Raw genomic sequence first — 72,089 nt, 5'->3', positions numbered from 1 at the left:
ATATATTGTGTTCGAACATTATGAATTACCCCGAAGAAAATGGTCTACTGAAACATAGGATTAGAAAACGTCATTCTTGCGAAACACAACTAGGTCTTTATTCGCATGAAGTGTTGAGTGCTATTGACAAGGGATTTGAGATCGATTTCGTATATCTGGGCTTCCGGAAGCTTTTAACAGTGTACCAAACAAGCGGCTCATAATGAAATTGCATGCTTATGGAATATCGTCTCAGTTATGTGACTGGATTTCTGATTTACTGTCGGAGAGGTCACAGTTTTTAGTAACTGACGGACGGTGATCGAGTAAAACAGAAGTAATTTATGACGTTCCCCGAGGTAGTGTTATAGGACCTTTGCTGTTCCTTATCTATATAAACAATTTGGGAGAAAATCTGAGCAGCCGTCTTAGGTTGTTTGCAGATGAAGCTGCTGTTTATGGACTAATAAAGTCATCAGAGGATGTAAAAAAATTGCTAAACGATTTAGCAAAGATCTGAATGGTGCGAAAATTGGCAGTTGGCCCTAAATAACGAAAAGTGTGAGATCATCAACACGAGTGCTAAAAGGATTTCGCTAAGCTTCGGTTACACGATAAATCAGTCAAATCTTAAGGCCGTAAATTCAAGTAAATACCTAGGAATTAGAATTACGAACGCCTTAAATTGGAAGGAACACATAGAAAATGTCATGGGGAAGGCTAACCCAAGACTGCAGGACACTTAGAAAATGTAACAGATCTACTAAAGAGACTGCCTACACTAAGCTTGCCCGTCCTCTTTTAGTGTACTGTTGCGCGGTGAGGGTCCTTACCAGATAGCATTAATGGAGTACATCGAAAATGTTCAATGAAGAGCAGCATGTTTTATACTATCGTGAAGTATGGGTGAGAGTGTCACTGAAATGATACAGGATTTGGGCTGGACATTATTCAAAGAAAGGCGTTTTTCGTTGCGACAGAGTCTTCTCACGAAATTCCAACTTCCAACCTTCTCCTCCAAGTGCGAAAATATTTTGTTGACACCAACCTACATAGGGAGGAACGACCACTACGATAAAATAAGGGAAATCAGAGCTCTTTCCGCGAGCTGTAAGAGATTGGAATAATAGAGAATTGTGAAAGTGATGAAACCTCTGCCAGGCACTTAAGTGTGATTTGCAGAGTATCCATGTAGATATAGATATACTCCGACAGGAGTTGTAGTTCTAACAAATCATGTTGTGGTTTATTTTGGAGTTTCTTTGTCTTCTTCCACATTAATAGTAGTCTTATCTTGCTGCATAAAGGAAGAGGTCGCTACCTATGTCGGTTCCTCTATAAACACGTATATCTTCCATAAGAATCTTCATTTTATGATCAATTAGTGAACAACCAAGAGTTGACCTTAATCCTTGTGCACTCCATATAAACTTGTCAATGTCTTTCTTACCCTGTTGCGGATTATTACTCACCATCCTATATGAATAATACTTACGCAAGACTTGTTGATGCACAGCTCAACCATACCATGCATCTTATAACCAGTACTGTCAGACCCAAATCTAGGTTCTGACTACTTATAGTTAACCGCATACCACCTCCATATCTACAGCGGCAAAGTGAACTTATACGGGCGTACAAGAAAACTACAGAAAGATTCTAAGCTACTTGTTCAGGCAGAAATCTCAAGCATCAGGAAAAGGTTGGCTTCGCGCACGTCCCCCAACCCCTAGAAACTGCCAGAATGTTAATTGGAAACAGTTTTAATACCGATGATTGCTGGAGACGCACATGGCAGATTAATGTTACAACGGAACAACTTAAGATGCTATGCCCATCGACCAAATCACTTGGTGTTGAGATGCCAAGCACGTATGATCGGTTCTTAAGTGAATGACAACCAACACTGGAAGTTTTTCTAGCTCTTTCACATGTGAAAAAAAAGAAAGCTTCTCCAAGTTGTGGCTGTGGCGCTGAATAGCAGATTATTTGTCATATAATTCAACAATGTCCTCTGAGAGCGTTCCCTGATGGTCCTGTAGAGTTCCTTCCGGTGACGGAGGGATCAACAGACTACATTTGTGGCCCTGATATTAGTTTGTAATTTGAGACCATTGTAATATTATTTTTGTTGATCTAACCATACCCTATATAAAAACACGTCAAATTTTTATTCCCGTAGACTGTAGAGTGATTTGGACAGTCAGATGCTATGTCGCTATAAACGCCACATGCAGAATTCAAGAATATCATATTTAAATACTTCTTTTTATTTGATGCTCGCAAATGGAAAACATAGAAGGCTTTGGCCGACCTGACCGCTAGAACCGAAACAGAAAGCGTTCAGAAAAACTGGAATTTGGAGACTCAATATGGGCATCTCGACGATGGTGAACAAAAGACAGAAGAAACATGGAATCAAAGCACAAGCTTGTATGACAAGTATAGGTCTGCAACTGACTGGTGAATGAGTCGTGCTAAAAGTAAAATAAAGAATACACTAACACAGTATTCGAGAGGTAAGGCAGTATGCAAAAAACATAAAACTGAATTTCTGTCTGAAAAACTTATGTAATAATACAGATAATATATTGCAAAACTGCATCAATATCATGTTCTTTAGCGCTCGGGAAACTAAATGACGCTCCTGGTACTGAATGGGATAACAAATCACGCATGAAAGGCGTAGAGAAAGCGGAAAAACAACTGCCTTCTTACATGCGGGAAAAAACATCCCCTAAAACTAAGTTTACAACATGATAACTGATTTATCGTAGAAGAACAAATGGATGAAGGACCATATGTACAGGCGTACTTCAAAGAATGTTCCAGGTAATACAGATTGTAGAAAGCACATCTTTCTAATCCCATCTTAATAACTGTGACCCAGAAAAAAAGCAAGCTTTCAAACACTTACGAAAAAGAAAATGCGCAATACGCTAGAAAATGTTCCTAAGAAAAAGTCTTATGTATCAGACAGTACACCAGTTGAATTTTCTGCTTGATAATGTCATGTTTTTGGAGAAAAAACTGTCCAAATGGTAAATTCAATAGCAAGAGATGGTGATTTGTCATCTAACATGAAAGAAGGATACACAGTTTTAATAGCCAAGAAATGAAACAACATATCCAGAGCCATTGCATACTGGCTGAAAAATATAATATCACAGGAAATATTACACCATCAAAGTTGTGCACTTGCTGAGCTACTAATAATGCTTTTGATTACAGTGAAAAAACGTGTATTTATTGTAAATACACTAATGTCGAATATGAAGATCTTTGAAACGTTCAACAAACTCCAAGGCATAGCCTTTAGGGTGGTGAGGGCAGACAGACCGTCTCCAGATGGTATGTCCCAGACGTGGGTATTATAACCACAGCAACGTATCAAACAAACAAACCGAAGGAAAGCACTGAAAATTTTCCCAGACCTTCTAGATCAAAAACAAATGAAGCTAAGTAGAAAATAGAAATAGACAACTTCGATAAATTTGGATGCCAGTCAGACCAAAGGAGGGGGTAACAATCAAATGAGGCGCTGAAAACCAAAGGTGCCCAAAGCACAGCCACGAAGTTTTGAAAAAAATAGATGTTTCTGAAAATCAAATCTGTAAGCAAACCACCAGTCTTACTGGCTGTCCTGTCTTTTAACGAATTCTCAGCGTCCTATATTTCCCATGGAAAAATTGTAAAACAACTCTGTCCAACGAAATTCTAATTAATATTTAGGATTATTATCATTAATGTCAGTTCACAGATTTTTCATGTAAAGGCTAGTGACGATAGTGCTCTTTGATAGTTGTAAAGTTGTAATTAATGTGGAACTAGAATCAGGATGTAAGGAACAGACACTAAATGTACCACTCACATATTTATGAAATATTTCAACACTTCACAGTTCTCGTCATCGTCAAATTCATAAAGGATATTATGTGGCTTGATGTTCAGATAAAACTATATGTCTGCTACCAGCAAGAAATCTAGTTTTTCTTTAAGTTTTTTAGTTTCAATGTTGATATTTGCCTTCGATCTATTTATTTGGTCAGTAAATTTGACGAAGCTTCTACAAACTGTGGGGAAATGACGAAGCGTGGTCTCCCTACATGTGCCTTGCTGAAAATGATTGCTTCCCAAGACTCTAATGCAGAATACGTTATTTTAAAGAACAGTTCCCGGCAACCTGTTGAAAACTTCATTATTGCAAAATTTCTGATATGTACATTGCTATCGTTATATCAACTTTTGGTTTGGTAGTGAGGTCGGCAACACTCTTAAAGTTTTTGAACTGGCCTGGAACTAAACATTTATGAATTACCTTTCAAATTGTCCAGACTGAACTGTTGCAAAGAAGAACGAAACAATAGTGATATTTTTATTTTGTCCAAGGTTTGAACCTAAATACATAATCACATTCTTATTTCCATCTGCTATTTCCTTCAATACTTTCAATAAAGAGGATGCTATTTCGACACTTCCTCACGATGCTACGTTCTCACTAAATGGTTCAAATGGCTCTGAGCACTATGGGACGTAACTGCTGAGGTCATCAGTCCCTTAGAACTTAGAACTACTTAAACCTAACTAACCTAAGGACATCACACAAATCCATGCCCGAGGCAGGATTCGAACCTGCGACCGTAGCGGTCGCGCGGTTCCAGACTGTAGCGCCTAGAACCGCTTGGCCACTCCAGACGGCTACGTTCTCATTCCAGACACACATGTAGGCAACATTGTCTCAGCATCCATAAATATTTCAATTGTACTTCCGGATACTTTCCTTCCGTCGTTACAACTACAAGAAAATGCGTGTTGTAACGACGGAACGAAAATACCATCAGAAATTGTGAATCAACTACAGGCAATATGGCCACACAAATGAAGAATTTACGTTATACGTCCACAGTTTTCTAAGGTAAAATGCATTCCCTGTACTCTGGTTGGGAGTAGGCAGAGCTTGCTGCAGATCAGACGCCGTAAAACAAGTGTCCTGTCTGCATTTCTGTTTAGTATGGTAGCCTGTTTGGACATGCTGTATGCACTAGTTGCCTTAGCTTTCTGGAATCGCATATTTAATCGTGCATTATCTACATTCTTATCTTTAACACTGACAGAAACTTTGTACGTGTTACTTTGCGGAAATTTTAGTCCAGCATTCAACTCAGTGTTAAAAATAGAACGATATACATTCATTTTTACTGGTACAACATTACTGATTTAATATGTTTTTGCGTACAGTTTCTACAACTTACTAACATCACCAATAAGGCCTAAGATATAAATTTTTAATCGGATTTTTTTTAATTTGAGTAGTGGCTCCGATATTTTGGTACATAATATGCTGCGAAACTAAATTAATTCTTCTTCACTAATTTTCATACTGCAGTCTCCACGTCCCTCCGTCTTGGGAAATGTATCAGCTGCTGTCGAATCTAAGATCTCTTCTTCACAGTCCTCATGACTATCATCTCAATCAAGGCCTAAAACAACATGACAGAGTGCTCATAACACTAATAAGACAACAACTAAATGCAACTTCTTGCCTATAGTAACTTTAACAGGATGAGAAGCAAATGCTGCTGTGTATGTATCTCTACTTCCTTTGTTGCGCTGTTGTCTCGCTACTCGAGGCGTATAAGTGAGATGGCAAACATATTCAACAGAACGTTTCTACAGACACGCCCTTTCCCACCATGACTTAGTAAGTAGTATTCACAGCTTACTTCCCGCTTGAAAACTTTATGATTTTTGTTTTTCACTTTGTTAGTATAGTCTCTTTTTCACTTTACTTCAATTACAAGGCAAGCAAAAAATGCGGTATGTAAATTATAATTCGCGAATTTGTGAGTTTCCAAAATTTATCTGGTTCGCTACGTAGTCATCCACTGGCCTGCTCTTTCCCTGGGATCACACTGTCTAAGGTATTCGCATACTCTTTACCAATGTTACTTTTCCTCTTTTTGACATTTTTAGCACTGGTTATCATCCATTACACTGCTTTTCTATTTTTATTTTGCACCATTATTATACAAGCTATAACCTCCGTCGCCACCATTGTACCGCCGATTATGAATTACTACTGCGTGCGTAATGTAGACACTAAATTATGTTGGCAACCATGGATAACAACTTAGTAACGCAGAGCAGCAAATTACACTTTGCGCTTTATGTCTTTACGAAAGTGAATAACAGAGATGTAGATGAGACAGCTCTTCGTAATTGTGAAATAAATGGAGTGTCGGCGTACGGCAGATATAGCTGGTTCACCGTAAGATCAATATATGTCAGAAGGATGCAAAAATGCTACAATCCCAAAATCGACGACGGTGTGCTTTAGGACCTTATGGTTCTCAGCAACTCAAACTGGCGATATACTTTAAGATGTGCGCAATCAGTACAACGATGTGCAAATTATAGAATGCAGCAGGAGAAAGTAAGAGCACTAGTGCAGCAAAACAAAAATAAATGGTTCAAATGGCTCTGAGCACTATGGGAATTAACATCTGAGGTCATCCGTCCCCTAGAACTTAGAACTACTTAAACCTAACTAACCTAAGGACATCACACACACCCATGCCAGAGGCAGTATTCGAACCTGCGACCGTAGTGGTCGCGCGGTTCCAGACTGTAGCGCCTAGAACCGCTCGGTCACTGAAACCGGCATAGCAAAACGCACGCATAACTTTCAGTCTCATACAGAAAGTTAAATATTTGAGCATATACACTTTAACGAAAGGAAAGAATATTGCTGGAACAGTATACTACCATTACCATAAGAATTACAAGAGGAATTCTGCGGAGATGAGATGGTACCTACGGAGAAGAGACAATTTCAGAGTCAGATTAAACACATTAAATCTTGTAGAAGAGAAAGGTGGCCTAGAATTACTAAATATAACGACAAATTGTGAAACGTTTCTCATAATTATGTTTTACGTGGTTTAAGGACACGTGCAGATAGTTCCACTGCCTACGCAACAAAAACAGTAAGATCTTTAGATTTAATATTCGCAGTTTACATGAACAAAATTAATTGCAAACCTACATATTTTCAGATGTTCTTCATTGAGTACAGTAACTTGAAAGTGACAGACAAAAGAAAAAGTTAAACGTGACTGAGATCTAAATGCAAGACCTAGAATCGAGACCAAAAGACAAAGGGCTTGATGGAAGGTTGTTGATACCGGTATATTACAGAGCTGTTAGAAGTTTGTGCTGTAGGCTAATTAAAAATGATACCAACTTGTTAAAACTGAAAGCTGTTAACATAACACAGTGTAAGTAGGCTGTTTAGGTTCTTACATTGGCAACGCCACCGTCACGTAGCGCTCTGTATGAAAATCACTGGCTGTGCTGTGTGCAGTCTGTGGCTGAGTGGCATTGTTGGAATTTGCTATTGTAGTGTTGGGCAGTTGGCTGTTAACAGCGCGTAGCGTTGCGCAGTTGGAGGTGAGCCGCCAGCAGTGGTCGATGTGGGGACGTGAGATGGCGGATTTTTGAGAGCGGATGATCTGGACGTGTGTCCATCAGAGACAGTAAATTTGTAAGACTGGATGTCATGAACTGGAACACTATTAAGGTAAATACATTGTTTGTTCTCTATCAAAATCTTTCATTTGCTAACTATGCCTATCAGTAGTTGGTGCCCTCAGTAGTTAGAATCTTTTATTTAGCTGGCAGTAGTGGCGCTCGCTGTATTGCAGTAGTTCGAGTAACGAAGATTTTTGTGAGGTAAGTGATTTATGAAAAGTATAGGTTATTGTTAATCAGGGCCATTCTTTTGTAGGAATTATTGAAAGTCAGATTGCGTTGCGCTAAAAATATTGTGTGTCATTTTAGTGTTGATCAGAATAGGTAAAGAGCGAAATGCGAAATGTCTGAGTACGTTCAGTTCTGCTCAGCTGTTTGAAAAGCAAATAATGTAAGAGGTTGATCAGCACAGTAATTCATTAATTTTTGTAAGAGGACGTTACATATGTCGACCCTTAGCTGAGGATACTTCACTGGAATCTTCAGATTTTTTTCTTGTAGTTTGTGTAATTAGGGTAGCTATTGTTTATTGTTAGCGCGTAATTATAGAGAGAATTTCGTTTGTAGTTGTAGTTTTTAATTTTTGTACAGTAAAACAGTTGTGGCATGCATGTAGGTTTGCACCAAGTATTTCGCAGCTGCGCTTGCAATTAACTAGATATTATTTTCAGTGCTATATTAATGTGTGTTCTTATTTTGCTCTTCAAATTGTGCTTTTCTGTGTTATCGTGTGAAATATTGTGACAATAATGTCGTGTGAAAAACGTAACACTAGGCTCCAAAGTAAACTGAGAAATGATAGTGAAGACGAAAGCTGTGTGTTAGCGCCACCGAGTAATGAATTGACTAATGTTCAAAGTAGTAATTTGGTAATTGTGCATAGGTAAATGGAGCGGGCGGCAAATAATGGTGTAGACAGTGAAACAATTAGTGAACAGGGAAGCATTATCGATCGATCGGTCGGTAACAGTTCGCCTCAGGAATCCGAAATGACAGGACATAATCTTGCAAATACTGCAGATTCAGGTTTTGCGTCCTCGCCGTTTTCTCAAATAAGTCAAGACACATTTTCCGCTCGTCGAAATGTGAATGTTGCTGGTGCAAATGCACTGCCGAAAAGCGTAGAGGATCAGATTCCAGTCACTAATACATTATTATTGCAATTAATGCAACAAATGAAACAAAATCAGAGACAAACACAGCAACAGCTTCAAAAGTTAGACACCAAGCTTGAACAAACACGTGAAGGTTTAACTGCTGAGTTACATAACATCGAATCGAAATGTCAAAAAGTCTGTAATGACGTAAAAACACAAATTTGTGAGCATTTCCAACCTATTTTTTCGCGTCATGAAAATGCATTACAGAATCACGAAGCAGCCATAAAAGAACTGCAAACTATTGTTCATGAAAATCATGACACCTTGCAAGCTAAAATTGACTCCGTTGCATCTATCGATTCGGTTACGCAACTTGCAAAAACACAGGAAAACTTAAAGGACACAGTAGATACGATTTCAACACAAATGGACACTCTGAAACTTGCTTCAGAAAAACACACTGAGGAAATCAGTTCACTATCGGAGAAAGTAGCCGAACTTTCGGATCAGTTCACTAACTTATCTACAAAGGTGGATGATGATAATGACACAAGACCCGTAGCCTTCACTGACACAGAAGAGTATGAACAAATTAGAAAATTCAAACAACATCAAAATCAAATCAATACACAGTACAAAAGAGAAATCCGGGAAGTACAAGATCAGTTGACACAGGTAAAAGAAGAATTACATATTTCAGAGCAGACTCGCGCTGCAACACAGGAAGAGGGACTTAGAAATACGTAAAAGTCACAAAATAATAACACAGGCCATTTCGAAAATTATGAAAGAAGTTGGCAAGGCGCACTGAATTTTGAGATTGAACCGCCGAAACGGAGTGAGTAACAATGACCGAAATGCGACTCGCCGACATGCTGATTTTGACTATAAGTTGTTCATTACTACACGTAAATTCAAAACATTTAAGAATTCTGGCAACGACATTCATCCACAAGCATGGCTTCATCAATTCTCTCACTGCTTTCCTCCCAACTGGTCATTGGAGCACAGGTTAGAATTTATGTGTGGCTACTTAGAGAATGAACCAGCTGTAAGAATACGATCGGTCTTTCACGATAGTCACAGTGAGGGAGAATTTTATCATGCCTTCCTCTCAAGCTACACAAGACCGAGTAAAACATAGCATCATAATGATGAAACATTTCGAACAATCGGAATTTTCTAGTCTTGTCAAATATTTCTAAGACATGTTACATAAGTATCTTTCAAACCCATACAGGCCCTCAGAACTCACCCGCATTTGCTTAATCAAATTGCCTGAACATTTGCGACACATTATTTTGGCAGAACGTTGCAAAGACGACATTTAAGATTTTCAGGGACTCTTACAAGAATTGGAAATTGACACTGATAATCGCGGGACGCGAAAACAGGGACACAACAATTACAGGTCACATCTGTCACAATTCCGCGACGACAGAAATAATAAATGGACACGACAAGGCTATTCTTACAACGTAAATCGTGACCAAAACAGACACCACCCATATGATAACCTTTGGCAGAGTAGTAATAATTACAGGGAAAGATCACCTCTCCGCAGTAATGACTATCACAGAGACAATCAGAGAAACAGACAATTTGGGAACCAAAATAATTATTATCAAGGGAGACAGAATAACTTCAGACGCAACGGTCCACCGCGCAGTTATGATTCCGGAAGAAATTCTCCACCACATGACCGACAAACAAGAAACTATGTAAACTACCGACAAAACGACAGACCAGAATTCCATCAGAACTGGCGGGATTCAAACAGGGCAGGGCCCTCTCGATAAGGTGAATTTGTAGAAGTTAGATCTCCAAATCCCAATAACGACGTGTGCCAACAAAGAGACAATAGGCAATGACTCACACCGCTGGCAGCCAGAAAACGTACTTATGAAGCTGACGACGTAGCTGCCGTGGCTAGTAATTATGTAAAAATGGAAGACATTAGGGACATCTTACTCCAGGAACACGATGTAAAACATAACAACATTGCATATACTGTAATTCACATTACAGTAAATAACGCAAAATTTACGGCAGTACTTGACTCTGGCAGTCCCATTTCAGTAATTAGTGAAACAGCCTTTAGCAAATATAACAAATCGAACGATTGCCCCACACTTCCGTTACGTAAGATTATATTACATGGCGCAATCGTTGGAAAAAGTGTAGATGTACGCCAACAAACCAACTTAGAATTCTTTTGTCAAAGCCACAGTTTCTCTATGAACTTCCTTATCGTTCCATTATTGTCAACAGAAATTATATTGGCAGTAGACTTTTTGAATGAATACAAAGCAATCTTAACTTTCACGATGCTGAAATAAGTTTAGAGAAAGAGGGTAAGTCAATAACTTTGAAATTTGAAGATTGGCTCTCAAACCATGACGAGGAAATTAATTGGCTTTACCTCCTGTTAGACAACAGTTCGGAATTTTCGACGGATCTTAACAGTAACAACCATTCTGCAAGTACTGACAGGTATGATACTGACGGCGTATTTGATACTAAAGAGTTAATTCAGAATAAAATTCAAACAATTGAGAATTGGAATGACACTGATAGGCAGGACCTTTTTGAGATTCTACAAGCACATTCCACAGTTTTTACTCACAAAACAGGAACAATCAAGGGATTTCAATACCAATTTAGTGTTCGTGAGTATACTAAATTTTGTGGTAGACCATACGTAATTCTGGCACATTATAGGGACCGTGTTAGAACGGAAATAGAATCTATGCTTGACGAGGGCCTTATTGAGCCTGCAGTAAGCTCATACAACAATCCATTACATGTTGTTGAGAAGAAAAATGGATCGATCAGGCTTGTCTTAGATTCGAGACAAATCAATACTATCATTATTCCTGAAACAGACAGGCCGCAAACATTGGAAGAACTTCTTCAAAATTTTAATGGTGTAAAAGTGTTGTCTTCTATTGATCTCAGATCCAGCTTTTATCAGATCGAACTTAATCCAGAATGTAGAAAATACACAGCTTTCCTTTGTTTCGGCGTTTGTTATCAGTTTCAGAAACTTCCTTTTGGTTTGAACATTTCTTCGGCAGCATTCATTCGTGGGCTAAATTCCATATTACCTGAGTTCTTAAAACGTCACATAACCTTATATGTAGACGATATTCTAATAGCAGAAGCTTCATGGGAACAACATAATCGCATCCTCAACAGTTTGTTACGTATTTTTGCAGAATCTGGAATTACAGTTAACTTGGAAAAGTCTGAATTCGGTAGGTCAAAGGTGAGGTTTTTGGGACATATTATTTCTTCTGAAGGCATTCAGCCGGATCCTGAAAAGGTAGAAGCAATCAGAGCCATTCCAGTTCCAGCCAAAAAAAAACAAGTCCGCAGTTTTCTAGGTCTCGTAAATTTTTACCGTCGTTTTCTGAATATGCAAATTCTAGTTACACCAAAACTTTGTTCTCTCACTGAAAAAAATACTATTTGGAACTGGGACAAACAGGCACAGTTGGAATTCAACTCTTTGAAAGAAGCGCTACTTAACGCGCCAATACTAGCTCATCCAGATCTGTCACAAGAATTCTGCCTTAGCACGGATTCTTCTAAAGTTGGTCTTGCTGCCCATTTATTTCAAGAAGCCATAGAAAATGACACTACTGTTCAGAAAACCATTGCTTTTGCTAGCCGAGTGCTAACAAAATCTGAAAAAAAATTATTCCGTTACTGAATTAGAAGCTTTAGCTATCGTTTGGGCATTTAACAAATTCCGTTTCGTTCTTTCTGGTAAGCACGTAAAAGTATACAGTGATCATCGTGCATTACAATTTCTTATGTCTTCAAAATTAAATGATGACTGGTTAAAACGTTGGGCATTGTTTCTGCAAGAATTCCAATTCACAATAGTCTACATTCCCGGCAAGGAGAACATTGTTGCGGACGCACTATCACGCGCACCGGGTGGGCTTGAGAAAAGTAACACAGAAGGCAACCTCGAGAAAAATTTCAGTACTCTTTACATTCAGAAACTGGCCTTTGAATACTTCATTACCACATCGTTAAAGGACATTGGTCATGAACAAGATAAAGATCCGATTTGGAAAGACATCAAAAGCAAATGGCAAGAAAAGACACACACACAGATTCGGCATTATTATCTGGTTAGAAACAACATACTCTTCAAACGCTCCACTGTTGATGACAAGCTATGGGTACTTTGCATTCCTGACGATTTTGTTAATAAGCTCATTTGGTACATTATTTCAGCTGTGCACATTTTGGTCCACGAAAATGTTATCATATTCTTCGGACGACTTGTTATTTTAACAATATGGAAAACAGAATTCGAAGAGTCTTGTCTATTTTAAACTTTGTCAAAAAGCTAAACCATCTACTATCTCACATCGTGCTCCGTTGTTTCCTATCATTCTTTCTAAATTAAAAGAATTTGCTGCTGTTGATCTCTTGGGACCTCTTGTCAGAACATCTAATGCATTTTCGTACGTTCTAGTCGCTGTTGAGCTTACTTCAAAATTTGTTTCTTTCACACCGTTACGTAAAGCCACTGGACGGTCTGTATCCAGCGCCTTTGTTAAGAATTTCTCACGTGAAGTTGGACACGTTAGTGAAGTCATTTCAGATAACGGACCGCAATTCATGTCTGCTGTTTGGTCACGCATGCTACGGAATCATAAAATCAAACCTGTTTTTATTTCATTGTACTCACCACACTGTAAACCGTCTGAACGGATTATGAAAGAAATCAATAAGCTTTGCAGACTTTATTGTCACAGAAAGCATCAGTATTGGGACAGATATTTACACTTATTTCAAAACGTGCTGAACGAAATGCCTCATGACTCCACTGCTTTACCACCTATTCTTGTACTGAAGAATAAAGAACTACCGAACAGAATCAGAGAGCTTGCACCTTTTCCGAATACACGTAAACTTCGACACAAAGACATACTTGATTTGGCTATTAAAAATATAAATTCTCCTGCAGACAAAAGGAGAAAACTACACGGTAAAGCAAATGCAAAGAAAATGTATATTGGTCAGAAAGTTCTCGTTGAAGCTCATTCATTGTCACACAAGAAGAAACACTTGAGTCACAAATTCTTTCTGGTTTACAATTGACTTTACAGAATCCGACGTATACCACATGATGACTGCGTTGAAGTTGAAACTCTGCGTACTAGGAAGAGTAAAGGTTTACACCATATTTCACATGTAAAACCGTTTATTGAAAAATAATCTGCTTTTTAACTTGTTGTTGTTGTTGTGGTCTTCAGTCCTGAGACTGGTTTGATGCAGCTCTCCATGCTACTCTCTCCTGTGCAAGCTTCTTCATCTCCCAGTACCTACTGCAGCCTACATCCTTCTGAATCTGCTTAGTGTATTCATCTCTTGGTCTCCCTCAACGATTTTCACCCTCCACGCTGCTCTCCAATACTAAATTGGTGACCCCTCGATGTCTCAGAACATGTCCTACCAACCGATCCCTTCTTCTAGTCAAGTTGTGCCACAAGCTCCTCTTCTCCCCAATTCTATGCAATACCTATTCATTAGTTACGTGATCTAATCTTCAGCATTCTTCTGTAGCACCACATTTCGAAAGTTTCTATTCTCTTCTTGTCTAAAGTATTTATCGTCCACGTTTCACTTCCATACATGACTACACTCCATACAAATACTTTCAGAAACGACTTCCTGACATTTAAATCTATACTCGATGTTAACAAATTTTTCTTCTTCAGAAATGCTTTCCTTGCCATTGCCAGTCTACATTTTATATCCTCTCTACTTCGACCATCGTCAGTTATTTTGCTCCCCAAACAGCAAAACACCTTTACTACTTTAAGTGTCTCATTTCCTAATCTAATTCCCTCAGCATTACCCGACTTAATTCGACTACATTCTATTATCCTCGTTTTGCTGCTCTTCCAAGTCCTTTGCTGTCTCTGACAGAATTACAATGTCATCGGCGAACCTCAAAGTTTTTATTTCTTCTCCATGGATTTTAATACCTACTCTGAACTTTTCTTTTGTTTCCTTTATTGCTTGCTCAATATACAGATTGAATAACATCGGGGATAGGCTACAACCCTGTCTCACTCCTTTCCCAACCACTGCTTCCCTTTCATAACCCTCGACTCTTATAACTGCTACCTGCTTTCAGTACAAATTATAAATAGCCTTTCGCTCCCTATATTTTACCCCTGCCACCTTCAGAATGTGAAAGAGAGTATTCCAATCAACATTGTCAAAAGCTTTCTCTAAGTCTACAAATGCTGGAAACGTAGGTTTGCCTTTCCTTAATCTTTCTTCTAATATAAGTCGTAGGGTCAGTGTTGCCACACGTGTTCCAACATCTCTACGGAATCCGAACTGATCTTCCCCGAGGTCGGTTTCTATCAGTTTTTCCATTCGTCTGTAAATAATTCGCGTTAGTATTTTGCAGCTGTGACTTATTAAACTGATAGTTCGGTAGTTTTCACATCTGTCAACACCTGCTTGCTTTGGGATTGGAATTATTATATTCTTCTTGAAGTCTGAGGGTATTTCGCCTGTCTCATACATCTTGCTCACCAGATGGTAGAGGTTGGTCAGGACTGGCTCTCCCAAGGCTGTCAGTAGTTCTAATGGAATGTTGTCTACTCCTGGGGCCTTGTTTCGACTCAGGTCTTTCAGTGCTCTGTCAAACTCTTCACGCAGTATCATATCTCCCATTTCATCTTCATCTACATCCTCTTCCATTTGCATAATATTGTCCTCAAGTACGTCGCCCTTGTATAGGCCCTCTATATACTCCTTCCACCTTTCTGCTTTCCCTTCTTTGCTTAGAACTGGGTTTCCATCAAAGCTCTTGATATTCATGCAAGTGGTTCTCCTTTCTCCAAAGGTCTCTTTAATTTTCCTGTATGCAGTATCTATCTTACCCCTCGTGAGATAAGCCTCTACATCCTTACATTTGTCCTCTAGCCACCCCTGCTTAGCCATTTTGCACTTCCTGTCGATCTCATGTTTGAGACGTTTGTATTCCTTTTTGCCTGCTTCATTTACTGCATTTTTATATTTTCTCCTTTCATCAATTAAATTCAATATTTCTTCTGTTATCCAAGGGTTTTTACTAGCCCTCGTCTTTTTACCTGTTTGATCCTCTGCTGCCTTCACTATTTCATCCCTCAAAGCTACCCATTCTTCTTCTACTGTATTTCTTTCCCCCATTACTGTCATTTGTTCCCTTATGCTCTCCCTGCATAACTTTTAACTTAGTCTTTTCTATAAAATTTTTCACTTCAATTTACTAGTACGCTTCGTCAGACTTAGAAACTGTTAACATGCAACTATGTTTTAAAGTTAACTATCCAGTCTAGAACCTAGGGAACATATTTAGACAGTAATTACGAATGCATTGTTATAGTGAACAGATGACACAGTGTTATTGTGTGTGTACATTTTTGCTTGTTAGTTGTATGATTACGTAACGACTATAAGGCTCACATACTTAGAGCATATACCAGTACTGCTGACGAGATTTTAATGCAATATTTTGGTTTACTTGAGAATACATTCTGGATTTAAAGTACTTTCTGTGAGATTAAAGATGACTTAGCATTTAGTTTATTTGACAGCTACACGACTATATTACGACACTACTAATGTTTGACACCTTTTACATTGTTGCTTTTGTGCTGTATCTGCTTTATATCTGCACAGTTTTTCTGAATTCTTCTGGAAAGTAAAATATGTTTTAGGAGTAACTTTTGTGGTATAGCTACAATGAGACAGCCTTTTTCGTAGCACTACAATACGTTACAGTATAGTACTTTCTTGATCACGGTAATGTAAGTAATATCTACGATATCTGTACGCATAGCATTTCGCTTTTGTTTGTGATGAGGTAAGTACATTGACTTCTGCAGAACTTAGCTTTTCGACGACGATAGTTACGACACTTGGCACATTTTTTAACCTTAAGTAATGACAGAGATTATCTTACAACAAGACGCACAGTTTAGCATTACAGTACACGTATCTGAGTGATTAATTTTGTACTTAAAACATTTATTTTTAAAGATATTTGAAGTACAATGATACAAAGGTTTTCTGTGATACATTTCCTTCCATTGCTGTAATCTGTAACACCTGAGGGTATAATTACATTAATCCTCAGGGGGGTACACGCTTACTTTGTGTACCATGTGTGTGGCAATCACAGGGAGCCCTAGCTAATATGGTTTTGCTTATACAACTTTTCACATCGGTACCATATTTCTCTAACACATAAATTACACAGCTATCTGATCATTTAACTGAGAGAGACAAAAATTTATTTTACTACATCAGTGACACATGTTTACGTAATTACACCGTTGGATACCTTCACATTTACGAAATTGTATTTTGTCTGTACTTTGTGAACTGTTCATATTTTTTCGGAACCATTGTGATGCTGTGAGAGCTTCGAATGGTGTATTTGGTATGGGATCATGATTTTTAAAGTACGTTTGAGGTACATGACACTATTGAAGTGGCAGAGATTTTTTTTGTGTGTTTTAAAATTATTGGCGGAAGCTACAACGATTTTGAGATTTGACTGAGGTGTTATGATGTTATTATTACGATGACTATGTGTATTATGCTGTTGAGGTATGTTTATGATCAACAAGCTGATGCTATATGAGGAATTTGATTATGCTACGTATTTATTATGATAAAATATTGAAGAAGTGTCAACGAATATGTATATGAATAATGAATAGAAGTTAGGGACTCTGGTTTGTGAAAAAGGATGTTCGAAAACAAGAATCGTACTTTAAGAGTTATGAAATGTGTGTAAATGCGTGAATGTATCACAATGAGGGCGAAAAATTTTTTGGGCACTTATATTTATAAGATTTTGTTTCTACAGATTTGTAACGCAAATATTTCGACCTGTGAAATTTTATTTGTATCAAAATGTCAGTGTAGCGGAAACTGATGTCGTAAATATTTCGGTAAGGAAGGTAGGTCACCTTGACATCATGCACTGTAAGCACCCAGCTGCGTGACAGTCGCCTGGAAGAAAGCCATTAGTGTGTGCCTTTCAGAGGCACAGGTGGAGAAAATAAAAGGTCATTATCCTCGCTATTGACATTTCTTTGTAGAAAGCATCGCAAATACGACATGCCCAAACTTGAAAACATATGATTACACTGTGGAGCTCTTAATTTATGATATTTACTAAATTGCCTAATGAAATGATGAGAAACATTTTTACATCTATTGTATTTCTAGTTGAGAGATTGCTCAATTTGTTTAATATCTAGTTTCTAGCTGCACTGCAGCATTTGTTAAAATAAAATTTAATAGATGTACTAATATAGTTATTTTATGCCTACAGATCCAGTAAATAATAATTTTATGATCTACTTCCAAGAAAATGAGGGAACATAAATAGACATTTCCCTTTACAGGAATTGCATAAATAATTTTTTTTACGATTTGGTAAATTGTCTGCTAGAGTAAGTTATAGTGATGCATCACTCTAGTGTTAATATTTGACTTAGGTATTAAACATGGCCATTTTTACTGTAATATTTTTTCTGCTTGAGCTTTGTCATGTTTAGGTATAAGTTATAGAATTTGCTGCTGCTGTTTGCCAGGTGTAGTGCTACTGAATTTCACATTGTATATATCTGTTAAGCCAGTTTTACTACTGATTTATTTTTCTTTTTGGTGCACATTGGCTCATATTAGTTATAATGTTGCATTTGCTTTGTTAATTTATATTTATTGCTGCTAACTTTGCCATTTTGCATTTTTTGTCATTGCTGTTTGTGTTAATTGTTTTGTTCTGCTGCATTGCCTCATCCCTTAGTATATATATCAGAGCTCAGTAGATTTAAGTTAGCTTAAGAGGGGGTAGACTATATAAGAAACTATCTATGAAGAATAGGAAAAGAATGCATTCAGAAGTTATATGAAAAATATTTGGGCAAAAATGAGTATTGTACAACGAGAAAAATTTATTTAGAAAGAGAATATGAACAAAACAGTAGGGTTTAGGGACAACAGGTATAGATAGGACCTTTTGGGAATAATGAAGAACTAAGGGAGATCTCCAAGAAAATTTTGTTTGCAAATCAACTATTACAACTAGCGCAGTAAAACAAACCCTGTCCATTCCTTTTGTGTTGTCCTACTATGTGTTTGTGTACCCTTGTGTATTTGTGTTCTTCCTGTCTCTGTGTACAGTTTCATAGAATTTTTTTCTTTTCCAATACTCAGCTACATAAACTATGATGAGGAATACTGTTATCCTCAAATATAATTTGCTTTTATAATATGTTATTTACTTTGTACAGATGTTTAGACATTATTTATCTGTTCTGTTTTGTTGCTCATGTGTAAAGTTGATGTTTCAAAAGTTATTATGACCTTTTATGTGTGTACTTATGTCATAATTCCTGTAACACTGATGTATATGTTATTTCGATTCTTTTGTAAAGCCCGTATTACTACAAATGTTATCTGTATTGTTATGTTCTTTAATGATGTATTTTGTACATTTGTTATTGTATTCTCATGTTATAAAATTGTAATTGACACCAGTTCATCAAATTAAGTAACTTGTAAGAATTCATTTCGCTGCACATATTTCTGTTGGTCATAGTATATGGACAATAAGTGAAAAAAAGAGGACTGTTAGTGTCTGGACGTGTGTTAATAATTCAGCAAGGGACTGATTAACAGCATTGCTGGTTCTAAGGACAATTCCAAAAACTTTGTGAGTGCACAGGTGGTGGTTTATGGACTTGCTATATTGCCTGCAAGACTTCTAAGGACAATTCCAAAAACTTTGTGTGTGCACAGGTGGTGGTTTATGGACTTGCTATATTCTCCACAAGACTCTTCGATGGTGATTGTGCCCCTGCACAGTCGCAACAGATGGCTACTTGCCGTCTCTACAAGGACTACAGTGGGTCTGCATCTTTGATGGCCCACATTTACCATTATTTCTACAAGGACTGCACTGGGTCTGCACCTCTGGTGGCCCACCAATACCGTAATCTCTACCAGGACTACAGTGGGTCTACTCTGATGACCTACCTACCAATATTCTTCAAAACTTCGACTGACTCCGCAGTGAGTTTGCTCTCATGTGGCCCATTACCTATCTGCATGTCAAGATTCAGCACTGTCTTTCCGTTGGACTGCATGGAAATCCACTACTTCCGTGTGCATTTTCTTTTACTGCTCAGACTTTGAGAAAAAAACACTGCAATTAATACTGTGATGAATGATCAGGACTGTCTTTATAGACTGTGAGAAAATATTAGCTTTTGACCAACATTGTATTAATAAGTGTGCATTTTATTTCTTTGTTATTGTAACTGTGAAAAAATTTTAACAAATATGTATTGGCCAGTGCCCAAAACAATTTGTAAAATTTTTTGTGAGGAGCATGGGGGCTATGTAAGTAGGCTGTTTAGGTTCTTACATTGGTAACGCCATCGTCACGTAGCGCTCTGTGTGAAAATCACTGGCTGTGCTGTGTGCAGTCTGTGGCTGGGTGGCATTGTTGGAATTTGCTATTGTAGTGTTGGGCAGTTGGCTGTTAACAGCGCGTAGTGTTGCGCAGTTGGAGGTGATCCGCCAGCAGTGGTGAATGTGGGGAGAGAGATGGCGGAGTTTTGAGAGCGGATGATCTGGACGTGTGTCCATCAGAGACAGTAAATTTGTAAGACTGGATGTCATGAACTGATATCTATATATATATGTGTATATATATATATATATATATATATATATATATATATATATAATGACTTTTGAACACTATTAAGGTAAATACATTGTTTGTTCTCTATCAAAATCTTTCATTTGCTAACTATGCCTATCAGTAGTTGGTGCCTTCAGTAGTTAGAATCTTTTATTTAGCTGGCAGTAGTGGCGCTCGCTGTATTGCAGTAGTTCGAGTAACGAAGATTTTTGTGAGGTAAGTGATTTATGAAAAGTATAGGTTATTGTTAATCAGGGCCATTCTTTCGTAGGAATTATTGAAAGTCAGATTGCGTTGCGCTAAAAATATTGTGTGGCATTTTAGTGTTGATCAGAATAGGTAAAGAGCGAAATGCGAAATGTCTGAGTACGTCCAGTTCTGCTCAGCTGTTTGAAAAGCAAATAATGTAAGAGGTTTATCACCACAGTAATTCATTAATTTTTCTAAGGGATGTTACAACAGACAATTGATTACACTATCAAAATGAGGGCACTATAGAACATAAATTTGCCTGGAAAGCCACGGCAGAAAAAATTATCTGGATAAAAGAAAACTATTGTGATTAACCATGTTAACAAAATAACAAAAAAATAATTCCACCGCCTATTCTGAAGAAAAAAGAATATACACCAACTAGCTCCTTGGTCATTTTGTACAGCATACGCTCAAAGAAAAATGCAGTTCATTCTGTACCTTAAAATATATCTAAAGGTACAATCCGATAATTACAAGATCGTATGTAATTCAAAAAACACAAATTTTGCAAGATTTATAGCAGCGATATCAAAATAGATAATGCTGTAAAAGGAAACAGACACAGAAAAATGATGCACTGATGGACGAAATTGCAGATTTCTGTTCTATTTAATTTGTGTTTATTTCAACTTATTTTTGTTGCAGCGTCGGAAATATTTTATTACGAAACTGATATAAAATATAAAAATGAGAAACAAAATGTTCCTGTGAAAATATAGAAGAAGGTCCTTTCAGTTCAAGATGACGCTAAAGACTGAAGCAGTTAGTAAAAACATACTGAAAACTGTTATTTTAGACTTTTCCTACGGCAGCGTAAACTGCAGAGACGTTAAATGGAAAGCATGAATTACAGAATGATCAATTAGGGATTGGATACTAAGGAAGAAGAACGTCAGTATGCAGCAGAAGAAAAAGGACATACAGAAATGCCACCATCTAAGAGTTGTACTGAAGATGCCTCTCAAATAGAAATTGACATAAATGTTTACCATGTTTAATTAAATGAAGATTTTATGAAATATTTTACTCTATGAATATAGCATTTGTCATTTTTAATGTCTTATATAAAAACTTTATTTATAATCATGATATAATATTAGTGATATATTCAAAAACGCAATTGTGTGAAAAATCAGTACCTTGTATAGAGGCTACGAAAAAAATTTGTTCTACACTACTGGCCATTAAAAGTGATACACCAAGAAGAAATGCAGATGATAAACGGGTATTCATTGGACAAATATATTATACTAGAACCGACATGTGATTGCATTTTCACGCAGTTTGGGTACATAGATCCTGAGAAATCAGTACCCAGAACAATCAGCTCTGGCCGTAATAACGGCCTTGATACGCCTGGGCATTGAGTCAAGCAGAGCTTGGATAGCGTGTACGGGTACAGCTGCCCATGCAGCTTCAACTCGATGCCACAGTTCATCAAGAGTAGAGACTGGCGTATTGTGACTAGCCAGTTGCTCGGCCACCATTGACCAGACGTTTTCAATTGGTGAGAGATCTGGATAATGTGCTGGCCAGTCGCACATTTTCTGTATCCAGAAAGGCCCCTACAGGACCTGCAACATGCGGTAGTGCATTATCCTGCTGAAATGTAGGGTTTCGCAGGGAGTGAATGAAGGGTAGAGCCACGGGTCGGAACACATCTGAAATGTAACGTCCACTGTTCAAAGTGCCGTCAATGCGAACAAGAGGTGACCGAGACGTGTAACCAATGGCACTAATACCATCGCACCAGGTGATACGCCGGTATGGCGATGACGAATACACGCTTCCAATGTGCGTTCACCGCGATGTCGCCAAACAGATGCGACCATCATGATGCTGTAAACAGAACCTGGATTAATCCGAAAAAAAATGACGTTTTGCCATTCGTGCTCCCAGGTTCGTCGTTGAGTACACCATCACAGGCGCTCCCGTCTGTGATGCAGCGTCAATGATAACCGCAGCCATGGTCTCCGAGCTGATAGTCCATGCTGCTGCAAACGTCGTCGAACTGTTCGTGCAGATGGTTGTTGTCTTGCAAACGTCCCCATCTGTTGACTCAGGGATCGAGACGTAGCTGCACGATCCATTACAGCCATGTGGATAAGATGCCTGTCATCTCGACTGCCGTTGAGAGCCGTTGGGATCCAGCACGGGGTTGCGTATTACCCTCCTGAACCCACCGATTCCATATTCTGCTAACAGTCATTGGATCTCGACCAACGCGAGCAGCAATGTCGCGATACGATAAACCGCTGTCGCGATAAGTTACAATCCGACCTTTATCAAAGTCGAAAACGTGATGGTACGCATTTCTCCTCCTTACACGAGGCATCACAACAACTTTTCACCAGGCAACGCCAGTTAACTGCTGTTTGTGTATGAGAAATCGGTTGGAAACTTTCCTCACGTCAGCATGTTCTAGGTGTCGCCACCGGCGCCAACCTTGTGTGCATGCTCTGAAAAGCTAATCATTTGCATATCACAGCATCTTCTACCTGTAGTTTAAATTTCTCGTCTGTAGCACGTCATCTTCGTGGTGTAGCAATTTTAATGGCCAGTAGTGTAGTAGGGAGTTTCGTTGAGCTGTGTGTTTGTTAAGTCGGCGAACTCACGTTGAGCTATTCCAAAGAACATGGTAATTCTCCGAAAGAATCGTAACAAGGTCGTAATTAGTTCTTCAGTTTTATGACACGACATCTACTCAGTGACTTTCACTGTAGCTTTCAAAGTAGCTGCGACTGTGTCCCGCCTCCTGCGGCAAAAATATTCATGCTGCTACTCCTTTACTAAGCTTAGAAACTGAGTGGATTTTAGTTAATGGTACTATCTGCTCTTGAGCAAGAATACAACATTCAACAATGTAGTGCTGGGTGCGAGAACAGTCCAGTCCAGTCATTTTTCTAACGCATGTGCGACAGTACCGAGCTTGAAGACTTGCGATATGGCGTAATGGGGCAACGCGTAAGCTCCGTCTTGTGTTACAAATGAAAAACGCCTATGGAGTTGCAGGTTACCGTTGAAACTACAGAACATAAGCTATGAGCAGGAAATCTCATGCGACTACGTCGTATACTTCGGGGACGAAAAAGAAAACCATTTATGATGTTCCAAGTTTCCATCGATAATTTTTCTTTCGCGTCATCGAACTTCTGACTGACTTGATGGGGCGCGCAACGAATTCCTGTCCTGTGTCAACATCTTCGTTTCAAAGCAGCACTTGCACCCTATCTCCTAAATTATTTGCAAATTTATTAATGCCCTGCTTGCCATAGTCAAGTCATTTAAATACCTGGGTGTAGCGTTGCAAAGCGATGTGGAATGGAACGATCATGAGAGAACTATGGTATGGAAGGCGAATTGTCGACTTCGGTTTATTCAGAGGATTTTAGGGAAGAGTGGTTCAACTGTAAAGGAGACCGCATATAGAATGCTGGTGCGACCTATTCTTGAGTACTGTTGGAGTGTTTGGGATCCTTACCAGGTCAGATTGAAGGAAGACATCAAAGCAATTCAGAGGCGGGAAGCTACATTTTTTTACCGGTAGTTTGGGACAACACGGAAGTGTTACGGAGGTGCTAAGGGAAACTCAGATGGGAATCCGCAGAGGAAAGGCGACATTCGTTCGGCATTTCAAGCTGACTGCCGAACGATTCTACTGCCACCAACCTGCGCGTAAGGACCACGAAGATAAGATTCGAGAAACTAGGGCTCATACGGAGACATATAGATAGTGGTTTTTCCTCGCTCTATTTGCGAGTGGAACAGGAAAGGAAATGACTAGTAGAGGTACAGGGTACCCTCCGCAACGCACCGTATGGTGACTTAAAGAGCTTCTCTGTAGATGTAGATTTCTGGTCAGATTAGTATAGGATAACACCATCAACAGCAGAAAACGTTACAACTGGAGTAAGGTTCGTAATGAGTAGGAAGGTAGGACAGAATGTGATCTACTGTGAACAGCTCTGTTCTTATAGCCCGCATCTCGTGGTCGTGCGGTAGCGTTCTCGCTTCCCACGCCCGGGTTCCCGGGTTCGATTCCCGGCGGGGTCAGGGATTTTCTCTGCCTCGTGATGGCTGGGTGTTGTGTGCTGTCCTTAGGTTAGTTAGGTTTAAGTAGTTCTAAGTTCTAGGGGACTTATGACCACAGCAGTTGAGTCCCATAGTGCTCAGAGCCATTTGAACCATTTTTTTCTGTTCTTATAAGAATTGTTATAAGAATGGGCAGTAAACCAACACCGATAACAATCGTTCAGGTATACATGCTGACATCGCAAACAGAAGATGAAGAGCTAGAGAAAACATGGGAAGATGCTGAACGGGTAATACAGTACGTAAAGGGGGATGAAAATCAGTACTCATCTGGGAATGAAATGCGGTTGTAGGGAAATATGTAGGAGAACGGGTTACGGGAGAATATGGTCTTGGCAGTAGGAATGAGAGAGGAAAAAGGCTAATCGATTTCTGCAATAAACTTCAATTAGTAATAGTGAATAATCTGTTCAAGAATCACAAGTGGAGGAGGTATAGTTGGAAAAGGCTGGGACATACGGGAAATTTCAGTTACATTTCTTCATGGTCAAGCAGATTTTCCGAAATCACATACTGGACTGTAAGGCTTACACAGGAGAAGATATAGACTCAGATCACAATTCAGTAGGCTGACGTTTAAGTCATTAGTCAGGAAGAAGTGGGATACAGAAATACTAAGGAATGAAGAGACAAGTTTGAAGTTCTCAGAGACTATAGATACTGCGATAAAGAATAGCTCAGTAGGCAGTTGCGTTAAAAGAAATGAACGGCCAAAAAAAAAAAATCACAGAAGTTGGAAGGAAACCCGTCGGTACTGAGAAGGCGACTGCGAAGAAACCATGGGTAAGAAATAAGGAAGCACAAAAATGTTGAGGGAAATTCAGGAATACAGAAATTCAAGCCACTTGCGAATGAAATAAATAGAAAGTGCACGGAAGCTAAGACGAAATGGCATCATGAAATGATTGTCGGAGGGACTGACTCTGCATACAGGAAAGTCAAAATAACCTTCGGTGAAATTAAAAGCAAGGAAGGAAACATTAAGAGTGCAATGGGAACTCCACTGTTAAAGGTACAGGAGAGAGCGGGTAGGTGGAAAGAATACACTAAGGGCCTCTATGAGGGGGAGGAGTTATCTGATGAAGTAATAGAAGAAGAAATAGGAGTCGACAGGGAAGGAATAGGGGCTCCAGTATTAGAGCCAGAATTTAAAAGAGCTTTATACGATTTAAGGTCGATAAAGGCTGAAAGGACAGATAAAATTCAATCGGAATACGTAGAATCATTGGGGGCAGGGAACAAAACGACTATTCACGTTGTTGCGTAGAATGTATGAGTCTGGTAATATTCCATCAGACTTTCAGAAAAACATTAGCTACACAATTTCGAAGATAGCAAGAGCCGGGAAGTGCGTGATTTAACGCATATGCAGCTTAACAGCTCATGCAGCCAAGTTGCTGACAAGAATACTATACAGAAGAAAGGAAAATAAAATGGAGAATCTGTCTGTTAGTTGACGATCAGTTTGACTTTAGGAGAGGTAAAGGCACCAGAGAGGCAGTTCTGACGTTGCGGTTGATAATGGAAGCAAGACTGAAGAAAAGCAAAGAGACTTTCATAGGATCTGTCGACATGGGGAAATAAAATTGTTCAAGGTGTTCGAAATCTTGAGAAAAATAGGGGTAAGCTGTATGGAAAGACGAGTCATATAAAATATGTAGCAGAACCAAAAGGGAATAATAAGAGTGGGAGACCAAGAACGAAGTTAACGGATGAAAAACGTTGTAAGAGAGGGATGTTATCCTTCACCCCTACTGTTCGAACGTCGAAGAACCAATAACGATAATAGAAGGAAGTCTCAAGGGTGGAATTAAAATTCAACGTGAAATGATATCATTGTTAAGATTCAATGACGACATTGTTATATTTAGTGAAACTGAGGTACAATTAAGGGATCCGTTGAATGGAATGACTAAAGAATATGAATTGAGAGTAAATCGAAGAAAGATGTAATGAGTAGAGGAAATGAGACCAGCGAGAAACTTGATATCAGGATTGATGGTCACAAAGTAGATGGAGTTAAGGTATTCTTTTACTTAGGCAGCAAAATAACCCATGACGGATGGAGCAAGGAGGACATCAAAAGCAGACTCTCTCTGCCAAAAAGGGAAATCCTCGACAAGGGAAGTCTACTAGCATCAAATATAGACCTTAATATGAGGAAGAATTTTCTGGGAATGTACGTCTGGGGACCAGCATTTTATGGCAGTGAGATATGGACTGTGGAAAACACGGAACACATGAGATTAGAAGCACAGAAGAATGTTGAATGTTAGGTAGATTGAGGAGGTTGTCTGTAGAACCGGCGAGGAAACGAATATATAGAAAACACTGACAAGAAGAAGGGACAAGCTAAAAGGACATGTTTTAAGACATCAGGGAGAAAGTTCCTTAGTACTACAAGGAGATGGAGAGAGTAAAGACTGTAGAGGATGACAGGGATTGGAATGCGTCCAGCAAATAATTGAGGACGGAGGTTGCAAGTGCTATTCTGAGATGGAGAGCTTGGCAAAGGAGAGGAATTCATGGCGGACCGCGTCAAACCACTCAGAAGACTGACGACTGAAAAAAATAGTTGTAAAGAGGAACTTACGCATTTGAAATTTAGCAAAAGGCCCGTGCCCTATTGTCCTTGCTTTCTGTAGCACTTTTTGGTGTCACCTATCTGAGGCACCGTGCAAAACAGGCACTGGATTTTGTAGGAAGAAAAATATCCCGTTTCGTGTCATTTTAGAAGCTTGAGTACCCCTCTTATTTGGTGATTATTTATTGAGTTTTCCATATTTGAATGGACGTCTGTAGTTCCAAATAATCTCGAATTCAATAAGAGTGACATCCACTGCAACACGTCACATCAGTATCAGTCAATAACGATTAGCCTAAAAGTAGTCGGTTCCAGTGCTGTCCACGAAGAAGAAATTGTCATCTGTATTTCGGAAGACGAAATAGTGGCGTATACTTTACGACCGTCAGATTCCCAATATCCTTCTTAGTGTCTAACTGATTGAGTATACGTGTCACTGGTTCATTTGTTCATCAACTGATAACATTAAGCTGTGGGCATCTTTGGTGGCATTTGATAGTTTTAGGCGTAGCAGTCGGTTGAAATTAATGGCGCAGTTCACAGTGTCGTATAACCAAAAATGTAACCTATTGCTACTGTGTAAGGTATTGTACATGGTAGGGATAGAGGAATGGAAGATGTTGTTTGCACTATAATATACGCGTCATTATAATTTCCGTACTTTGGGGTGTCGTTTTTGAAGCCTATCGCTTCACGTTATTCAACGAGAAAGATGAATGTAACTGGCCACACGGGAATCTGAACCGCTGTCTTCCCGAATGTGATACTGCTGTGCTGCCTTCAAAATATAGCTCATCAACATTCACGTCACGATGGAACAAAGGGACGATTTTCTTAACTGATTTCAGGTGTCGCTGAATATTGGGTACCTCGCAACACCCACCAAAGAAGAAAGCATGGCCGTAAAAGTGGTACACACATTTCCTTTCGAAGAAACATTGAAACAAGCAAAGCTTCAGTGTAACAACAGAGAGAGAGAGAAAGGGAGGGAGCGGGGGGGGGGGGGGGGGAGAGGGGGGGGGGAAATGATGGTCACTTTCTGTCAACATGGCTTTGTTTTAGTTCGTAAAATTTCTTCAAATGTTTCTTACCAGACGCTAGATAAATGTGCAACGGTATTCAGTACGATCAGAGACCAAATCTCTCCGCGAAAACACCAATTTGCGGGATACGTAGCTGTAATTCGTCAAATCATAAGGTGTAGTTGATTCATGCTGTCCGGAGACCGCCACTATCTACGGTACTGAGCGTACGAATGATGAGATAAGAAGCTGTGATGAAGTGACTGAGAAAGCACTGGAACACAGCACCCAGTGACATGGCATAGTGGTTATAGACGGTGTATTATGAAGAAACCGGATTCACATCCACGACTGGCCATTCAAAATTTGTTATTTCATGATTTTACTGTGTTCCTGGTGCAGGATTTCGAAACAGTCCTTTAAATGCGTCTCCGTCAAAATTCTTTCATCAGATTGCGGCGAGCAAGACTAAAGCTGTTCATCTTTAAATGTTCAACCCACCTACTCGATAGGCTTCTTGCTGTTCGTCCCATTCTCTCTGTGTCGGTAGATACGCACTCAGCCGATGAAAAGCAGAGTTGAACAAACAAATACCTACAAAACAAAGGTCGGGTAACTCAGGTCTGGAAAAAGGATCTGAAAGCTGGAATCTCAATAACTTGCACGGAAAGGTTTAAAGTTCACTTACTTCGGCTTTACTCCCGCCAAAATAAATAGTAAATGGTTATCAACTTCGTATTTACCGGTAAAACTATTAATAGTGCAAAACTGTTAATAGTGCTATTTAGTTAGTGTTTTTACTACAAGTTTTCACACTAAAGTAGCCACAAGTCTCCAGTTCGACCCGAATAATTTTCATGTCCTAAACAGTGACTGACACACAGCTATTCACGAGTTACTACATCCAATCGTTCAGTGGTCTCCTTAAATAGAAGTGCTCGCAAAAAGTTCCGAAATATTCACGAAACGCGCCACGTGGACTTTTATGTACGACAGGAAAGTTAACACACAAAAAACTTCCAAATTAAGTCACTTAAAATTTCCAAACTTTCACTAAAAGATTTTACATTGCAGTCACTGCGATAACAGAACCGACAAAACGCAAGCTTTCCTTCATGTGAGAACAAATTTGTATAGTGCGGTTCAACATTGATGTGACGGTAAGACGAATCACGAGCAACATCTATAGACACAAAACTGTAGCACCAAGCCCCACACAAAGCGCGAGAATTGCTTAATTCCTATATTCCGATGGTATAGGCAGCTTGAGCACTCCTATTGTAACGGTAATTCCTAAATCATTCAACACGATTACAGAAAGCAATCTAAAAGGGATCCTCTATTTACTAAACTAAAGTCCGTCCGACTAGACCTCGGAAGGCCCAGCGGTTCCGACCGGCCGCCGTGTCATCCTCAGCCCTCAGGCGTCACTGGATGTGGATATGGAGGGGCATGTGGTCAGCACACCGCTCTCCCGGCCGTATGTCAGTTCACGAGACCGGAGCCGCTATTTCTACTCCTCAGTCAAGTAGCTCCTCAGTTTGCCTCACAAGGGCTGAGTGCACCCCACTTCCCAACAGCGCACGGCAGACCGGATGGTCACCCATCCAAGCGCTAGCTCTGTCCGACTTCGGTGATCTGACGGGAACCGGTGTTACCACTGCGGCAACGCCGTTGGCATTCTATATTTACGAAACCAAATTTAATTCTAATAAGACAGAGCATGAGCAATGCCCAGAAGTGCAACACACTGATTCAGCACCTACCATTTCTTCTGGCTGTTGGGACAATAGTCACATGCCCTTTCCCTCGCATACATTTTACATAATTTTCAATTAATAAAATAGCCATTGTTTAGGTATGCCCTCCATACACTTTCTCGGTCCCTCCACAACTTTCACACAACGAAATGTAATTAAATAATAATTTTAAAGCGGTGAGATATGTATCGGAATGGAGGCAAAGAAAATTCTAGAACAACAATTTATATGAACTAGATCTTTTACTTATAATCGTAGTTTCAAATGATATATCATAAATGAAACATTACAATCCCTAGCTCAGTTTGTAGCACTAAAAAGTTATTATGTATTTAGGTAAAATTGAATATTTCTGAAAGGGGTGAAAATTAACTGAGACTTTCACAGTAGAATTGTGTTATGACTAAGATACTACATACGGAGCACGGAAAAGATCGAAAAAATCTGTACTATTCCCTTAGATTCATAAGGAGTGTGCATGACGGATCGTACACAGACACCAGTAGTCAACGACAGCTGTGCTGAAGTAAGCTATAAAAAATAAATGATCCATTTCCGGCTACACGTCAAGGCATTATAAGATTACTTACTTCACTGGAAGGTGTAAGGACTCGGAATAATTTGCTACGTTACAAAATGTTGACATTGTTTAATCTAATGACCTCTGTATCGACGGTATGATTACTCTAACATTCTTTTATCCAGAAATAAAAAGGAAGATCATATCCCGACTTCTAAAACTTTTGGAAGTTAGTGGTACTTAGACGAAAAAGCATTCAGTCACTGTTCTAGATGTACCTCAAATTAATACAAAATGCTAATCACGCTGGACCACGTAGTCCATTTTGCTTGAACAGGAATTCCAAGGTCATCCTTTCATCTATTTCTTAGATGCCCAGCATCTCTCTGGCCAGTCGCTTTGTAATATATCCTCCAGATTTAAGAACATGATGCTCCACAAATATGTTTTCAGTGCTTCTAAATTGTGTTTTCCGCGTAACACTTATAGAACAGTTGAGGCGGCCTTGATTTTTCGTTACACAACCAGACACTCTCTATAAATTTATCCAACCTTATGAAACGAGGAACTAACCAAATAAAGGGCAATCGAAGAATTGTTAATAAAATACTACATATATTCCGGAGTAGATATTAAATCTTTGCAACGTTCTCAAAATTTTGATGCTTGTCAGACGATTTCAAAACAATATGGCGCCCGGAATGTGTGCCAGTTCTGGAACTGTTGCACCACGTCTCGTGCAGTCTACTTCCGTTGTCTGGGCATAAACGGAGGCGGTGAGGCCACGGTCTCCGTTCATTGCCATTCGGTTGACTCATAACACGTTTTCATACCTGTCTGACGCCTTGATCACTGCTTTCCGCATCTCGAAAACAACCAACTAGACTGATGGATTAAGAGCTACCGACAGGTTTCGTTACTTTTTTTTCCTTTTCAATGAAATATTGTGTTTTAGTATTCATTTACTAGGCACTTACCGTTCAGTTTGATTTGTATTTTCGTCTTTTCCATAGGGCCATATGACAAAGGAATGTTCTCATTTATACCAATAAAATCTACATAAAGCGTAGAAAAAATATAACGATTTTTTATTATTTACGAATCTCTTTGCGTTATATACTACCTGAAGCGTCACTAAGTAATGTATTTTATCTGCAAAGCTGTGGTGACTACGTGTACGTGACATAATCTCCCCACCTCGGCGCATTTTTATAAAGCTAGAAACTTCAAATATAATAACACTTAGATACATAGCTACACGAAAACTCAAATAATTGAGACGGCACGGTGGGAATACACTGGACTCTTATTCGGGAAGCCGGGGTTCAAACACCTGTCCTGCTACCCAGGCTTGGATTCTCCTGATTTCCCCAAATTGTTTAAGGCGAATTCGGGGACGTTTCCTCTGAAAGGACACGGCAGAACTTCTACTCCGTCTCTAATATTCTTGTCGTCGACGAGACGTAAAACCCTAACTTCCCCTTTTCCTTGAGAATGCAAATGTTGTACTCTAGTAGGAAATCACCATGTGACTGTCAGATAAGAACATTGTCACCTACTTACAGTTTATGCTTATCTTCAGCGGGTGGAAAAACTCGTTTCACGGCGTAACACGCCGCTCGCAAGCTGCCATAATAGCCTTTGAAGAAGGCTATGGTCAAGAACGATATTCTGTCAGAGTTAAAATGGTATATCAATCTACACTCCTGGAAATTGAAATAAGAACACCGTGAATTCATTGTCCCAGGAAGGGGAAACTTTATTGACACATTCCTGGGGTCAGATACATCACATGATCACACTGACAGAACCACAGGCACATAGACACAGGCAACAGAGCATGCACAATGTCGGCACTAGTACAGTGTATATCCACCTTTCGCAGCAATGCAGGCTGCTATTCTCCCATGGAGACGATCGTAGAGATGCTGGATGTAGTCCTGTGGAACGGCTTGCCATGCCATTTCCACCTGGCGCCTCAGTTGGACCAGCGTTCGTGCTGGACGTGCAGACCGCGTGAGACGACGCTTCATCCAGTCCCAAACATGCTCAATGGGGGACAGATCCGGAGATCTTGCTGGCCAGGGTAGTTGACTTACACCTTCTAGAGCACGTTGGGTGGCACGGGATACATGCGGACGTGCATTGTCCTGTTGGAACAGCAAGTTCCCTTGCCGGTCTAGGAATGGTAGAACGATGGGTTCGATGACGGTTTGGATGTACCGTGCACTATTCAGTGTCCCCTCGACGGTCACCAGTGGTGTACGGGCAGTGTAGGAGATCGCTCCCCACACCATGATGCCGGGTGTTGGCCCTGTGTGTCTCGGTCGTATGCAGTCCTGCTTGTGGCGCTCACCTGCACGGCGCCAAACACGCATACGACCATCATTGGCACCAAGGCAGAAGCGACTCTCATCGCTGAAGACGACACGTCTCCATTCGTCCCTCCATTCACGCCTGTCGCGACACCACTGGAGGCGGGCTGCACGATGTTGGGGCGTGAGCGGAAGACGGCCTAACGGTGTGCGGGACCGTAGCCCAGCTTCATGGAGACGGTTGCGAATGGTCCTCGCCGATACCCCAGGAGCAACAGTGTCCCTAATTTGCTGGGAAGTGGCGGTGCGGTCCCCTACGGCACTGCGTAGGATCCTACGGTCTTGGCGTGCATCCGTGCGTCGCTGCGGTCCGGTCCCAGGTCGACGGGCACGTGCACCTTCCGCCGACCACTGGCGACAACATCGATGTACTGTGGAGACCTCACGCCCCACGTGTTGAGCAATTCGGCGGTACGTCCACCCGGCCTCCCGCATGCCCACTATACGCCCTCGCTCAAAGTCCGTCAACTGCACATACGGTTCACGTCCACGCTGTCGCGGCATGCTACCAGTGTTAAAGACTGCGATGGAGCTCCGTATGCCACGGCAAACTGGCTGACACTGAAGGCGGCGGTGCACAAATGCTGCGCAGCTAGCGCCATTCGACGGCCAACACCGCGGTTCCTGGTGTGTCCGCTGTGCCGTGCGTGTGATCATTGCTTGTACAGCCCTCTCGCAGTGTCCGGAGCAAGTATGGTGGGTCTGACACACCGGTGTCAATGTGTTCTTTTTTCCATTTCCAGGAGTGTATGATATGTCAGAGAATAAGATACGGAAGCTGTAGAAGTAAGTTCTACTGCACTCAAAAAAAAGTAGTCTCCAAAGTTCTTGATGTCTTTCGAGAGATTGATAAGAAGGAATTCGACAGAGAAATGTACGTTCAAGTGCGAGGAACTTCTACCTGTTTGACACGAGGGCAGAAGCTGTATCATGCCTGATAACGTTCGAAGATGAGTTACGTAACACCATTATGACTCAGTAATGTGCTCTGTTCTATAACAAAATTAGAACCTCAAGAATTTTAGTGAAATTGGCTGTCGGTAAGATTCACTATTAATGAAAGAAAAGAGGGAAGAAAGGTCAGAATGTATCGTCCCACCAACGATTAGATTGTTAGAGCTGGTGCCCAGGCTCTCATTTTACGAGGAGGAGAAAGAAAATTATGCGTACCAATATTCTTCAGTAAAATTTATTCGCCGCTATAATTATGAAGTTTTTTCGCACTGATACCTCTTTCGACCGTGAATGATCAACTTGAGAACGTAGAACGAAACAGAAACCTGTCATACTCATGCGTTGCTAGAGACAAAATAGTTACTATAAATCTATGAGTCACTGGACTATACATTACGAGAATAAGTTTTTACACCTCTGCTGACGCTAAACACAAGCCAATGTATTCGGTATATAATCACTGTACTATCTAAGAAAATTGACAATACCTACACAATACTTTGTAAGTAGGCTGTTTAGGTTTTTATGTTGGTAACGCCACGTAGCACTCTAAATGAAAATCACTGATTGTGCTGTGTGAAGGCTGTGGTTGGTTTGAATTGTTGTAGTATATGCTATTTTAGTGTTGGGCAGTGGCTGTTAACAGCACGTAGCTTTGTGCAGTTGGAGGTGAGCCACCAGCAGTGGTGGATGTGGGGAGAGAAATGGTGGAGTTTTGAGAGCGGATGATCTGGGCGTGTGTCCATCAGAGACAGTAAATTTGTAAAACTGGATGTCATGAACTGCCATATATATTATGACTTTTGAACACTATTAAGGTAAATACATTGTTTGTTCTCTATCAAAGTCTTTAATTTGCTAACTATGCCTATCAGTAGTTGGTGCCTTCAGTAGTTTGAATCTTTTATTTAGCTGGCAGTAGTGGCGCTCGCTGCATTGCAGTAGTTCGAGTAACGAAGATTTTTGTGAGGTAAGTGATTTGTCAAAGGTATTGGTTAATGTTAGTCAGGGCCATTTTTATTGAAAATCATTGCGTTGCGATAAAAATATTGTGTGTCAGTTTAGTGTTGATCAGAATAGGTAAATAGCGAAATGTCAGAGTACGTTCAGTTTTACTTAGCTGTTTGAAAATCAAATAACGTAGAGGTTTATCAGCACAGTAATTCATTAATTTTTCAAAGGGGATGTTTCAACTTCTTTGGTTACAAAACACAAAATTTTACGACTTTAGTTGGAGTACATATACTGCCGGATAAGAATGTGAAGCATAAACCATGGTCGTACGTCAAAGTAACTTCGTACATGTACTCACTACTGTGAATATTCAAATGATCAGAGTTATCAATCTATGTGTCAGATAAAGCAGCCACTAGAGTGCATTAGGGCTGTCAGTGTTTAGTGTTGGCACCAGGACCGGTAGTATATATAAGGGACGCGAACAGCTTCAGATGTTGAGTGAGCAATTTGACGGACCCGGAGTTGTCACGAACAAGTGTGAGACAGTATTATCATCATTACCTGTCAGAGTCTGATATGGTGTTACTATGGATCTCCACTGGGCTGGCTGGACATTATCGAAATTTGATAGGATTATTTCTTTTATATGAAAGTGATGAACCGTGCTGCGGCTCGCGTTGGTGCTGTATGTGGGTTTCCGCCATGTATTGGAGGACAGACGGTATCGTTTAGTTGGCATGGTTGCGGTTGTTTGTCTTCTTCTAGTGTTGACTGGCGCCACTCGGTTTCACAAGCGTTGCCTGTCCGCTAGTGGCAGCAGCGGCGGTTATCGATATGTAGTATCTGTTGCCCTATCTTTGAGGCGACGTCGTTGTTTTTCCGGGTGGTGTAGGTGGGCCAGGTCGGTTGGGGACTCGGGAGGAGTCAGGTCCGCGCAGTGCCAGAACACGCCGCGACTGCTGGCGGCACGCATGAACTGCCGGATGGAAGGGCTGTGGTCACGAGGGTGCACGATCTCGTCGTAAACCGGATCCAGCAAACTTTAAGATGAGTACATTTCAATCCAAGTAGAGAAACCTTCACCACTGTGATATCTCTCGATTCTCCAGTGACTTGGGTTCGTGTTGCTGCTTGTAGTGTCGCCGAGGCGAAGAGTAACGAGTGGAGTGCTTGGGGAAGGCAGATCTGATTAGCTTTCCTCGACTTCTTATTACTATTTCCTGCTTTCAATTTGTTACAATTTGTTAAGTTCAACCAGTGGTAAATTTTCTCGCCGCTAACGCCGCAGTTACCTGCCCTGGGGGTTAGTGTATGTGGTAGTGGTTGCTTTCTCGTTCTGGGCGCTCTAAACACAGTATTCTGGGGACGTAGTGCAGACCGTCGGTTCAGGCTTTGGCGTATTGTTCCATCTTTGCATTTGGTTTATCGGACGTCAGGTAGCTTCAGCAAGATTATCATTAGTTGTTCGTTAGACTGCCACTAGTTCAAAAATGGTTCAAATGGCTCTGAGCACTATGGGACTCAACTGCTGAGGTCATCAGTCCCCTAGAACTTAGAACTAGTTAAACCTAACTAACCTAAGGACATCACAAACATCCATGCCCGAGGCAGGATTCGAACCTGCGACCGTAGCGGTCTTGCGGTTCCAGACTGCAGCGCCTTTAACCGCACGGCCACTTCGGCCGGCCTGCCACTAGTCTCAGTTACCATCTTGTGAAGTGAATGCAGCTCTTGGCTGCCTATGTCATCGCTCGCGAAAGTGTTTTTGCCGGACCTTCTCAGAGGTCGATTCCTGGAGCACCATCTGTGGCCCCTTGGTTCTTGTAAGACATGTGTGCTCTAAAAGGAGGTCTTATGGCCAGTAGTTGAGTGTAGCGCTCCTTCAGCTCACGGCTTCTGCGGGTATAATCTGGCTCAGTACCCTTTAAGGAACGTATGTACTGTTCCTTGTGTTTTACTATTGTATTATTTATTAGTATACTTTGTAATGCCTACATTAAAGGTTATATATGTCTAGTTAATAGTTCTGGTCGCCTTCTGGAATAAATCCAGCAGTGTAATGTTCAGTGGATGTTAAGGGTTGTGTTACGAAGTTTACCATAATCGTATTTCACCCGTTTGGTGATCGGTTGCTTGTTTTTTTAACTAACCTTTGCTATTATGTTATCGCCGTTTCTGGCGTGTAAGGCCTTCAGCCATGATTGTGGTCACTTGCCTTAAAAATTCTAATTTGGTATTCGTATTTAAGCAGTAAGCCTACCTTATTTTCTGCCATTCCTGGCGTCTGATGGCTTCTGCTGTGTTTGTGGCGACTTGCCTTTAATATTTCAGTACCTGTAATTTGTAAGATGAACATCAACAAAAGCAAAACGAGGACAATGGAATGTAGTCGAATTAAGTCGGGTGATGTTGAGGGTATTGGATTAGGAAATGAGACACTTAAAGTAGTAAAGGAGTTTTGCTATTTGGGGAGCAAAATAACTGATGATGGTCGAAGTAGAGATGATATAAAATGTAGACTTGCAATGGCAAGGAAAGCGTTTCTGAAGAAGAGAAATTTGTTAACATCGAGTATAGATTTAAGTGTCAGGAAGTCATTTCTGAAAGTATTTGTATGGAGTGTAGCCATGTATGGAAGTGAAACATGGACGGTAAATAGTTTGGACAAGAAGAGAATAGAAGCTTTCGAAATGTGGTGCTACAGAAGAATGCTGAAGATTAGATGGGTAGATCACATAACTAATGAGGAGGTACAGAATAGGATTGGGGAGAAGAGGAGTTTGTGGCACAACTTGACCAGAAGAAGGGATCGGTTGGTAGGACATGTTCTGAGACATCAAGGGATCACCAATTTAGTATTGGAGGGCAGCGTGGAGGGTAAAAATCGTAGGGGGAGACCAAGAGATGAATACACTAAGCAGATGCAGAAGGATGTAGGTTGCAGTAGGTACTGGGAGATGAAGAAGCTTGCACAGGATAGAGTAGCATGGAGAGCTGCATCAAACCAGTCTCAGGACTGAAGACCACAACAAAAACAACAATTTGTAAGTTGTAGCGAGTTTTAAACAGTTCTTAATTTATTGCCATTCCTGGCGTGTAAGGCCTTCTCCCCAGATCACAGTGGCTTGCTTTTAAAACATTATGTGCTATATCTGTATTTAATGGTGATTTGTTAAATTGCAACTCACTGAAAACACTATTACTTACAAAGCTGTTTATTCCTTCATTAATAATGTGTGGTACTTTTATTTATTGTTGACTCTGGAATTACTGGTTTAAAATAAAAATGGTTCAAATGGCTCTGAGCACTATGGGACTCAACTGCAGTGGTCATCAGTCCCCTAGAACTTAGAACTACTTAAACGTAACTAACCTAAGGACATCACACACATCCATGCCCGAGGCAGGATTCGAACCTGCGACCGTAGCGGTCACGCGGTTCCAGACGTTTAAAGTATATTGTGTGTAACTGTAAAAGGCAACCAATAGTAACTAATTACGAACCCGTCCACAATCCTAACCGAATCCTGCCTTCCCTTGACTACCAGGTTTCAAGCGGCTCGATATTGAAACGCTTGGGAACATGGGGGCAGGCATACCCGTCAAGGTTCGATCGATCAATTTTTGTGGACCAAGTACATTGGAGCCCCTTCACATCAGTGTCTGGCATCCAGGAACGAGCAGAAGACGCCTTGCAACATTCTGCATCACACCGCACTGCTGGCGCAAGCGGACGACGGAATTACTGTCCCAGTCTTATGCTGCCGTTAACATCACAACACAAACGGCGAAGTTTTGCAGTGATACACTGACCAGGACGTATAGACTGCTGAAGAATGGTGTCAAGCTGTGTTCAACGATGAATTGCTGTTCTGCACTGATCCGGATGATCACTGTCAGCGGGTATGGCGGCGACCTGGGGTGAGCTCCCATTCTTCAAATGTGTTGGAGAGGCACACCAGTGTCTCTCCTTGCGTGGTGTGTGGAGTTATGTGGTATGACTCTGATAACAACAGTACGTCATGGACATCTTGCGTCCTCATGTGTGAGCGATGGATCTCTTCAACTAATTGTCTGCAGTACGCTCTGGGACACCTCGTATTACCTGTAGCGATCGATCCTTTGCAGGCGTACCTGAATTTCGCTACAGTCCTTTGCTCGTGTTGGTATTTTTTCAATAGAAGAACACTTGTATACAAATTGCACATGTTTCTATGTACTGTCTGCTTGATGTTAATGTACTCCTGTGGTCATCAAGATCCTTAAGTCTGTACTCGATAGAACATGTGTGGGACCAGCTCAGATGTCAACTACACCCATGTGCTAGTCTCCAGTATACAAAGGTCCAGTTACAATAAATGTTGGTTATCTCGCTTCAGGAGGATTTACGACGGCTTTTTCACACCTTTCCGAACCGAAACAAGTGCGCACATCTAGGCCAGAGGGCGTGCAGCCCGATTAGTGGGCTTAGACTGCCAGTACCTTTGTATATTTACATTGATTTCGTAATCACACATTCTCTCAACTAGTGAAGTTCCATTTTTCTTTTCCTCGCCTTCTGACTGCTTCACTTTTACGATAGAGACGCTGCGTATTCATCCTCCGACATTAGACAAGCGACTTTGAAGTAAAATGTCATACCTATATGGTAATATACATAACGGATATACGAGTACCAGTTGTAGACGCATGGTTATAGATATATGTAAGTCTGAATCTGGTCGTGAGTCGTGCACGGATAGTAAAATCGCAAGGCGACGGTTCGCGACAAGCGGAAAATATGGGTTGGAATTCCAGTTCGGCACAAATTTTCATTGTCGTTCTTCCATTATACAGCTGATGACTGTCCATATTCGCAATTGCAAATACATCTAATGTGCTTCACTTTTGGGTCGGGAATTGTGTATCACAGACACCACGTTGAGAGAGGAGTTGTTTTTGTTTTATTGTAGATAGAAATAAATGGTAAACTTAATAAACTCCGTCTGTTATTTTCTCATAACGTTTTCATTTCGCCAATGTACATTCATAAGCCAGAGCTTCATCATCAGGGCTTCAGCTGTTAAGAGAAAATCTTATATCTGTCTCGGCTTTACCAAGAATAACTACTGTGGCTACCATCAGAGAAGTAGATAGAAATATATTTTGTAAATGTGCTATTTGTTCGCTGATATGAGAGTGATTTCCTTTGTGGTGCGACAGTCCGTTTTGTTGATTGTCATGCTCGTCAAGAATTATGTTGAGATCTCATTCTGTTTTGTTAATGAGATATCTTTAAGTATCATGGCATGAACTGACCATTTGCTGTGTTACCACCGATGCCCGAGATTCTGGAAGGTACATTATCATGTTACAGCTCGACAGCATTGTCGTACTGGTAGGTACACACGACATACGTATGAGGACCTAATATGTTACCTGACTATTTGAATCGTCTTCTTTCTGTATTGTAACAGCAAACATCCTCACGATGCACAACGCTTCTTTTTTACCGTCTAAGCATCTCGTATCGCTCCCGTAACGATCCCTTGCTGAATCTGTAACATCACTGTCACATACTGCGCTGCGATATTGATTCATTTTTTGCACCAATTTGTGGTTAATTTTATACAGAGTGTACTGGGCACATTTTCCAGGAGGAAAGCTTTGTGTTTTTATCATTGAGAAGGTATTTTCCCTGTATGGTTCTGGATCCTCTTTGTTGACAGGTACTCATCAGTAAATGTTACTACGATGCATGGAGATTCTCTAGAAGCTGGACAGTTTTCGCTTTGTGCTTTTATGGGCAGAGCCAACACCTCGCCTAGTCTTGAGCATAAGGTCCCATGGTGCCGTTGCCATTCCCAGAAAATAACTGATCAAGACATTTTTGCCTATTCCGTTCGGGCATCAGAAGCCACGATACGGAGCCACCGCCCGACCAGTGAGAGGGAAGGTCCGTTGCTCTTGCTCCAAAATTTGGTGTACCCGATCAAACTAAGCCACCATACTCCGTGCAAAGAAGCCCACCAATCGATGGGACACTGTTCTGTCCTGGTACCAACCTCTTATCTGATAAGGTAGATTTGCACACCAGTAGTGGGAAATTTGTCCAGCGTTCGTAATAATTTTTCGTGAAATAAGCGATATTCTCGTCCGTTACACCGGCAACTACAATGAGCCATCTCCTCCTTATAGAATTATTTTGAAAGTAGAGAGATGGAGATCTCCCACCTGCCGTTTAGTGCTGATGGATGCACGGATCGCTGATTTTGGAGAAATGCGGTAGTGCGACCCAATGTCTGAGCTGCTCGTTATTTGCTTACTTTGCCACACATATAGTGGCGGTCATAATTTGTTCTGTTGTTAAACTTGATTTCCTTTGTAATGTGATTTTAAACAATAAAATAATAAATAATAAATAATAAAATAATCTGTTAATCTCAGTCTGGACTTAGATTCCAAGTTCCTTTACATTGTCCAACAGTGTTTCCACGATTAGGTGACCCACTAATAATAAATATAACCTGGTGAAAATCTGAACCTGTTGTTCTCGCTCTGACGGCGTTATCGTTGTGCAACAATCAGTTGATCCATAACTTGGACACAACTTTCAAAACGTACCGCTATTCGTTGAATTTTCTTGTCTATTGTATCAATCTTATCTCAAAGAGATACTAGATTGAGGAGCAGCATTCTATAAACGGTCGAACGAGTGTTTTGTAAGCCACTTCTTTCGCGGATGTATTACACTTTCTTAGGATTCGTCCCATGAAGCTCAGCTTTACATCTACATTACCTTGAACTATGTCTTCACTCCATTTTAGGTCGCTACAGAAGCGTACTCCTAGACATTTTACAATTGTTACTGATTGTACTCATTAACACCAGCGATGGGTAATGGATCTCACCAACTATTTACTTGCAATAAGTTCTTAATCAACTGCCACTCCCTGCACCAACAGATGCAGAATTTCGTTACAGTTCTCTGATGTTGCAGCCCTCCTGCATGCAACTGGTTCATCCAGGGGACGCCTCACTGAGATTCCGACCTGGAGTGATTGTTAACGCATATTGTAAACAATATCGTCTATATGATAATTCCTTGGAGTACTCCCGAAGTTAACTTTACATGTGCTGTTACAAGTCCAAGTTCTGTCTGCTAGTAAATCTTGACTTAAGTCATAAATATTGTCCGAAACTCTGTAGTCTCGTATCTCGTTTATCAAACGACAGTCTAGAACAGCATCGAAACTCTTCCGGAAGGTAGATACACGGCATCAACATCGCTGCTATTCTCTATGGCACTCTGGATTTCATGGACGAAGTTCCGTTTTACAAGATCTCTATTTGCAGAATCTTAGGTTACTTGATTCCTATTGAGGAAGTTTTCGTTTTCCAAAGAATTCGGAATATTTGAGCATAAAACATGTGTCATAATTTTCCAGCAGACTGGTATTCGTTGTGATGATTAAAGGGAGGAACCTTATTACGGTCTTCCGCAATGAAATAATTTCGGAAGATGGTATTCAGTATGATGGCTTTATGATAGCCGTCTCCCATTTCGGGTCCGGTATTCTGCTTGCTGACTATACATAATATTAAAATTTTATAGGATTTTTCATTATATTCACTGGCAAAATTTTGCATTCGCATTCACTGAAGTTTTCTAACATTACTCTCTATGCTCCAATTTCGTCTTCTTTCAGATTATTTTGTCAATAAGCTTTGGAATTCGCTTAAATCTGTATCGAATTTCTCTTTGTTTTCGCAGCTTCTGGCACAGCTGATCTTTCCCATCCTTCACGACCACACTCTGTCCATAAATGTATAAGGAATATTGAACAACGTCTTACAAGAGGAGGCCACGACGTTTGGAACGCGCATTTACTGCAAACTTCGTACACTCGTAGTACTCTATGAGGACATCAAAATGTGTAAGCAGTATATGTTTGACGACCGAAATTATCTTGCGGTTTTCTCAGTAACGCTACTCCTTACACATTTTTTGTCCTCATGGAGTACTTCGAGTGTACGAGGTTTACAGTAAATCCGCCTCCCCTTGTTAAAATTTAACCAATTTCTGATCCACGCACTCGTCTTCCGAGCTGATTGTTTCGTGCTCTCTGATCACTCTGCAGTTTGTTTCCTGTCAATCTTGCCAAGCAAAAATTATTTTCCTACGTCTTTTAATATTCCATTTAACGTCTGTAGTCATTGATGTAATAACAGCTGCATGTCCATTGATTCTCTCCTCTTCGTTAACTGAGCCTGAAGCTTTGGATGTGTTACTTATCTGGCGATCTATGACGATGCCATCAAGAACCAGTTCTCCAACTGCTTGAAGTAATCTTTGTAAAAAACATTCAGAACAATATCACACGAATCCCATCGTAAGCACCAATTTTGATCGTATATCTCGCCCTTTCCATAGCTGGCAAACTGAAGTCTCCAGCTACTCCAGTAACGTGATCAGGAGATTTACGCGGGATATTCTCAAAGGGCCGGCCGCGGTGGCCGAGCGGTTCTAGGCGCTTCAATCCGGAAACGCGCGACTGCTACGGTCGCAGGTTCGAATCCTGCCTCGGGCATGGATGTGTGTGATGTCCTTAGGTTAGTTAGGTTTAAGTAGTTCTAAGTTCTAGGGGACTGATGACCTCAGATGTTAAGTGCCATAGTGCTCAGAGCCATTTGAACCATTTGAATATTCTCAAAGTTGTGTCTGGAATGCTCCGCTATTTCAGTGCCTGACGAAAGTGGACTAAAAATGCATCCAATTTCGATATTTGAACCACTTACCAAGCTTACCTTTACCCACATTATTTCCGAGTCGGATTCTGTAACATTGCCATGAAGACGGGCGATTGTATGATGGACCTCAGTGAATAGTCTCAAGGTGAATGATGAAGTGACATATTTATCAGAAAAAGTCAATAGGCAGTGTCAAAGTATGATAATCTGAGAAATATTGCACTGCAGTTGAGATCCACGTTTGAACGACCGGACATGGTGTCGCAGCAGTAGAAGCCAGGCACAGCATCGTTTATATTCGTAGCTGAATTTTCTGCCCCAGTTGTAAAAGAGGACAATTTGAGGTCGTAGTGACATCAAGGCCCCCATCGTGATGTAATCACTTCATTCGTCGTCTTTTCAAGGTAAGAGAACATTGTTATGGAGCACCAATAAGGTGGTAACGATCCCCGACATGAAGAGAGGCTGTATGTTGCACAAAATTCTCGTACCTATGGCCCTTTGAGAAGAGATACCTCTTGCCGTTCCTTCGGGGCGAGAACTAGCTCAGCTAAGGATTGATTTTCAAACATCAATATTCTTTCTGGTAATAATATTAGACTCTGCCTTCCCCTGACCTGGGAAAGCTTCAGTCAGTGCATTAAATGAATCTAAGCTGCTGTGTTTTTTGTCATTTGTCACACACACAAACCATTTGTAGAGACACAAGTAATAATAAAAGCGAGAAAAATCCTAAGACTAGCAATCTAATCTCGAAGCTTTCGAACGCTCGATCGACAAACATGCAGAATCACTAAGACATTTTAGACACAGTAGTTGAATTGCAAACATTCTTCCTGGAAAAAAAATGGAGCAAGATACTACAGTTCTTGGTATTTTATTCAATACTTTAGTCTGTCCTAGGGTAGCCGGCACCGTAGCTCAGCGTGTTTGGTCAGGGGGTTAGCTGTCCCATGGGACGTCCGTCTCGAACACTAACGAACAAAATGAGATACAAAAAAATTTTTTTTTAAAAAAAAAAGGGTTGCGTCTTTGATTGATAATCAAAAAATTCCACGTTCCCGGGTTAGAAACGCGCCACCGCTTAAATTTTGATTAATAATCAGCGCTGGCGTCCGAAGACTTCCTGTATAAGAAGTCACCCTTATTCTACCAACGGCGTTGTCAAAAAGAGCGGAGGATCAGACAGAGATTCAGTGCACTCTCTTGCCCTTGGAGTGGGAAACTGCCCCTAAAGGCGGAAGAATCAGCAATGATCAATGGCATGACGATGCAGATGTCAGTCGAAACCACTGAATTAAAGACACTTAACGTTTATCTACAGGTCATGTGGCCTGTAACTGATAAAGTGCCATGACGATCTCTCCATTGGCAAAAGATTCCGGAATAGTCCACCATTCGGATCTCCTGGAGGGGACTGCCAAGGGGGAGGTCACTATGATAAAAAGATTGAATAATCAACTAAAGGATAACGTTCTACGTGTCGGGGCATGGCATGTCAGAAGTTTGAATGTGTTAGAGAAGCTAGAAAAACTGAAAAGGGAATGAAAATGGAATAGCAGGTGTCAGTGAAGTGAAAAGGATATCGATGAGTAATAAATTTCAGCTAGTAACAGCGAAAACTCTGTTCAAGAATCACAAGAAAAGGCTAGATGATAGGGAAAGATTTCAGTTAGATAACATGAGGGTCAGACAGAGATTCCGAAATCAGATTCTGGATTGTAGGGCGTACCCAAAAGCAGAAATAGACTCAGCTCACAATGTAGTAGTGATGAAGATTAGACGGTAGTGTAAGAGATTAGTGAGGAAGAATCAATACGCAAAGAAGTGGGTTACCGAAGTAGTAAGGAATGGCGAGATACGTTTGAAGCTCTCTAAGGCTGTAGATATAGTAATAAAGAATAGTCCAGTAGGCAGTACAGTTGAAGAGGAATAGACATCTCTAAAAAGGGCCATCACAGAAGTATGGAAAACATCGACAAGAAGAAGGGACAGGATGACAGAACATCTGTTAAGGCATCAGGGAATGACCTCCTTGGTACTAGAGGGAGCTGTAGAGGGTAAAAACTATAGGGGCAGACAGGTATTGAAATACATTCAGAAAATAACTGAGGACGTAGGTTGCAAGCGCTACTATGAGGTGAAGAGGTTGGCACGGGAGATAAATTCGTGGTGGGCCACATCAAATCATTCAGAGGTCTGACGAGTCAAAAATAAAAAAAAATTGGAATTCTACTCATAGAAAATTTCGGATGACGAGCATCGCTGAAAACAACTTGCAGCTATACAGTCATCTTTTCAGCTTAAGATAATCTCTCTTGCTATCCACGTTTACAAATGAACACCATGCGGTCAGTGAGTCGCTTTTGTAGAGGGTCACTCGCTGCTTTGTTGCTTCCAGACAGCCGTGCGGCTGTTTGCTGTCTTCGATGTTATCTTAATGGGTTCCGGAAGCAATTTGAACGGTGGTCTTGTCACCGTGTGTAGCGCCTGTCCTTCAGTCACAGTTCTCGATAAGACAAGCAGGAATCTTCCGCAGGCGAGGGAAGTCACCCTTAGCTTAGACTTTCGAGTATGTTCCTTGTTACCAGGTGAAGATTATCACTTCCATAAACCAAGTGACTTCCTTTTCGGCGCGACCTGTGACTGAAAACGTGCTAAACGGATGTAAGTGTTGGATTATTTCTAGTGAACCTGCGCTGTAACTGCTGGATGCTCAGCTTGTTTCTCGCACATGAACATTCTTTATCACTACTATCAACCGCACACTCATAAGCTAATTTGACAAACTAGCGATTAGAGAAGTTCCCGCAAAATTAAGGGGATATCTGAAAACTCAATGCTGAGAAAGCATTTGCGAGTGTCACACAACGCTCAAATTTAATGGGAAATGTAACACGCCTCCATATTGCTGTGTCCCTTGCGAAAATCAACTGTTTGTCACGCCCTGCTCAGAAACTGAGCTGCACTGCCATGTCTCGATTAAAGTAAGTAAAATTATTCTCCAGGTTGAAATCCAGACAGAATAATTACTATAGCGCCAACTCATCCCTGTCAGTAAGGAAAAGATACGTTATACAGTTTGTTACAATGAAATGTAGAGAGGTGACGTGTCTGTTACTTGAAGTACACAGGTAGATAACCAGTGGCGGTCTGCATTTTCACTGATTTTGTGAAAGTGTATATTTGGTCACTTTTACTGTAGCAGACACTGCACAAGATGTTAATTGTATAATTATGTTTTTCAACGTATTAAGCAATGTAGAATCAATTTGCTGTTGTTGTTGCTGTTACTGTTGGTGCGGTCTCCTGTCCGAAGAGTGACTTGATACAGCTCTCCACTTAAGTCCCTAATGAGCAAGTCACTTAATCTCTGAACAACTATTGTAACCTATATCCATCTGAACCAGCTTACTATTATATTCGTGCCTATGTCTCCATCTAGAATTTTTACCCCCCACACTCCCCCCTTTTCAAAACCGACTATTTCTTGGTGCCTGAGAATGTGTCCTTTCAATCTATCAATTCTTTTAGCCAAGTTGTGACGTACATTTCTTTTTTCTCCAGTTCGATTCATTATCCCCTAATTAGCAACGTGATCTACACATCTGACGTTCCATACTCTTCTGTAGCACCCGTTTTCAAAATATTCAATTCTCTTTTTGCATGAACTGCTTATCGTTAACGTTTCACTCCGTACAAGGCTACGTTCCAGTCACAAATGTTCTGGAAAGACTGTCTAACACTTAAATTTGTATTAGATGTTAATAAAGTCCTCTATTTTGTAACTGCTTTTCTAGCTGGTGTCAGTCTGAATTCTGTATCCTCTCTAGTTTTGCCGACTTTTCGTATCTTATTTCCTACTCTAATTTCCTCATGTTTAATTGTACTGTATTCCATTGCTCTTGTTTTACTTCTGTTGATGTTCTTCTTACAAATTCTTTTCAAGACTCAATCCATACCGTTCAACTCCTCTTCCAAGTCCTTGCCATATGTGACAGAATTACAATGTCCTCGGCAATCTTCAGAGTTTTCGTTTCTTCTCCCTGAACTTTAATTCGCTTGTCAAATTTCCCCTCAGTTTCCTTCACTGCCTGCTCAATGTACAAATTGAATAGCATTGTGTATACCCCACGACTCTGTTTCAGTCCCTTCTCAATCACTACTTCCTTTAGTGTCCATCGATAATTATAACTACTATTTTTAAGTGTTCATAATCTTGTGACGGATTGCCCTCGGGTATCACCAGGAGTCACTAAAAATATCATAATGGTATTGTGAACAATATAGGTTAAGCTTAACCGTTAGGAAATCAATTGAAACTGTGACCAGCCATATGTATAATTCCTACCACGTTTCGGAAGATTATACGTCTTTCATCAGATTGGTTTTTTTATAGATACCAAAAGCAAAGACGATTTGTATGGATGACCTTTTGTTGGAAACCATACCCTGTATCTTTTAATGGTCACAAGTTGCTTTTAGAGTCGTATTTACTAGTACATTATATATACGAGGTGCATTCAAGTTCTAAGGCCTCCGATTTTTATTCTCCGGACTGGAACGAGATAGAAACATGCGCATTGTTTTAAAATGAGGCCGCGTTCATTGTCAATACGTTCCAGAGATGGCAGCACCGTACGGCAGATGGAATTTTACCTCCAGCGGCGAGAATGAGAACTGTTTTAAATACTTAAAAATGGCGACGTTTTCCGTACTTGAACAGAGTGCAATCATTCGTTTTCTGAATTTGCGTGGTGTGAACCCAATTGAAATTCATCGACAGTTGAAGGAGACATGTGGTGATGGAGTTATGGATGTGTCGAAAGTGCGTTCATGGGTGCGACAGTTTAATGAAGGCAGAACATCGTGTGACAACAAACCAAAACATCCTCGGGCTCGCACAAGCCGGTCTGACGACATGATCGAAAAAGTGGAGAGAATTGTCTTGGGGGATCGCCGAATGACTGTTGAACAGATCGCCTCCAGAGTTGGCATTTCTGTGGGTTCTGTGCATACAATCCTGCATGACGACCTGAAAATGCGAAAAGTGTCATCCTGGTGGGTGCCACGAATGCTGACAGACGACCACATGGCTGCCCATGTGGCATGTTGCCAAGCAATGTTGACGCGCAACGACAGCACGAATGGGACTTTCTTTTCGTCGGTTGTGACAATGGATGAGACGTGGATGCCATTTTTCAATCCAGAAACAAAGCGCCAGTCAGCTCAATGGAAGCACACAGATTCACCGCCACCAAAAAAATTTCGGGTAACCGCCAGTGCTGAAAAAATGATGGTGTCCATGTTCTGGGACAGCGAGGGCGTAATCCTTACCCATTGCATTCCAAAGGGCACTACGGTAACAGGTGCATCCTACGAAAATGTTTTGAAGAACAAATTCCTTCCTGCACTGCAACAAAAACGTCCGGGAAGGGCTGCGCATGTGCTGTTTCACCAAGACAACGCACCCGCACATCGAGCTAACGCTACGCAACAGTTTCTTCCTGATAAGAACTTGGAAGTGATTCCTCATGCTCCCTACTCACCTGACCTGGCTCCTAGTGACTTTTGGTTTTTTACAACAATGAAAGACACTCTCCGTGGCCGCACATTCACCAGCCGTGCTGCTATTGCCTCAGCGATTTTCCAGTGGTCAAAACAGACTCCTAAAGAAGCCTTCGCCGCTGCCATGGAATCATGGTGTCAGCGTTGTGAAAAATGTGTACGTCTGCAGGGCGATTACGTCGAGAAGTAACGCCAGTTTCATCGATTTCGGGTGAGTAGTTAATTAGAAAAAAAATCGGAGGCCTTAGAACTTGAATGCACCTCGTACTTCCTACAAGCAAAAAATGTGATAACCCGCTTTCTTTACGGTACAAACGACGATATCATCGGTCTGTGTAGTAAAGAAAAAAATCTTTCATGCAGTAGCGGGTCAAATGTGGAACATGATGGTTATAAGTGGACCTCTCAGGTATCTCACGTATAGTGTTCACCTCAGAATATTATGGGAATTAAGATATTCGGTGCAAATATTGTGATGAAATATTGCTCCTCTTTTAGTTTTGTCTCGGGCCATTGGCCTCTGTTAACATCAGGTGTTCGCACAAAAACATCTTAAGCAAGTACTGGCTTGCCCCCCTCTCGTTCCGTGATCCGAGTTCGTAATCGGACGCGCCCAGAATCACCATTGTAATGTCACTGTCCGAACTGGAAGACTATTGCCTCTTACTTACAAGGAATTTATGATGGGTTTGCTCCAACGCTTTGTACAAAGTTCCGTTGTAAACTCCATCGAAAAACTGCAGGGTAAGCTAGAGGTTCGTTTCTGCCTCAAATGTACTTGCAAAAAGATTCAGCAGAGCTATTAACCACGTTACAGGCTGAATGATAACCTATTCCACCTTCAGTGTATCATAACTTGATGGATGTTCTTTCCAGAAAAGTAAACGCATTAACATTAACAAAAACTCATCCTGTTCGTTGTTTCGTAGATGACTAGTAGCCTCCGCATCCGAAGTCGCTAACGCACGCTTCTACGTTACTGGTCGCCTTGGTGACAGCTATTTTGAATCCCAGCGGCGGAAGAAACTTTCTACGCCATTGTTTGACAGGGAGGGTACAGTTTCTGATTACCAGACTCCGCGCCAAATTCTAGGTGTCTCTTAAGTCCACGATGTCTCATGGAATGGGGCATGAGAGTCTGTTGATGGTGATCCGTCCTAAAGTGGTTGTTAAGCGCAGCAGCTATCTTGGGACTTACTCCAGTCGAGACGGTATTTTGCCGACATCAGGATTCACACTCTTCTTTCTCTCATCATCAACGATAACAGTCATGATATTCCCATACGTATGCAGTTACCACAGTCAGCTAAACGAGAAAGATAAACTAAACACACCGGACGTGGGTGTTGCCCAAGTTCGAAAAGACTTGCAACAGGACGTAAGCCACCATCGTCCTGTACAAGTGATTTTCCAGAAAGTTTTCCCTGCATAGAAGAAAATGGATCAGGGTTTAGCCATAAAAGTGAGAAATCTGAAGAAATTTTAATGACATACCGACAAGAAAGACATATTAGAGTTCACCATCGCATGGCCATCAGATTCATTATGGATGGAGAACTAGGTTAGTCAGATAACGATAGCGAAGGAAAACCGTCTCGACCCTCCTCATGGAAATATTCGGGCATACGCTTGAAGTGATTTTGGTTAAACACAGAAAATATAAGTAATGTTTACGTACACTCCTGGAAATGGAAAAAAGAACACATTGACACCGGTGTGTCAGACCCACCATACTTGCTCCGGACACTGCGAGAGGGCTGTACAAGCAATGATCACACGCACGGCACAGCGGACACACCAGGAACCGCGGTGTTGGCCGTCGAATGGCGCTAGCTGCGCAGCATTTGTGCACCGCCGCCGTCAGTGTCAGCCAGTTTGCCGTGGCATACGGAGCTCCATCGCAGTCTTTAACACTGGTAGCATGCCGCGACAGCGTGGACGTGAACCGTATGTGCAGCTGACGGACTTTGAGCGAGGGCGTATAGTGGGCATGCGGGAGGCCGGGTGGACGTACCGCCGAATTGCTCAACACGTGGGGCGTGAGGTCTCCACAGTACATCGATGTTGTCGCCAGTGGTTGGCGGAAGGTGCACGTGCCCGTCGACCTGGGACCGGACCGCAGCGACGCACGGATGCACGCCAAGACCGTAGGATCCTACGCAGTGCCGCAGGGGACCGCACCGCCACTTCCCAGCAAATTAGGGACACTGTTGCTCCTGGGGTATCGGCGAGGACCATTCGCAACCGTCTCCATGAAGCTGGGCTACGGTCCCGCACACCGTTAGGCCGTCTTCCGCTCACGCCCCAACATCGTGCAGCCCGCCTCCAGTGGTGTCGCGACAGGCGTGAATGGAGGGACGAATGGAGACGTGTCGTCTTCAGCGATGAGAGTCGCTTCTGCCTTGGTGCCAATGATGGTCGTATGCGTGTTTGGCGCCGTGCAGGTGAGCGCCACAATCAGGACTGCATACGACCGAGGCACACAGGGCCGGCATCATGGTGTGGGGAGCGATCTCCTACACTGGCCGTACACCACTGGCGATCGTCGAGGGGACACTGAATAGTGCACGGTACATCCAAACCGTCATCGAACCCATCGTTCTACCATTCCTAGACCGGCAAGGGAACTTGCTGTTCAAACAGGACAATGCACGTCCGCATGTATCCCGTGCCACCCAACGTGCTCTAGAAGGTGTAAGTCAACTACCCTGGCCAGCAAGATCTCCGGATCTGTCCCCCATTGAGCATGTTTGGGACTGGATGAAGCGTCGTCTCACGCGGTCTGCACGTCCAGCACGAACGCTGGTCCAACTGAGGCGCCAGGTGGAAATGGCATGGCAAGCCGTTCCACAGGACTACATCCAGCATCTCTACGATCGTCTCCATGGGAGAATAGCAGCCTGCATTGCTGCGAAAGGTGGATATACACTGTACTAGTGCCGACATTGTGCATGCTCTGTTGCCTGTGTCTATGTGCCTGTGGTTCTGTCAGTGTGATCATGTGATGTATCTGACCCCAGGAATGTGTCAATAAAGTTTCCCCTTCCTGGGACAATGAATTCACGGTGTTCTTATTTCAATTTCCAGGAGTGTATTTTAGTCCCGTTCCCACGAGCTACAAGTCTGATGTGACCGTGAGCCAACCTCACTGCGATACATGTTCACGAATCACAGTGAAAGAGGTATTATTACGAAATAAAGTTCTAATAAGGAAAGTGTAGTAGTTAAGGCAAATTGTGGGCATCCGCCGGAGATTGCTGTAATTACCAACGTTACATTCTATTTCGTTTTTACGCAGTACCAAGAGCGAGCGTGACTTGTGAGATGCTGTGTGGAGAGCCATGTTTTTCTTCAAAGTCTTACTTCACCGTCCCACCATACGGAAACGGACTGTTCTCAGTAAAAACATAAACACTTTGCTCTTTTTATGACACTGTTATGCCAAGAATGAATATAGGAACGAACAAATATGATCTTACGCGGGAGAGGTAAGCATGGACCGTAACAAACATTATTATGATACTACCACCCGCAGTTCTGAGAGAGAGTCGACAGAAATCAAGGGAAAATCGAAGGAAAGAAAAAGTCACCACCAGCAGCTAAGTTACCAAGTCTTTATGTTTATAATGATAAAAAATAAGAATAGCAGAGAAATATGAAGACTAGGGTGTAGTGTCTTGTCGATGTTTCGGTCTTTAGAGGTAAACCACGTGCTGAGACGAACAGTGATCGGTAAATAAACTGGCACTCTCCTCTTTGTGGGAGATTTTGGGAAGCATAAGATTTTTGTTCTTGCATGTTGGTGTTCCAGTTGCTATGGGTTTATTTATCGTTTGTCATTTTTGTTTGTATCTGTTTACCGCATTTCGTTTTACATATTGTCATTCTGTCATTTGAGAATAGTGAGTGGAGTTTGTGGATGCTAGAAAATGGAGTGCCAAATCGAGAAATCGGAACATTTCTGACATTCTTCTGTTTGTATTGAATAGAGTGTTGACAGCAGCCAGAAAAATTTGCGCCGTGTATGGGGATTATGCTATTGGACAGGGCACGACAAGAAAATGGTTTTCCCGTTTTGAGGAGGATCGTTTTGACACTAGTGACTCTCCAAGTTCAAGAATACCTTATGGGTTTGATGAAGGTCTGTTAAACGCATTAATCCACAGTGATCCACTTCAGTCTACTCGAGAACAAGCAAATGTGGTGAACTTCCTTTCCGTATGAAAAAAAAAAGAAAAAAGACACGTGATTTCTACACTCCCAGAATCGAAAAGTTGCCCAGAGTTGTCAGCCTGTTGTAAAGAGTGAAGGAGTCAATATGATTAATGACGAAATTCTTTGTTATGTGTATCTGTTTTGTTTATTAAACGTATCACAAAACGCTACGAACTTATGCATAAACTCAGTAGTGGGAAACCAAAATCTGCTGGTTGTTCGGAGATTTGAACTCATACCCTCCCGGATTCGGGTAAAGTGTCTTAACCTATGTTCCACTCACAGAAATGAAAAACTTAACGTCCTGAAGCAACGATCTTGTCTAAATGAAATCTTGCTTATTCATTACGCAATGCAACAATAGATTTAAATAACTGTGTACACACAGTCATGGAATAAAAGCAGAATCTTCTTCCTCTATGTGCAAACTGACACAAATTCAAACTTCGCAAGCGCCAGCCGAAAACAAAAGAATGAAACCAACGACTTTCAAGAGCCTATATAAATGTAAACTTGGAGTCAAAAGTGTGTCTAAGCCATAGCAACACAATAACAGACAGATTTCCCTAATGAGCACGAGGTAAGGTAAGAGAATACTTACAAATGCGGGACATAATGCATAAATAAAAAACCACATCAAATATTTTTATAAATCAAAGTCTCACGCGTTTTACCGATGTCGACAAGCCATTTTAAATGTAGAAAAAACAACAAAACACATTTACCACGGAAATAAAAACCAGTTGCAGCTCAGTACAGGTCAACTACAGCAATGGTAAGTGTTAAAAAGGGGCATATGCTACTACTTTTGTGGACTGTATTCTAAACTAAAATTCAGTTCAGACTTTGTCCTAACATCCTTGTTTTTCAGGTGACACTCTATGTTAATTTAGACTTGTGGCTGCTTTCTGTTGGCAGCACAGAGCATATATAATGTAAAACAAGTTAAAGTACGTACATAATCTAAACATCAACGAAATCTGGTGTCAAAGTACATTACGTTTTGGAATTAAAAATAAATAAAGTATTGGAAATTTTTTTAATTATATACAGATGAAAGCCACACTTAAATACTACTTTTCTACATAGTTGCCATTTAAATTAAGGCACTTATCGTAGCGATGGACGAGCTTGGAAATTCCTTCGTCGTAAAATTCGGCCGCCTGCGCCTTCAACCACGTGGTTACCTCTTCTTGAAGCTGTGCGTCGTCATCAAAACGCTGCATAGCCAACAACTTCTTCATTGCTGGGAATAAGTGGAAGTCGCTCGGTGCCAGGTCGGGACTGTACGGCGGATGAGGAAACAACTCCCACTTAAAAGATTCGAGAACTTCACGAGTGGTATTTGCCGTGTGGGCCCGGGCGTTGTCGTGAATCAGCACGATCTTTGAGCCCAACATTCCCCTGCGCTTGTTTTGTATTGCTCTTATGAGGTTGTGCAGAGTTTGGCAATACCTTTGAGAGTTTATTGTAGTGCCTCTTTCCAAGAAATCCACAAAAATCACACCTTTTCTGTCCCAAAAGACAGTCGCCATCACCTTCCTTGCCGACATTGTCTGCATGCATTTCTTGGGTTTTTGGGGGGAATTTGTGTGCCCCCACTGCATTGACTGCAATTTAGTCTCGCAGTTCATATGCTTAACCCATGTTTCGTCACCAGTAACGATGCGGTCGAGTAATGAGTCGCCATCTTTCTCGTAAGCGTCCAAAAACGTTAACGCTGCAGCCATTCGCTGATTTTTGTGAATCTCTGTCAAGATTTTTGGTATCCATCTTGCACAAAACTTGTGGTAACCAAGCTTTTCGGTAATGATTTCGTGCAACAAACTTCGTGAAATTTGTGGAAAAGTCATAGAGAGTTCCGTTATTGTGAAATTACGGTTTTCACGAACCGCGGCATCGACTTTTTCGACAAGTTCGACAGTCACTATGCTGGGTCTTCCACTTCGCTCTTCGTCGTGAACGTTAGTTCGGCCATTTTTAAATTTCATGACCCATTGACGCACTCCACCTTCAGTGATTATGTTGTACCCATACACTTCCAAAGATGCCGATAGATTTCTATCGGTGTACAGTTTTTTGCAGTCAGAAACCTTATTACAGCACGCACTTCACACTTCGCGGCATTTTCAATTAAAGCTGACATTTCAAACTGTCACAGTAACTCAACGGAGTACAGCACGAACGTCTCACTAGCACGGCAGGATGCCGACTGAGTGGCGGAATGCCATGACACCAAGATGGCCGCGCTAGCCCCGCCCCTAACGGACACAAACGAAAACGTACTGTACTTTGTGGATAGCCCTCGTATTACTACCTGCATAAAATTTGTATGTAGCGGCCTATATATTTCCGAAACAATAAAAGAAAAAAACCAAATGAGGTTGTCGCAACTGTGATGAAACATGTTTAGGGTTTAAAAAACTGAGTTCCTGCAAGAAGGCAAAAACTGTTTAAGTTCTATGAACGGAATTCAACGTCGAGTTGGTTTGAAATTAATAAAACTGATATCGATCTATGGTACTGTGAAAATAATGTCAATAGCGAGCTGCAGTACGATATACACGCTTTATGGTGCTGTCAATGATGATATGGATGGGCACCACGAGAAGGGAAAGTCATTCTTCTTGCAAATCAATTTTCAGGTTGGTTTGGACTCGACTCTGTAAAGCATTGCAACAGAGATAATCAGAATTCAAAACCGAAGTTCCATTTGGACTTTTGACGCACTGACTTGTTGTTGCTGAAGACATATATGCAGTAGACGAACGCATTATCGTCGAGCGTTGTCATATATAGGAGAATTCATTATCCATGGAAGTGACGTAAGGGCTACCTCATCACAGGGACTTAAGCAACCAGGTTTCTACAAGACCTGTCCCTCATCTAAAGATATTCTATCGAAGTAACAGATGCTGGTTCATGAGAAGCCATTCCTTTCGTAGATTTCAGAGCTATGATAGTGGATTAAAGCTCCTCACTACATCTATTTTCATATACTATTAGTTCACGTTGCATTCGTAAACATAACATGACTCCAATTATGTGTCGATTGTACTAGATTTCGTAATCGCTGCAAATGCTTTTTGATGTAGTATTCATGTGGATGATAGTAGTTACATATACTCATGAGGTGTTGAATTACAGATAACTGATACACTATGTGATCAAAAGTATCCAGACACCCGGCTGAAAATGACTTACAAGTTCGTGGCCCCCTCCATCGGTAATGCTGGAATTCAGTATGGTGTTGGCCCACCCTTAGCCTTGAAGACAACTTCTACTTTCGCAGGCATACGTTCAATCAGGTGCTGGAAGGTTTCTTGGGGAATGGCAGTCCATCCTGCCCGGAATGCTGCACTGAGGAGAGGTTGGTGAGGCGTAGCACGAAGTCGGCGTTCCAAAACATCCCAAAGGTTTTCTATAGGATTCAGGTTAGGACTCCATGCAGGCCAGTACATTACCGGGATGTGATTGTCGTACAACCACTCTCCCAAAGGCCGTGCATTATGAACAGGTGCTTGATCGTGTTGAAAGATTTAATCGCCATCCCCAAATTGCTCTTCAACAGTGGGAAGCAAGAAGGCGCTTAAAACATCAATGTAGGCCTGTGCTGTGATAGTGCCACGCAAAACAACAATGGGTACAAGCCCTCTCCATGAAAAACACGACCACATCGTAACACCATCACCTCCGAATTTTACTGTTGGCACTACACACGCTGGCAGATGTTCACCGGGCATTCACCATACCCACACCCTGCTGTCGGATCGCCACATTGTGTACCGTGATTGTCACTCCACATAACGTATTTCTACTGTTCAATGGTCCAATGTTTACGCTCCTTACACCAAGCGAGGCGTCGTTTGGCATTTACCGGCTTGATGTGTGGCTTATGAGCAGCCGCCCGACCATGAAATCCAAGTTTCTCACCTCCCGCCTAAGTGTTATAGTACTTGCAGTGGATCATGATGCAGTTTGGAATTCCTGTGTGACGGTCTGGAAAGGTGTCTGAACATTACATATTGCAGCCCTTTTCAACTGTCGGTCGTCTCTGTCAGTCAACAGACGAGGTCGGCCTGCACACTTTAGTGCTGTACGTGTACCTTCACGTTTCCGCTTCACTATCACATCGGAAACAGTGGGCCTAGGGATGTTTAGGAGTGTGGATATCTCGCGTTCAGACGTATGACGCAAGTGATACCCAATCACCTGACCACGTCAGAAGTCCGTGAGTTCCGCGAAGCGCCCCATTCTTCTGTCTTACGATATCTAATGACTACTGAGGTCACTGATATGGGTACCTGGCAGTAGGTGGCAGCACAATGCACCTAATATGAAAAACGTATTTTTTGTAGGTGTCCGGATACTTTTGATCACATTGTGAGGAAAAGCTGTTGTGTCTCTCGGCGTGCCACATGACTGTGACGTAGTTAAATCTTGTGCTACGTCTACATGGAATACAGGCCGTGGCGCATGCGTCACAGCACTTGACTGTGCAAGTCTCATGAGTGCCTGCAGCCGTCTCAGGCGGGAAGCGAGTAAATATTTCAGACGGTTTTAATAATTCTTGACAGCTCATTTAAATGCATGTAAGCTCTCGATAGCACACGAAAAATTCTTTTAGTGCGTACTTTTTCAGTTACAAATTGATTTCTATGAGTCCTGGACGCAGCCGAGCGTTCGCGAAGTATGGCGGACAAGCCGAGTAGTCAGACGTCACAAGTTCGTTGCAGGGCCTTTCCACTATGGTGAAAAGAAATCGCAGCCTCACACACGTACTGTACGTTTTCGACACACAACTCAGGGCATCGGTGCAAGAATTCCACTACTGAAGGTTCGGTGCCTGGAAAGAAGTTCGTATGAAGCGATCAGTCGCAATAAACTGGTACGCTTCCATGTTGTTGTTGTTGTGGTCTTCAGTCCTGAGACTGGTTTGATGCAGCTCTCCATGCTACTCTATCCTGTGCTAGCTTCTTCATCTCCCAGTACCTACTGCAACTTACATCCTTCTGAATCTGCTTAGTGTATTCATCTCTTGGTCTCCCTCTACGATTTTTACCCTCCACGCTGCCCTCCAATGCTAAATTTGTGATCTCTTGATGCCTCAAAACATGTCCTACCAACCGATCCCTTCTTCTAGTCAAGTTGTGCCACAAACTTCTGTTCTCCCCAATCCTATTCAATACCTCCTTATTAGTTACGTGATCTACCCACCTTATCTTCAGCATTCTTCTATAGCACCACATTTCGAAAGCTTCTACTCTCTTCTTGTCCATACTAGTTATCGTCCATGTTTCACTTCCATACATGGCTACACTCCATACAAATACTTTCAGAAACGACTTCCTGACACTTAAATCTGTACTCGATGTTAACAAATTTCTCTTCTTCAGAAACGATTTCCTTGCCATTGCCAGTCTACATTTTATATCCTCTCTACTTCGACCATCATCAGTTGCCGCTTCCATAGCCAAACGAATACGTTAGAAACTCATCTGGTGCTGTACATCCCGCCTGCCAACAGAGGACCATTTACACAGGTCGTGGAGATTGTTTTGTGTGCGGAATGTTTGCCTGAAGTGCGGCCATCTACGGTGGACATTATAGGATCCTTCGGTCATGTGCAACCGTTTGTTCGTCCTGTAGGCAATTTGTATCTTCAGTAAGACAGTGAACCAGCGCCGTCGAGACTGAATTCTGTCAACGTCGTTTGATGAAGGTGCCTAGCCACCAACTTGATAGGTGCTATTTGGTAAATATCTCTTAATTCAATTTTTAATTTCCTAGCACAGTCTTTAAAACATTACTATGGCTACAGTAACTGCGGACTGCATGGTAACAGCAACGTTAGTCACTGGTTGTCGATAGGTGAAATTTCTTGATGATGAACTTGTAATTTGTACTCAGAATTTATGAACAGTAGACGGCGAACAGTTCACACAAAAGAGCTAGTCCCCCTTCCTCTCTCTCTCTCTCTCTCTCACTGTTCTTTCCTCATTCCCTCCCTCCCTCCCTCCCTCTCTCTCTCTCTCTCTCTCTCTCTCTCTCAGTTGGACCGTCTTCGATCTGCCAATGTACCAGCACTAGACTTTGACAAACTCGTAGTTTTAGGTTTTACTATTTCTAAATGTTCCAGCTATCGTATACTGTTAAAATTACTGTTCTCTGTTGTGTACAAAACACGTATGCACATTGCAGTGCTGGTGAACCGCACTTCGCAGGAGGCAGATTTGTGCAGTACTATAGCAGTGAAACAATCAATTCTATTAGTTGATGCCGTGATGGCTGGGTGTTGTGTGCTGTCCTTAGGTTAGTTAGGTTTAAGTAGTTCTAAGTTCTAGGGGACTTATGACCACAGCAGTTGAGTCCCATAGTGCTCAGAGCCATTTGAACCATTTTTTTATTAGCTGATGCGAGTCTTGAATGTTTCGTTGTGTACGTCTAGTTTGTGAAACATAGCAGCGTCCCAAGAAGAGCATTTTTCAGACGGTTGGTTAGAATAGATGCCTATTCAATGAAGGTTTGAGAACTGCTGCACGATGTAGCCGCTGGTAACGAAGCCCCATTATTGCGGCAAGATGCTGGCGCTGTTCGACTATCATCCGGCTGCAATGTAGACACGACTGCACACCACACCTATATAATTTCAAGATACACAACCGATTACATACTGATCCAGATATTTCAGTGAGTGAATAATTAGGATGGAAAATTTCTTACTTTCAGAAATCCCTTAGAAATGGGGAAAGAACTAACTGACTATTTTTACGAGGGAGAGACGGACTACACTCTGACGCGTGAGAAAACCAATCGGGAGTGGCGTCGTTGCTGACGTATATGGAAAGATTTCTACTAACAGTTTCAGTAATAGGCACAGAGACGTTTCAGGAAACCGGAAGCTACTGCAAGAAAGTCGATAAAATTTAACTTCTTGATTTTTGAAAACTGAATTTCATAATTCTTAAAGTGGGAAGTCCAGTTTCGTGTCTCGCTCCGGCACAAATTTTCTTATGTTACTATTAAATCGTATAGCCGTTGTACAATCGGACTGGCAGTTTGCGAATGCATCTCATAATTTAGTATGGCTGTCAATCGTCAACAGTGTCTGTTCCTTCGGATATGAATGCTTTTGCGAAGGAACATAGCACCGAGCTATACGGAAACTGTAGAGTACAGACACTGCCCCACTGTGCCTTATCTTTCTTTTGGTACGGAAGAGAAAGAAATCGCTATAAAGCGAGGAAGGAAATAAAAGATTTGATTTATGTGTGTATTCCATAACGTTCCTCTAAACGATGTTCGACAGCATGCGCTAATGACGTCGGTGTCAAGGGGTTTTGAATGGATTTTCACAGTCTACTTTAGTACCTAATTGCGCCGTTATACTGCTTCCTTACCCCTTCCACACTGCAAAAAAATGGTTCAAATGGCTCTGAGCACTATGGGAGTTAACATCTGAGGTCATCAGTACCCTAGACTTAGAACTATTTAAACCTAACTAACGTAAGGACATCACACACATCAATGCCCGAGGCAGGACACACACATCAATGCCCGAGGCAGGATTCGAACCTGCAACCGTAGCAGCCGCGTGGTTCCGGACTGAAGCGCCTAGAACCGCTCGGCCCGCATCCGGCCATCCTGATTTAGGTTTTCCGTGATTTCCCTACATCGCTCCAGGCAAATGCCGGGATGGTTCCTTTGAAAGGGCACGGCCGACTTCCTTCCCCGTCCTTCCCTAATCCGATGAGACCGATGACATCGCTGTCTGGTCTCCTTCCCCAAAACAACCAACCAACCGCTCGGCCACCACAGCCGGCTAACGTACGGAGGAAGAATGCTGGACATCACAGATCTGGTGGTCCAGGTATTATGAAGTGGTGACGCAAAATGTTGCATGGGAGCACTAACCTTCAAATCTTTGAACATGACGCACTAGCCGGTCAGCGTTGTTGTGACTCTGTACTCCTGCTCTATGTGCGTTTCTTTTTTCGGAGGAGAATTTTGTGGTTGACAGTGGGCGACAGCATTGAACAACGCAAATGGAGGAGCTTTTGTAACGAGAGGATATTCCGGGAATTGACTGCCCTTCCCTGTCCCTCCGAATAAACCCGATCGAGCACGTGTGTGATGCGTTGGCGAGATATATTGAAGCGCGTCTCGGCATGCACCGACGGTCATCCAGCAGCAGTCAGCCGCTCTGGCAGAGGAATGGACGTCCTACAACAAAAAGTCCTTACTTTGTGACCAGCGTGGAAGCACGTTGCAGAGCATGCTTTGCCGTCCCTGTTGATCACACACTGTATTAAGAACCATGTCCCGGCTTTTGTAATGCCCAGTGGACCTTCATAAATCGTGATAACTTCAGTGTAATTATCGTCTTCGAAAAGCGTCATTTCTTTCACTTACCTTGTGTGCTATACTGCTGCAGTCCAAGTTTCATCGAGCTGTTGCAAGTGACAGTGCAGCGTTGGACTGTACCGAATTCTAAATATTGTTTGACCAGTCTGGTCTAAATTTTCTACGGTACCCCTAAAGCATTTGGGCCACGTAGTGCATACTTCGTGACAGATCCGCCGATTCCTTCTCAAAGAAATGCACTTACGAATTATGGCTTTGTCCTTAATGCCATCTCCACGGATGAACGATAACACCCTGCTAAGAAATACACGCCCCTTGTTGTTACACATTCAACGAGAAAACTGCGAATATTTTTTGTATGGCAGTGCTATAATTGCGCGCCTCTCAGTTAATAACGTATTTTTATGAGACTATGGTCCGCCCGCGGTAGCTGAGTGGTCAGCGCGACAGAATCTCAATCTTAAGGACCCGGGTTCGATTCCCGGCTGGACCGGAGATTTTCTCTGCTGAGGGACTGGGTGCTGTGTTGTCCTAATCATCATCATTTCATCCCCATCGACGCGCAAGTCGCCGAAGTGGCGTCGAATCGCAAGACTTGCACCCGGCGAACGTCTACCCGACGGGGGTTTTAGTTTCCGCCATATACGTCCTCCTCCGTGTGGTTTGCAAATAAAGACAGTATGTTTCTCGGCGAAGTGCATGAGTCGTGCCTGGACGGGACAGTGTTCTTTTTCCCTCGGCTAGCAGACGCGGCACTCCCCCGGCGGTGTTTCCCGGCGACATCTTCCGCAGTATTGTTTGGGGGCAGGAGTGTCGCGACGCGGCGCCCGCTCTCCTCCGCTGCCGATCTGTGCTGCGGGCCGCCCGGGGCCGGTGGCCGTGAATGCGCTGCACGGTCCACCTCGCCGGCCCGCGGTCTGGCTTCCGGAATCCCTTTGTTCCACTGTCGCCACTGATGGTGTTGGATAATAAGAGCAAGGATATTTCACGGCTGTGGGACAACAAACTTAGTTAGGCAAGTCGAACAAGCTCATTCAATTAATTGTGGCCTTCCCGGATAAGTATGTATACTTTAATTTTTTCTGATTTATTTTGCTTAACTGGAACACAGAAAACCAACGTGGTGATCAAAACGTCCTGGTCGTCGACAATTTTTTCAGTCATCAGTCTTCTGAACGGTTTGACGCGGCACGCCACGAGCTCCTCTCGGTGCCAACCTGTTCTTCTCGGAGTACCAATTCCAATCTACATCTTCAATTATCTGCTGTATGTATCCTAACCTCTGTCTCCCCATGCAGTTTTTACCATTTGCATCTCCCTCTAGTAGCATGGAAGTTATTCCCTGATGTCTCAACTGATGTCCTAACATTCTGTCCTCATTTTTGTTTTCCATATATTCCTCTCCTTGCCGATTCTGCAGAGAACCTCCGAATTTTAATTTTCAACATTGCTGTGTAGCATCACATCTCAAAGACTTCCATTCTCTTTTTTTCTGCTTTCCCCATAGTCCATGTAGACTACCATACAATGCTGCGCCCCACCATACATTCTTAGAAATTTCTTCCTCGCCTTCGCGCCCAAGTTTCATACTAGTAGACTTCTTTTGACCAGGAGAGCCTTTTCTACTTATGCTAATCTGCTAAAGTGGTTATCGTGGTCTAGGATTAGCGCATTTGTTTAGCAAACAAAACGTACTCAGCCCTGGGTTTAAACTCCGCCACCGCCTAAGTTTTGAATAGAAATAATCTGCAAAATAATCCGGCAAAAGAAGTGACCCTCTGTTCAGTCAACGGTTTGTCAAAAAGAGCGTAGGACTGGACAGAGGTTCAGGGCACTCTCTTGCTCTTGGGGTGGCAAGAATCGACGATGATCAACGGCATGAGGTTGTAGATGGAAACCACTGGATTAAAGACAAGCGAAAGCTCGCTGGAGAGCAGAGTGGAGGCCTTTTGTGTTTTCTGACGAGCATTAGTTCTGTCTAGGTGCCATTGTTGGCTGTTGTACTGTATTTCCTGTCGAGGTCATGAATTTGAAGTTTCTACGTGCCATGTGGTGATAGTAATACTGTGAATTTCTGGCGCAGTGCACCAAAGAGTAATCAAATGCATTGTGTTGCAATGTATTCCATGGACATTGGAGATTCTGTGGCCGGCCGGGGTGGCCGAGCGGTTCTAGGCGCTACAGTCTGGAGCCGTGCGGCCGCTACGGTCGCAGGTTCGAATCCTGCCTCGGGCATGGATGTGTGTGGGGTCCTTAGGTTAGTTAGGTTTAAGTAGTTCTAGGTTCTAGGGGACTGATGACCTCAGAAGTTAAGTCCCATAGAGCTCAGAGCCATTTGAACCATTTTGAGATTCTATGTCTGAACTCTCTATTCTTTGGTCGCCTTCATCTGTTATTCGACTTGAAGAGAAAGGAACGATTGTCTGAAGTTCATCTTACTGTAACTGTCTATGTAAGTTTAAAACGAAGAAAAAACATAGTTGTTCAGAACTTAAGATTTGTGTACAGGAATCAATAATATGTATTCTTCAACCTTGCTTGTCCTGAGTAAACGTGACCTTAACTGAATATTGAACATTGTTAGGCGCCATACTAGAAAATAATTAGTAATTTTGTTTTAGTTCATCTTCGAGACGTGCCGCCAGTTAGGACACTAAACTTTCTTTCAGATTCCACGAGCTATGCAGCAGCATTGAATAATTTAATATATTTCACTTTCAGACTTTCTCAAGGCTGCGAGATAATATCGCAGGCAGAAAGGCCTGGTCACAGGATTCTAGTTCTAGTATAAGATTTCATCTGCAAAAGTTTAGGCTTGTTATCTTATATTGGTATTCGAAACGAAACCACGATCTTGAGCTACGGGTTGCATTATCTCGCATTGAACTGACATACGAAATATTATCTGGTGGTATAAGCACATGAGTTTTAACTACACTTTGGATATACGTACATTGGGGAATATCTGTGATGATTCAAGAGAGAGATAATTAATTATTTATAATATCGTAACCATCCTGAGTACTGGGCTAGTTTGCTGATTGCTGATCCGCGTCGGGCTAAATTAAAAATACATCACACTGTTCATAGTATTATTAGTTATTTCTCTTTTGTTTTGACGTCACTTTATTAAAACATATCACAGCAGATATAATAAACTTAAAATTTTATTAAAAATACATTATACTGTGTGCTGTGTGTTGGTTAGAAGAAGACCAACAACCTGTCTCCGTGCTATACACACATGACTTGCGTCTGGAGTTATGGTGTAGGCTATGATTTCGTATGACAGCAGGAGCACTCTCGTCGTTATCCCACACACTCGGACTGCAAGTTTGTGCTTGAGTCTGGTGACATGACCAGTTGCGCTCCCATTGGTGAACAGCATTCTAGGAGGGGGGGGGGGTGTTTTCCTACACGATAACGCTCGCCCGCATACCGCTGTTGTAACCCAACATGCTTTACAGAGTGTCGACATGTTCCGTTTGTCTGCTGTATCACCAGATCTAGCTCCAGTCGAGCAGGTATGGAATATCATCGGACTACAACTCCAGAATCATCTACAAACAACATTAATGCTCCTGTACTGACGGACCATTTGCAACAGGCCTGGAACTACATCCCACAAACTGACATTCGGCAACTGTAAATACAATGCATGCACGTTTGCATGCTTGTACTCGACATTCTGGCTGTTATATCTGTTATTAACGTTAATTTCACATTTGTAATGGCTTATTTCGCGCTTACATTAACCTGTGATCTTGCAATGTTAATCACCTAAAATATATTACCTAGATAAGTATATTCCCAAAATTTCATTACTCTGCATTAATTATTTTTTGGCTTTGGAATATTTTATCTGTCAATGTGTATGACTGCTTGCCACATTGGGACCTATTCTAGATAGGAGTGCTATATAAAAAAAAGAGAAGATCAGAAGAAAAGTAGTGCGTTTCGTCGCAGGTTCGTTTATTAACTGAGAAAACTTATGCGACTGCAGCGGCAGACACTGAAAGAGAGGGATTATGCCTCGCGGTGTGGTTTATTCTTAAAATTTCGAGAGCATTAATTCCTAGAAATGCCAACCACTCTAGACTCTCGCGAAACGTCCCCGAAGGTAAAATCTGATTCAGGCTCATGCGGAGGCTTACGTGGAAGTGCTACACGATAAGATGGCTAGCAGAGTATAAATGTTGATTGTTTTTATTGCATACAGTTACTTTATAATAATATCTGAATGCATTTATGGCTCCTCCGCTAGAAAATGATTTGCAAAATCGCGACGATTTCATGCTATTGGTATCACTTGTTAGCCGAAAGACTCTAACCTGCGATGGCGGTTGCGCGAACCGCTCCCGCGGCTATGCCCTTGTCTCGCCAAGGACGTCTGCGACTGTTAGCGGGTTGACGCCGAAGTATGAATGGCGGGCTGACCGGTTCTGGAGGCCTTTCGTTGCGGACGTGGGAACACCGATCGCAAGGCCGCCACACGATCTGCCGCCTCACCCATTGTCCCCTTCTTCCTTAACGATCTTTGACTCCAGCGAGATTCGAGCAGCAGAACGACACGGAGCGAAGAGAGAGATAAAATGGAAGAATACGTCGAATCCTCAATGGATGAATCGCAGAACCCAATAAGAAGGGAACACACGTTAAAATAATTATAATGTTTCAAGATTTTAAACATGGCTGAAACAGCAACTATTTAAATTCTTCACGATAAATGATGACAGCCAAAACAGTTGCAGGATAAAGATTTATTAAAATTCTTGACCAAGGTTTCGGTATATATGAATATACCTTTATCAGAAGTAAAAATCTAAAATTACGTCCTGCAATGGAGATTAATAAAACAATTGTGCCAAAAGGCGTTCTGATGAAGGTATATTTATACATACCGAAACCTTGGTCAAGAATTTTAATAAATCATTATCTTGCAACTGTTTTGGCTGTCATTTACCGTGTATAATGTTTCAGATGGAGGCGGCGCAGAGTAGAAATTACTCATTGACCAGACCCAACGGCGACGGAAGGCAGCGGTATTTCTTGATTTGTGCCAGGAACAATGGCACGTTTTCATTTGAGTCATTCTCCTAAGCGGAAGTAACGAAAACTGTTAGTCTTAACCTGTGGTGAGATACGCTATCGTGGTACAAGGTCGTTCCCATTTCCAGACCACTGGGTTCAGGAGCAGTAGATCAGGCATTTAGCACGCATGTTTGTAACCGTAAGACGGGCTTTGGCACTTCTGTATATTAATCCTTTGAATCCCAACAAAACAGTTTAATTTCAAAATGTTTCACAACATTAACCTTCATCGTCACAGTAAGCAACGAATACAAGAAGAAATTGGCAAAAATCATTTTAAGGAGGTGGTCGGAACCATTGGGACACACATTTTTAACTATATAACATTTCATGAGGTATATTTAATTGTAATTTCGCATTTTTCCTAGACAAAGTCCAACATCTCGAAACTTTCATCAACTCGTAACGCCGAAACAAATAACGCTAAATTAGCTTAGCGTCCGATGCACCGCTCGCTTAGACTGTATGGCCTGCAAAGAAATGTCTTGTTTCTTTTTATTTAATTGAATTTTTATGTTGTTCACAAACTGCAGTATCTTCTAAGCTTTTATGCTAACTGACGTCATATAAGTATCGTCTTTTCTGAATGTACTTCCGACCAAAAAGTGAATTCGGTAGCTAGAGTCCAAAGGTTATGTTAATCATGCATTTGCATTATTGTGGAGATATTTCTTAGTAGTTTCCACCCTCTAACCACTATTTCTTTTCATCCATCCGAGAAGTGAAATACCATCTTCCATAAATTAAGCTTTAAATTATTGTAACGTAACGAAAGTTTCATCCCCTATTACGCCCCCTTAAGGGCTGAATTTCCAGAGTCACTGAAACACGTATTTATTTCTAACCGAGAAGGGAACTCCCAGTTGTCATAGACGTAGCCTTAAAAACCCTTTAGCAGTTCTTTGGTAATTATTTTCGAAAAAACTTTCACCCACTATTTTACCTCCTTAGTGGCTCAATTAAAAAAACGCTAAATGTGTATTTTTTATTTTCTGACTGAGAGACCAAATTCCTGTTTTCATAGTTCTCGCTTCAAAATTCGCTTAAAAGGGACATACTTTCAAAAAGGCATTGATTCCCTATTTTACCTCCTTAGTAGAGGAATTTCGGACAACCCCTTCTTTAATGATGCCTACAGTATAACATCCACACCCTCGCCAAATTTCAAGTTCCTATTCTTAGCGGTTTGGGCTGGGCGATGATGAGTTAGTCACTCAGTCAGAACATTGCCTTTTATGCGAAGAGATAACAAGGAAGAATCTGAGTTAAATTTATTAAACACACTGTCCCATTGGTTTCTTTTCGAAACCACTCTTAAAAACAATAATATAAATTCAAGTTTACGTTACAGTAACTTTAGATATACCTACATTCACTCTCTTCAATATGATCAATATATAAAAAAGAAAACTACATGTTACAATCCCTACTATCACGTAGCACAATTTCTATGAACGCTGTGACTGCTACCATGCACCACACTGGTGCAAGTACCTCATTATACTACTAGATGTCTCTGTCATGTAATAACATCAGCTATTACATACGAAAGGGACTGGTACTTCAAACCAAAATTAATAAAATGGTTGTTTCAGGCGGAAACCACTCTTACTCGAACGTCGGCTGTTGAATACATATGCATCCCTATATCTGACTCATTTCTGGAACAATTTTAATACGTTGATACCTTTGTAGGCAATGGTTAGTATTTTAATCATTCGTGGTATTACTGTTTGAGAAGAGATAAAAACACATATCGACCATACGAGGGCGTGCAGACAAGTAACGCCTCCGAAATTTTATCTGCAAGTTCTTAAAGCTTTTTAAATAAAAGAAATGTTATTAACAATCTACGACTTTATTCTTCGTGTCTACATATTTATTTCTCAACGTAGTCACTCTGGCAACATTGATAGTGGAGCCACTGCTTACGTTGCTTCATCATTATCCAACTGAAGTTCTCGAAGGTGCTTTTTCATTTCTGGAAACAGGTGAAAATGAGATGAGGCTGAATCAGAACTGTATGCTGGATTACCGTTGACAGTGAACCCAAGGCATCGGACGGTAATCGATGTCGCAATGGGTTCGCATTGTCATGCTGAAGGAGAGGATGGTCTGTGCGTGGACGTACTCTCCGAATTCGAAACTCGATTACACCACGTTTTTTCTCATTCATCGTCATTGTTACATTACTGTAATAGAATCAAGCTCTTCATTAGGTTCTAGGGTATGTACAAATAATAGGTAAATTTGTATGTCGTGACTGGCTGCGAGTCCCTCAAAAGGCTTTCAGCTGCCTGTTCACAAGTTCTTTCCGTTGGACTTGCGCATGCTTCACTGCCTCACCAATCTTAGCAGGGAAAGACGACCTACAGTTTAACGTGCAATCTAAAATACGATCCTGGTATATCATTAAAGGATCAAGGCTAACGTAAAGGCAGGCTGAAAAATTCCGCGCCGCGCGGATTAGGCGAGTAGTCTCAGGCGCTGCAGTCATGGACTGCGCAGCTGCTTCCGGCGGAGGTTCGAGTCCTCCCTCGGGCTTGGGTGTGTGTGTTTGTCCTTAGAATAATTTAGGTTAAGTAGTGTGTAAGCTTAGGAACTGATGACCTCAGCAGTTAAGTCCCATAAGATTTCGCACACATTTCAACATTTTTTTTGAAAATTTCCATTGTCTGATTCGATCCCGTGACCTAACAGCCTCCAGGCTCGCACTTTACCCTTAGGCCACCAAGCATAACATTTAATGCTATGTAATTTTGGGTTTTACTGCTCTAACTGATTATATGTACCATTACAGATTGAATCCTTTCGTGAGAATACCTGAAATGTGCGTATTTAGACTTGTCAGAATTCAATTCCTTTGATTCATGATTACATTTTCATGTAGTTGATAAGAACTAGACTGTTTCTTATTGCTGTTATTTCTTAATCTACAAAACAACGTTAAAGTTGTGTGTTGTGGCCCAATAACTTGTCCCATTACAGATTAAAATTTCACTCAAATTGATAGAGAAGGTACTTCATATGCGAGAATAGAGGAAAATAGAGCATAACCATATCCACCAACAGCTACCTCGTTATGAAAATACTCACCCAAAACTGTAATGGCCTGAAAACTTTTCTGCATTTCGTGTTTACTTAACTGAAGCAGCGAATAAACCATCAGAAAGCAATCATATACGAGTCCAAAAACAAGAAATCTTCGTTGAGAGAAACGTAGTCGTTTGATGGAAACGTCGGTGTACTGTGCCCGTAGGAACTGAAATATCACCGTGTTACAGTATTATCTACAAGGATCTGATTCTTTATCGTTATAAATATTCTGTACTGTACGAGTTGCAGTTTCAAGATCTACATGCTTTCGTCAAGTCTTGTGAAGTTTTCTGAATTAGGCAATATCGAGGTATTTGGATTTTCAATTTTCCTTTCTTCAGAGGAGGCCTGGCTCAATCTCAGTCTCTCGGAACACTCTCCGGTATGTACCAGAAGCTTCTCAACAGGAAGATGAGCAGTCGTTGCATGATGCTACGTTTACCGTTTGGCAGGTCCTACCGGCCACCCTATATGACACGTACGACAGAGTTGTAGAGAAAGGTGAAACTGGCGAAGGGAAGATTGCAATAATTGTTATTGTCATAGTTGCAATGAGAGACTTTTATACAGTAGCGTTCTTATTCATCCGCTGTTATGAACAGTATTTCATCAGAGAAGTGACATAGGAAATACGACAGCACTACAGGTCGGAACAACCTGCCAGCAGCTGCTGGAAGTACACAGGAAACGTCATTTGTAAAAAGTCATTTGTAAAAGCAGCGCGAAAAGTAAATAAACGTGTGGAGCATAGAATTGTATGGAAGTGAATAGGCACATCCGTGGCTGCCACTTTCGCAGTTTCAAACTGTTTTGTTGTCTCAAAAGGGCCGGCTGGGATGGCCGCGAGGTTCTAGGCGCTACAGTCTAGAACCGCGCGACCGATACGGTCGCAGGTTCGAATCCTGCCTCGGGCATGGATGTGTGTGATGTCCTTAGGTGAGTTAGGTTTAAATAGTTCTAAGTTCTAGGGGTCTGATGACCTCAAAAGTTAAGTCCCGTAGTGCTCAGAGCCATTTTTTTTTGTCTCAAAAGGGCATAAAAAATTTGGAAATATTTTCCTTAACTCATCTTCTAACTTTTATGGTTCATGTTTCTCGGTTGAATACTGGCAAATGCTAAAGCATACTTTCGACATGCTTTCGCTGTACCCAACATATATCATTCATCGACAATATTCAGAATTATTCTGCGTCATTTATGTTCTGTATATCTACAAGGAAGAAAATTATTTCTTTTTAGAAATGATCTGTAGCATACGAGCTGTAAAACATTCGCCATTGCTCGCTCCACCTATACAAGATGTCAGATGAACAGGGGACAACGTCATAGTAAACCCATTCTGAAGGAAAACAACTACGCAGACACATACTTCATTCTCAGAGGATTTCGAAATGTAGCAATTTGAAGCTTATAATGTTTATTACGGTGATCACTTAAAAAAGCAAACCACATGCAGAGAATGATAACCTCCGGTGTCAAACAAATCCCTTAAGTTCAGGAAGAAGTTACTGCGAATGGACGTGTGGAGCATAGAATTGTATGCAAGTGAATTGGACTGTGGGAAAACCGGAAAAGAAGAAGATCGAAGCGTTGAGATGTAGTATTACAGAAGGGTGTTGATAATTAAGTTCGCTGATAGAGTAAGAAATGAGGAGGTGCTCCGAAATACTGTCGAGGAGAGGCAAACTCTGTGGCAAATACTGACTAGGAGAAAGACCGGGATGATAGATCGTATGTTAAGACAGCAGGGAATAACTTCCACGGTACTATTGGGAAACGTATACGACACAAACACAGAGATTGGAATATATGCAATAGATAATACTGAGGAAGTTGTGTGGAAGTGCTACCCTAAGGTGAAGAGGTTTCCGCGAAAGAGGAATTCATGGCGGACGTCAACAAATAACATAAAACAACACTGTAGAAGAATATCGGCTATTCAGTTACTTTACATGAAGGCGAAACAGGAGGAATGGGCATTGTAAAAAATATTAATTCCTTTTGCAATATGTCATGTAGTCTTGTGATTTTTAGAAGTTCGTGATAGTATTCCCGACATCCGGAGGGAGGATGGAGTGTCATACGTTGTGGTAAGACGAAATTTCTTCTGGAAAGGGGGGGAGGGGGCTGGGGGAGAGAGCA

Source organism: Schistocerca nitens, chromosome 1 (assembly GCF_023898315.1).
Source record: "Schistocerca nitens isolate TAMUIC-IGC-003100 chromosome 1, iqSchNite1.1, whole genome shotgun sequence".
In the NCBI taxonomy this organism is placed as follows: Eukaryota; Metazoa; Arthropoda; class Insecta; order Orthoptera; family Acrididae; genus Schistocerca; species Schistocerca nitens.
This window is presented reverse-complemented; position numbering follows the sequence as displayed.